The 67,231-nt window shown below is 42.1% G+C and overlaps 1 protein-coding gene across 1 annotated transcript; it reads left to right on the top strand.

The window, feature by feature from the left end:
• Positions 1-7,844: 7,844 nt before the first annotated feature.
• LOC112248986 (potassium voltage-gated channel subfamily A member 1) lies at positions 7,845-32,337 on the top strand. The gene is made up of 2 exons (XM_024418486.2): positions 7,845-11,125; positions 30,644-32,337. Exon 1 carries the CDS (start codon positions 7,969-7,971, stop codon positions 9,925-9,927), a length of 1,959 nt encoding a protein of 652 aa, XP_024274254.2. The 5' UTR covers positions 7,845-7,968; the 3' UTR covers positions 9,928-11,125; positions 30,644-32,337.
• Positions 32,338-67,231: the final 34,894 nt, after the last annotated feature.

The following is a 67,231-nucleotide window of genomic DNA, read 5'->3' as shown; positions in this document are numbered from 1 at the left end:
TCACGGTTGGGATGGTATTCTTCGGCTTGCAAGCCTCCCCCTTTTTCCTCCAAACATAACGATGGTCATTATGGCCAAACAGTTCTATTTTTGTTTCATCAGACCAGAGGACATTTCTCCAAAAAGTACGATCTTTGTCCCCATGTGCAGTTGCAAACTGTAGTCTGGCTTTTTTATGGTGGTTTTGGAGCAGTGGCTTCTTCCCTGCTGAGAGGCCTTTCAGGTTATGTCAATATAGGACTCGTTTTACTTTGGATATAGACACTTTGTACCTGTTTCCTCCAGCATCTTCACAAGGTCCTTTGCTGTTGTTTTGGGATTGATTTTCACTTTCGCACCAAAGTACATTCATCTCTAGGAGACAGAACGCGTCTCCTTCTTGAACGGTATGTCGAATGCGTGGTCCCATGGTGTTTATACCTGCGTACTATTGTTTCAATATATCCAAATTCATTTTCCTCCCTCATGATGCCATCTATTTTGTGAAGTGCACCATTCCCTCCTGCAGCAAAGCAACCCCACAACATGATGCTCCCACCCCCATGCTTCACGGTTGGGATGGTGTTCTTCGGCTTGCAAGCCTCCCCCTTGCGTACTATTGCTTGTACAGATGAACTTGGTACCTTCAGGCGTTTGGAAATTGCTCCCAAGGATGAAAAGACTTGTGGAGGTGTAAGAAAAAACTAATCTGAGGTCTTGGCTGATTTCTTTTGATGTCCCCATGATGTCAAGCAAATAGGCACTGAGCTTGAAGGTAAGGGCCTTGAAATACATCCCCTGTTACACCTCCAATTCACTCAAATTATATCAATTAGCCTATCAGAAGCTTCTAAAGCCATGACATCATTTTCTGTAATTTTCCAAGCTGTTTAAAAGGCACAGTCAACTTAGTGTATGTAAACTTCTGACCCACTGGAATTGTGATACAGTGAATTACAAGTGAAATAATCTGTCTGTAAACAATTGTTGGAAAAACTACTTGTGTCATGCATAAAGTAGACGTCCTAACCGAATGAGTTTTAATGACTCCAACCTAAGTGTATGTAAACTTCCGACTTCAACTGGAGAAGATGTAGACCTGTTGCAACGTAGAGCAGAATTCATTATGCAGAGGGTGCGACAAAAATACTATTTTCAAAGGAGTAGGCCTAGCCACTTACTGGCGCTGCAGCCTAAACATGCTGAAACTAGATCATCAATACAGCTGATCAGATCCCCTACTAAGGGACTGATATCGGATCCTACAAAAATATATGCAACTTTTAGAGCGCAGATTTATACAATTCCTCACATAGCTTTGATACTTCTGCTTGTCGGCAGTTCTTGGAGATCCTTACGTTGCCCAAACTCTCTCACTTTATCTGAACTGAAAGCTGGTCTTTTAAATATGAAGAAAGATCCTGGTATTGATGGAATACCTCCCGAACTCATTCTCAACTCGCTTAACATTGTTATTGAAAAAGGACAATTCCACAGAGACAGCTATTATATCCCTAATCTCTGAGAAAGGAAAAGACCTCACAAATTGTGCTAATTTTCTGCCAATCAGTCTAATCTGAATCTGAGTTATGGTATCACGTGGACAGTGCATTTGTACTTATTGCACTCAGATTGTTTTTATGCACTTTACTAACAGATTTATTTCACTTGATTGTGATTTAGACTGAATTTTACTTCATGGTGACGTCGTCTTGTGATGATTTATCCTATTTTAAATGTATGCTTCGACGGAATAAACAACCCCAAATTAGTTTGTGTCCTGTGCTGGGTTTACTTTCGCCAGGCTACAATTAGATGCAGGGAAAACCTTTGACCGCTTAGCGTGGGAATATTTATGGCTTGTTCTCTAACATTTTGGTTTAGGGGCTAGATTTATGCATGTGATTAGCACCATGTATGTGAATCCTCCTATTATATCTACAGGCACTACGCATTCTATTCCATTTATCATACAACAAGGATGTAAACAAAGTTGTCCCGTCTCCCCTATGCTATTTACTCTTTCTCTTGAACCGCTGGCACAAAGCATACGTCAACATTTCTCTGTATGCAGATGACATACTGCTCTACATCGCAAACGCTCAGAAATCCCTCCAGCCAATAATGTCTATTTTCACAGCATTCAGCTCATGGTCTGGGTACTTAGCCATTACCATATCCCACCCTATTCACACTACTTAAATACAAATAAATAAAAATACTTGCAGGAAGAACGACTTAGAAACATTTCAAAAGATCCAAAAATACAAAAGATGGTCCGCTATGGCCACTTGGCAGGCTAGAATCTCAATTTGTCATGCCTGCTCCAGGCAACACCGTGCCCCTAGCGGCCTGGTCAGCCTGCACTGAGCCCGGCCCGCCACAGGAGTCGCTAGTGCGCGATGAGACAAGGATATCCCTACCAGCCAAACCCTCCCTAACCTGGACGACGCTAGGCCAATTGTGCATCGCCCCATGGACCTGCCGGTCGAGGCCGGCTGAGACAGAGCCTGGGCTCGAACCCAGAGTCTCTGGTGGCACAGCTAGCACTGCGATGCAGTGCCCTAGACCACTGCGCCCCTGGGAGGCCTTGGCTGCTCACATTTAAGGAAATTGTACTTATGGAACTCTCCACGACAAGAATCCACAGGGCAAAGGTGTCCACTCTGAACACATTGAAAAAAGCAGCAGCGGACATTTCTGAACCCTTAACCAATGGGCCTTAACATCCATGAATGTGTATCATTAATTTTACACTATCTCTGAGGCTATATGATGACAGATTTACTAAGTAATATTATTGGTTTTATCGCATTATTTATTTTACATGCCATCAGATTGCCAGTGGGGTTAAAAAATATATGTATATATGTTTAAATGTATTGTATGAATCCTATGACTTGAAATAATAAAAACTTGATGTAAAAAAAATCATAATCTAGTAACCCATTATACTATTAATTTCTCTTAATACCTTTTACACCACTTACGGACGTCTACATGTATGTGTGCAAGTTGTATATTATATATATTTTTTTATTTTGTTACTTAATCAAATCTCTAGGAATCCATTATACTCTTCATATGTTACTTTATCTCTGGTAACAGCATATTCGGGAATAGTACTTTCTCCTTTCATATTTCCACATACATAATAACCTCATACCATCAAACTCCGCTGATGAGACATGTTACTGTCTGAGACATGTTATCCTCGTTACTAATGACACGTGTTATTATGTTATCCTCTAATGAGACATGTTATGTTATTCTCATTACTAATGAGTCATGTTATCCTCTGAGAAATATTACCCTCGATTTGAGATCCTGAGACATGTTACCCTCTACCTGTAGATCCAACGAGCGGTGGTGGACTTAGGAATTTACAAACAAAAAACATCCAGTCAGTGGCAGTCCTGTGGGCGAAAACAGCTCGTTGAAGAGAGGTAGAAGGAAAATGGCAAATAATGGCGCAGAACAAAAGCGGGGTGCAGAATGGGCTCTTCGAACTCACAACTAGTTGGTCCTTGTCACAAATGGGCTATTGCAACAGACGACCAAAACGGGTTCCACTCCTACACTCTAAGAAAAAAATGTACTATCTAGAACCTAAAAGGGTTCTTCCGCTGTCCCCATAGGAGAACCCTTTGAAGAACCATTTTTGGTTCCAGGTAGAACCCTTTTGGTTCCAGATAGAACCCTATTGGGTTCCATGTAGAACCCTTTCCCCAGAGAGTTCTACCTGGAACCAAAAAGGGTTCTACCTGGAACCAAAATGGGTTCTCCTATGGGGACAGCCGAAGAACCCTTCTGGAACCCTTTTTTTTCTAAGAGTGTATCAGCTAAAAACAAGAAGAAGCGGCTCCAGTGTGCACGTAATCACCAACACTGGACAATTGAAAAGTGGGAAAATATCGCCTGCTCCGACGAATCCCGGTTCCTGTTGCGTCATGCTGATGGCAGAGTTAGGATTTTGGTGTACGCAGCATGAGTCTATAACCTCATCCTGCCTGGTGTCAATGGTACAGGCTGGTGGCTGTGGTGGAATGATGTGGGGAATGTTTTCCTGGCACACGTTAGGTCCCTTGATACCAATTGAGCAATGTTTCCATGCCCCAAAGAAATCAGGCTCTTCTGGAGGCAAAGGGGGGTCCGACCCGGTGCTGGATGGGTGTACCCAATAAACTGGCCAGTGAGTGTATTTACGCACATACACACTGAGTGTACAAAACATTAAGAACACCAGCTCTTTCCATGACATAGACTGACCAGGATAATCCAGGTGAATCTGTGATCCCTTATTGATGTCACCTGTTAAATCCACTTCAATCAGTGTAGATGAAGGGAAGGAGACAGGTTAACAAATGATTTTTAAGCCTTGAGACAATTGAGACATGGATTGTGTATGTGTGCCATTCAGAGGGTGAATGGACAAGACAAAATTATTAAGTGCCTTTGAACGGGGTAGTAGGTGCCAGGCCCACCGGGGAAAGTATTCAGGCTCCTTGACTTTTTCCACATTTTGTTACGTTACAGCCTTAATCTAAAATGTATTAAATGTTGTTTTTTCTCTCCTCAACCTACACACATACCCCATTTGTGGATTTTCTCCCATTCTTCTCTGCAGGTCCTCTCAAGCTGTGTGAGGTTGGATGGGGAGCGTCGCTGCACAGCTAATTTCAGGTCTCTCCAGAGATGATAGATCGGGTTCAGGTTCGGGCTCTGACTTGGACACTCAAGGACATTCAGAGACTTGTCCCAAAGCTACTCCTGCATTGTTTTGGTTGTTGTCCTGTTGGAAGGTGAACCTTCGCCCCAGTCTGAGGTCCTGAGTGCTCTGGAGCAGGTTTCATCAAGGATCTCTCAGTACTTTGCTCCGTTCACCTTTCCCTCAATCCTGACTGGTCTCCCAGTCCCTGCCGCTGAAAAATATCCCCACAGCATGATGCTGCCGCCACCATGCTTCACCGTAGGGATGGTGCCAGGTTGCCTCCAGACATGAGGCTTGATATTCAGGCTAAAGAGTTCAATCTTGGTTTCATCAGACCAGAGAATCTTGTTTCTCATGGTCTGAGTCCTTTAGGTGCCTTTTGGCAAACTCCAAGTGGGCTGTCATGTGCCTTTTACTGAGGAGTGGCTTCTGTCTGGCCACTCTACCATAAAGGCCTGATTGGTGGAGTGCTGCAGAGTTGGTTGTCCTTCTGGAAGGATCTCCCATCTCCACAGAGGAACTCTGAAGCTCTGTCAGCGTGACCATCGGGTTCTTGGTCACCTCCCTGACCAAGGCCCTTCTCCCTTGATTTCTCAGTTTGGCTGGACAGCCAGCTTTAGGAAGAGTCTTGGTGGTTCCAAACTTCTTCCATTTAAGAACGATGGAGGCCACTGTGTTCTTGGGGACATTCAATGCTGCAGAAATGTTTTGGTACCCTTCCCCAGATCTGTGCCTCGACACAATCCTGTCTCGGCTCTCTACAGACAATTCCTTTGACCTCATGGCTTGGTTTATGCTCTGACATGCACTGTCAACTGTGGGACCTCATATAGACAGGTGTGTGCCTTTCCAAATCATGCCCAATCAATTGAGTTTACCACAGGTGGTCACCAATCAAGTTGTAGAAACATCTCAAGGACGATCAATGGAAACAGGATGCACCTCAGCTCAATTTCGAGTCTCATAGCAAAGGGTCTGAATACCTATGTAAATAAGGTATTTTTGTTTTTTAACTTTAATTAATTTGCAAAAATGTCTAAACTTGTTTTCGCTTTGTCGTTTTGGGGTATTGTGTGTAGATTGCTGGGGATTGTTATTTATTTAATCCATTTTAGAACAAGGCTGTAACGCAACAAAATGTGGAAAAAGTCAAGGGGTTTGAATATTTTCAGAAGGCACTGTGTATATATATATATATATATATATATATATATATATATATATATATATATAGTGCATTAGAATATCAGTATACAGCTACCATAACATCAGGCTGACTTTGGCCTTAGAGGTTGCTGGCACAACTGACATTTGCTCTCCATCCAGGCGCACTGTACGAAGGCTGACCACCTTGTCTCTCTTGCATGTTTCTGGGTGTGTTGGGAAAAAGGCAGACATTTCCGTTCTAACCAAATGAACAATAAAATATCTATTCTATACTTTGCTATTTGATGATGGAATTCGGTAAATGTAGGCATAAGTTAATTGCAACTAGTCCATTAGGTCAATACTTTGAAGACAGATCAAAAACTGTCTCCACTTCTGTCTGAAGCTGACTAGAGACACAGATTTGCTATCCATTTTTTAAATCATTTGATGTGCATGTTTTATATATATTTTTGTTTTGCATTCGCTTCGAGATGTTATTAGATGAGGTGCTCATCAGGTGCAGGATGCATGTGCTCCATGTGTCTTTCGATCTGGTTGCATAGTAAACGGTGAAATTATATCAAAGGCACTTTGGAGGGTTACCTTTGATAGGTGACAACAAGTTGCATTTGACTATCCCAGTATTAGAAGTGGTGGTGGCTGAGGTGCGTAGTGACCCGCTCTGTCCACTGGGGGATGATCGAGCTCTGCATGCGCTGCGGCACATGCTCGATTTGGACGAGGCACAACTCCTCAATAACACGCACAATGGGAAATAGGGGAGGTAGAGGCAACGGACAGATGTGTGATGCGCTAACTTAACCGTGGGTTATTTCACATATGAACATAAACTTTAATTTGCCCTCTCTCCGACGCAGCTTCTTTGAATAGGCTGAGCTATTGATACTCGCTAGACCTGCGTTTTATATTGTTTCGCTTCCAGCACTGATGCAGCGGTGGATCTTTTTTCGGGAATGGGGGTGATACTCAATAGATAGATCCTGTTGAATTGAGACAAGACAACGTCGAGACGCGTCAAAAAAGTGTCATCCCCCGAGTGCAATCGAACACAGATGTATAGGTGATATGTTCGCCGGTTGGATACGTCGAGGGATTGTAATATTCCCAAAACAAGATGCGAAATTGGGCAAACCAAGGAATTGCATCCTCACCTACAGCACATTTTGTAAGGTGCTGAAACGATTTCGTTCGGCCTTTATCAAATGTAAGGAGAATGTCTAAATGAATGAAGGTGGGGTATTTTTTTTAACGGAGTGAACACAATTTCGTGCGTAATTGAAGGAATGTTTATGATTAACTACACAGACTAATGTTGCAGTTATCATGCGTTGTCTGTCTCCTGTTGCCATGCTAGTTATTGTTATTATTACGATTAATGATTAATTCGTGTTATAAATATTGTCATTATAATTATTAGTATTATTAGACTTGTCGTGTTTTGCTGGTCTTAAGTTGGTGATGCGTAGGCTTTAGTGCATGCATCGCCCAAACACGGGACATGCATTTGAATACATACATTTGTAGGTTGTCTAATCGAACTGCTCTTTCTCCCTTACAGCTGCTGAAGACGTCAGCAGAATAAAGTCATTCAGAATCACTGAAGGTGTACAGGATAAAAGGGCCGTTTTTCTCATCACCTAAGATGGCAACCAGGAGGGACCACGAAAATGCAAAAATTCCGTATTTCTGCAAGTACTCACACTGGAGTTAACCACCTGAGGGACACATGAGGTGGTTTTGTGAAGATATTGTCCAGTAACTGGTGATTTAATAGGCTGTACATTTGAAAATAATTTAAGGCCTACACATTCACAGCCTATATTTTCTTGGCTGTAATAATGATGTCATAAAATATGAGTTCGTTTTTACAAAAATATAGTAATGTGTTTTATGTCAACGACAACGTGAACTGTGTTCAAAAATGGACCTTTAATTACGCATTCTTAACTCGCCTACGCCTCACTGAATAACAGGTGCCTGCTATCTGTCAAAGCAGGATCAACCAACCTGTGCGCCCTTTGCTACAACTTGTTACTTTCCATTGGCCTACACGAGTCGCTAAAGGGATCACATCATTCACTGGGAACTGAATTTACACCCTCCTCAAAATGGAGTTTGCCATGATAGGTTCAGATAATGGATGCAAAACTCGACTGCCTTACGGGTATGCTCGCGCACGGGAAAGGGAGCACGAAAGGGAGAGACAGGTACAACAGGCAACAGCCGCTGCTGAAGGTGCAGCAATTGGAGAGGGAGGGGAGTCCTCTGGCCATCTCCTTAACAACCACCAGCAGCATCAGTCTCGCACCGCCTCCTCATCAAATGCCAACAACAGTAGCGGCAGTACCGTCTCGCGCCCCTCCTCCTCGCAACAGCCACAGCAGCACCACCATGAGTCTGAGCAGCAGGTTCTCAGAGAAAGGAAAAAGCAACGCGGCGTAGGACGTTGGAGAAGGAGTCGCCAGACTCTCGGTGGGGACTTGCGCCACTCGGAGTTGGCGCTACTTGGATCCGAGGAGGATATGATAGAGGAGGACGAGGCGGAAGGCGGAGAAGAGGAGGACGGGGGAAGCAAGAGTTCCAGTTTTCTCTGTAATATGGATGATGAAGAGACTGTCTCACTCACAGATAGACGTCCCCAATCAGGATACGAACATGTTTACAGTGAGTATGGGTGCTGTGAAAGAGTTGTTATTAATGTGTCCGGACTAAAGTTTGAAACTCAACTTAAGACTCTCACACAGTTTCCTGACACACTTTTGGGAGACCCGGACAAACGAATCAGGTACTTCGACCCTCTAAGGAACGAATATTTTTTTGACAGGAACCGACCAAGCTTCGATGCCATTCTTTATTATTACCAGTCGGGGGGACGATTGAAGAGACCGCAAAATGTACCTTTTGACATCTTCTCTGAGGAGGTGAAATTCTATGAACTTGGGGAGGAGGCAATGCTGAAGTTTCGGGAGGATGAGGGTTTTGTCAAAGAGGAAGAGAAACCCTTACCAGAGGACGAGTTCAAACGCCAAGTTTGGCTTCTTTTTGAATACCCAGAGAGCTCACAACCTGCGAGAGGGATTGCAGTCGTGTCCGTTTTAGTCATTGTTATATCAATAGTCATTTTCTGTATGGAAACGTTGCCAGAGTTCAGGGACGAAAAAGAATACCTTAAACCACGAGATAATTCGACAGAACCCCATGGACAGACCCCTTTTAACGACCCATTTTTCATTGTGGAGACGGTATGCATTATTTGGTTTTCATTTGAGATTATTGTGCGCTTCTTTGCAAGTCCAAGTAAAACGGATTTCTTTAAAAACATTATGAATACTATAGACATTGTATCCATTTTGCCTTATTTCATCACGCTCGGCACAGATCTTGCTCAACAGCAAGGCAAAGGGGACCAGGCAATGAGTTTTGCAATCTTGAGAATAATCCGCCTTGTCAGAGTCTTTCGCATATTTAAACTCTCCAGGCACTCCAAAGGACTGCAGATCCTCGGACATACCCTCCGCGCCAGTATGAGGGAACTAGCGCTTCTGATTTTCTTCCTCGTTATTGGTGTCATTTTGTTCTCAAGTGCAGTGTACTTCGCCGAGGCAGACGAACCCGCGTCTCAATTCACAAGTATTCCCGACGCTTTTTGGTGGGCTGTCGTCACTATGACCACGGTCGGATATGGAGACATGAAACCAATAACTGTCGGTGGGAAGATAGTTGGCTCGCTCTGTGCCATAGCGGGTGTGTTAACCATAGCTCTTCCAGTGCCCGTCATTGTATCCAACTTCAATTACTTCTACCACAGGGAGACTGATAATGAAGCAGACTCGCCACCGGTTGTTGAAACCCCACCACCTGCCTGCCCCTATTTCCCCAACTTTCTAAAAAAATGTAAAGGTTCCCCCTCAGGCTCTTCGCTGGGTGATAAAGCGGAGTACATGGAGATGGAAGAGGGGGTAACGGAGTCGCTGTGTGGGGTGGACAAAAGCCCGAGTAAAGGAAATGGGACAGACATTGGCAGGAAAAACAGTACATGTTCAAAGTCACAACAGACTGATGTGTGATGACAAAAACAAATATTATTCCCGTGAAGAAAGATATGCTGTCAAATCACACACACATAGGTGGTCAGACTCATACAAGTGCGCACTTGCGCGCATACACGCACGCACACACATACACACACGCACACAGACAGACAGACGCACACAGACAGACGCACACATACTTTATATTTAGCTAGATTTTGGGAAGTTCAAATATGGGGTTTTATTTTGCCATGTTAGAGGAATATAGGCCTACGGGAAAATATACGTCCAAATCAAAAGCTTTATAACTATTATCGCCAATGTAATCCGATGATATCAGATATAGGCTACCTATCTGGGCCTCGTAATCCTACAAATGAAATCGAAAATATTGAATAGACAGGCTATGCATACGCACTTTATGAGTTTCATTTGTCAATAATGGAAGGGGAGATATAGATGTCGTTTTGCTGTTATGCGATAAAGGCAACGTTTATAGTAGGCCTAGTTTGCACTATTGTAAAAGCTTGTTTGAGTCGCTGACTTTCAAGAGAGATAGACTTGGAAGTTATGTTGAGAGACAGAAACTGTAGGCCATATGGCAACCTATACACCCTTCGTTTGACTAAAGAGTATTGAGATATTTTATTTTATTATGAACAATAATCCATTTTTATTGTGTTTCAGTGTAGGTCTAACCCATCTGTGTACACACAAAAAAATGAACATTCAATATCGATCGGAAACATTGAAATAGCTCAATCATGTGTGAGATTCTTGAGTAAATGAGCATGATACCTATTTCGGCAGCACACTGCGGTCAACAAGTGAGCCGCTTGGCAAACAACATTCTCTGCAACGCTTAGGCCTAAATAAAGCCTTTTATTGACCAACCACCGAGGTGAAGCACAAGAATTACAAGAGATACTCTGCAGACTGACATGAGAAATTGCTCCACACGGGATGTTACGGGAGGTCCTGCACGGATATCTTGCGCGACTACAACCCCGTCCCTTTAAAACCACCTCAAACTAACTGACAATATCCCTTTACACGGACGTTGACTGAAACCAACATGGGAAACAAACGACTGTCATCATGGAAACTTTGGGTTTGTGAACTTTATCTCTTGTTCGCTGGACCTAGTGCACGGTTCTCTAATATAAGAAAGAAAGGAAGGTCTGTTGGTCATCCCAGAAAGCACCAAGATCTCCAGCAGGCGGTTATTTTCAAGGTATGTCCACCTTTTAAATACAATCACCATTCACAGATACACATTTTTGTGATGGGGTTTTCTGTATATGAGCATGACACACACACTGATGTTACGCACACTTTATGTGACGCACTTTGGAACCATTTGGAGACGTTCCAAATGAATTGATGAAAGACTTGGTTGCTTGCTGAATGTTTTTGAATCAGGTCAGGTACTGCCATACTACATCCACATTTTATAGTAGGATATACATACATTTCGAACTATATTCAATAATGCAACATTATAAAAAGTAAGATATGCGCGTACATAAAGGGATAACTTCACGCACTTTTTCCATTGACGGTAGTAATCCCATTAAATATGAATAGACTAGGCCAACTATATCAAAACAAACGACAATGTGCTGCACAGGCCACTACTAGCCTGCTGATTGCATTCATTTAATTAGTCACCCGAAACTACTTGGTTGTACAGCCCCAATACACACACACACACACAAACACACACTTTTGATGTTTGACAGCATTGATGCTTTTGGGGCCCTGACATTCTGCCTAATATAATAATTAAATATTTAATACTGAGTTGTACAAAGCAATATTTGTATACTCTTTGCACTCAGAGCTCTGGGTCTTTATCCAGAAGACCTGTCACTGCCTGTCAGACAAAAACATTCACTGGCATTCACTGTTCTTTTGAAACGGTACATTCAGACTCATATCCAGACTCATCAAAAAGGTTACTCAGCATCTGCTTGCCGTTTCCCCAGCATGGCATCAATGCCTTCAATTTGAACTTAAAACATTTTTACTTAAGCTTGTGTCAGCTACGGCTACTGCTTGCCATCAAGCTTTGTTAAAAAGAGGTTGGGGCATCACATGCCAATGTTAAGTCAGGCGTCATAAGTTTACATTATTATGAGTGTGTTTGACCTCTGATTTCATGTGCGTGATGGTCTTTGCAGTGTCAATTGTTACCATACACTCACCTCATATGAAGAGTAGGATAAATTAGTGTAACATTTTCAGATTTACATGGGGTTTCTTCATCTCCAGGCATCAATTCAAAGGATACAGTTTTCATTTGGATGGCTGTTGCTATAGGTGACCTTTGGTGACCCTGGCAAGTCAATTTGTGTACACTGTATTTGGTCTAGTGCATTTTCCCATTGAGGCTGTATGTACAACCAGTCTGACTGAAGTTACGTACTGTATGTGTGGAATACTCTGTGAATCTACATAGTGGGTCAGATCTGATCGAAAAGATAAAAACAGTTCACTTAGCACAAAGTTGTCTCTCCCTTATGTTGTATTCCCTTGGGAGAATAATAGGTGCAAACTTTGCTCTGATGCAAAAACAGTACATTTCTGTTTGGAGCCTTCTCTAGTATAGTTTATGATATACAGTATAATATATGCCATTTAGCAGATGCTTTTATCCAAAGCAACTTACAGTGCCTTGCAAAAGTATTCAGACCCCTTGGATTTCATTGTGTTACAAAGTGGGATTAAAATGGATTTAGTTTTTTTTTAAATCCTGAAGTAATTCAGGCTTGCCTAAACAAAGGGGCTGAAGTCTTACTGTATGCAACAACTATTTTGAGTTATTTGACATTAGAGTATTTTGTGTATATTCTTGACAAAAAAAGTATATTTTAATCAATTTTAATCGCAGTTTGTAACACAATAAAATAATTCAGAGGGTCTGAATACTTTAATTTGTGCATACATTTTACGTACGGGTGGTACCAGGAATCAAACCCACTATCCTGTCGTTGCAAACATCATGCTCTACCAGCTGAGCTACAGAGGACTCTTTGGACATGTGCAGTATGTCTGGGCCTCCCTCTGACATATTTATAGACTATGTTATGTCGTATTGCATTGCAATTCTAAGTTACACAAATATTGTGTGTGCATGGAAACTGAAAGGCTGATCTGTATGGAAACAATCCTACTGTAGTTCTCAATTGCGGAAGAGATTGACTAATGTACACGTGGGCGCTTAAGGAGACTAACCTCTGTGTAAATTAAACCCCCCTTGGGGTTTCAATGTTGAAGTTACATAATATGCCTCCATTGAAAGATAGCAACCTGAGTCTTTGTTAACAACACAAAATCTCACCACAGATCTTTCCAATGAGCTGAATTAATCGGACGGTGCGCGCAGGAGTCGATTATGTTACCTCATTCTAGACGTGTAGATAATGTTGCTAGTTACACATATGCTTTAGTGTAGGGTTTCAGGGTTTCCTGACTCACATGTATGGAGACAACGGTTGTTGCGTGATGTTACGGTGTAAGGACAGTAGTTACACTCTTATTACAGAGTAATGAAAAAGCATGACTTATGGTAAGGTGACATAAATTGGCACAACAATGCTACCAAGTCTTTGTCTTTATGAGTCTTTGTAGTCTTAATGACCGTAGCTAGGAAGTGTGTATATTGTCCTTAGAATAGACTCAAGTTTGGAGTCACACATGTAAACTGGGGCAGGAGGAAATTAAATCCTAGCACACCGCTGGACAGGTAAGCACTTCCCAGAGTTGTCACATGGAGTCTTACTCAGACTTGGTTGTCCCTAGGGGTGCAAGCGAAGGCCCTGCAGAGATGCAGTGGTAGTATATTAACAAGCTCGAGATTTAATGCAATGCAACAGCTGCTCAACCATCAAACTTTTTCTTCCTGACGATGCGGGCTGCTGGCTGGGAGGCTAGTGGCCTGCTGGTAAACTTTAGTGGCTCCAGATGTGTCATCAGCTTTGGGAGTCTTGAACGGAGCGTTGAGATAAGTAAGGGACGAGTAAGCAGGGCCTCGCTGGTTGTCGTAAACACCTAACAAACAACGTCACATGAGCTGTACAGTGTAAACCTTTCATGTAGTGTTCATATGCAAGATTGATTGCGCAATGTCGAACAATCAGGTAAAGCAACAAGGTTAAAAGGTAAAATAGATGGAGTTTTGAATAGCAGTTGATATAATGAAGGCCTATAGTGTAAATGTTACACATTACAAATGTGGGTTGCTTCAAAAATAGATCCTAGACCTAGATAATGCAACCAGGTTATTTGTGTAATCCAACCACGAAATGACAATGTATGTGAAGAAGGTAAACCACTTAATTAGTTTGTTTTCCCATGATTTCATCCTAAGTAAAATCATGGTTTACAATTCAATTACGGTAACCAGCACACGTTTTACGTTGGATACCATGTGTAATGAAATGCAATGAGCAACATGATCATGTTCCTAGTCAGGGATATATGTAATCAAGCATAGTCATTTTTCACTCATGACTAATCAAGGCCACTCCCAATGGACGTTGAAACCATCAACCCTGGATGAGCCGTGATACCTGATCAGAGCCTCCCTCTGTATTGATCAGCTTATATAAACGTAAGCCTGTATTCCCAAAATCAAAGCAGTGGCATCTTTCGTCCAGGTGGAGCCAAAATGGCTGCCATAAATGGAGACCAAGTAGACCTAGTCTCCCACTCGCTCTCTGTGCTCTCCTGCTTTGGAGTGACTGGAAGCTTTTATGTGGAGTGACTAATGCTAGCTCTCCAGGGCCCGGGGTGTATCGGTGCATGTGTGAGTGTGTGTGTGAGTCCATGCGTGTGTACACAAGGAGCCAGCCTATAGGGGCCTCCACTCACTGTTGATGACTCAGAAGGCAACCCGGAGGACTACAAAGACCAAGATCCCCCGCATAAAGTGCATGGGAGTTGGTCTTTTGTAAAAAATTATGAACATTCTGATAAATGAAAGAGAACCCTTATTGTTATGGTGCTTGACAAACCACATGGTTTTGTTCAAAGATATGCTTAGGTCAAGGGAAGCAAGCGGAATCATATTTTCTCAAAGTGAAATGATTCAACCCAGGTAACATTTTACATCATCAAGATATGCTTTGTAAAGGGTTTGTAAGTGGTTTATTGACTATGTATTATATGTTTATAGGTAATATAATAAACAGCTATACTCGTTGAGATTTTGATTGACAAATTGTGAGACTAATATTAGTGATAACTGCTTATTATTAACCATAAATTATTAATGAAGAGTCCATAAGCTACTTACAATCCCTTTATAAACCCTTTATAAAGTATGCTTCAATGTAGTGTTACCCAAAAATCAATTGGCCGTTTTAAAGAAAAAGTTGAAACGCATGGTTGTAATTGGTCTAGTACAGAGTCAAAGGGGGCTGTTTTTAAACTAACCGAGGTAAATAGTTACAGAAATACTGCTGAGGGGTGGAGAATGCTGTTGTTTACTTTATATTGCTGATGTCATAACATCCATAATTGAATGATTTATTGACTTATGGAGTCTCTCATGGCTTCGTCTGATAACATAGACATGTCGTTACCCCCGACCATAAATGTTTGGGATATATTTTCCTAAGGAGTTGTTGTGGAACCTTTGCTTTACTATCCTTGTCTTTGATTTGATAAAAACTCATGTTACAAAAATGTACCAGTAAGCACTTGAATGGTCAAATATGATTGGTTTTGGCTTCCTCACAGAGGTTTTGATGGAGACTTGCAGATATGCCCCTTGGCAAAACATGCTACTTCTCTTTACAAGTAACAGTCAGTGCTCAAGGGCTTTGTATGTCTTCAAATTTTATTTGGCCAGATCCACAGAATTATTTTGGGAAGGCGTTCACTTCTTTGGTGGATTACGCAGGAAACGACAAAGTTCTCTTTTAGAATTTTGTTTTACTTCTCGAGCCACTAACAGTAAGTCCTTTCTCCCTCAAGCCAAGTCTTGGTTTTTATACAGTCATGGTTTTCTGCTCATTCGTCAGAGGTCTTCTACAGCTGGCACGTTAAAACACTGCTCGTGTGATGGAAAATTCCATCTCCATTTTTATAAATAACAAATGGTTTATTTGTTATTTTCTTCTATAATCCTTTTTTACTCATCCTTGAGAAACAACTCTGCTCCACCGGCAGGTGGAAAGAGAAAGATTAAAGATGGATCTCTAGAGTAAATGATTATACAGCAATTATGTTTATCTAACAATTACTAGGTCACGTAAACATGATGAAAGACAAAGTATTATTTATTTCTTCTTTATTGGTGATTTATAAAGGGATCTTCCATCCTTAATTCCAATTAACATAGCAGCTTTTTATTTGTGTACTTGGTAGCTGGTTGTACTGTAGATAGTTGCAGTGTAATGATGTTAATGGTTTTATCAACACGTTCTAACTATTTTACATCGATTAACAGATCACACAGCCAGTCTACTGTACTTTTCACTGCATGTCAAGAAATACTCAAGATGCACACAGCACTCTTTGGGTTGGTTTCCTGGACATAGATTTTTAGTCCAGAACTAAGCTTAATCTGTGTTCGGGGCAACTGCCACTCTATGTCCTATGTAGAATTAGGTCTACTCTTTCAATGTTCCAAAAGCAGCGAAACACCTGCATTTAACAAAATGACCGAGCTGTAAAGAAATGATCAAATCTGCAATATCCTGAATGAAGTGGCTTAAATGCTGTTCATTGACATTTATCCCACTCTAAAAGGTCACAAAGAATTCTCCATTTTCCACATTATCCACTTAAAAACGGTCCAATTTCCTCCCCGCTGCCATTTACGCATAGTCTACTAAACAACGATCATTTGTTGTGACTGCTATTGTTTAGGAGATTAATAATATTAAGACCAAACACCTTTGTTGTACGACACATCTGTGAGGCTGTGGTACTTGCTGCCTTTTGAGATAAAATACAATATTCAAGCTTGTATTTGAGCATCTGCCTTATCATTAGTAATCTCACTGTTTGCCTTGGTGAGTTTCCGGTGAGTTAATTGGGACTTTGTGCCCTCCCTTGAGTGCCGGCTGAAAAATTGCACGTTTGAGGCTATAAATAGCTGATAGCATTTCCTGCTGTGCTGGGGAGAGATTTTGTATTTTGAAAATAACCTGTCTTGATGCCATTTGTTGTTGCATTGCCAGCTATCTTTATTCTGTATAGACACACCAAGGGGTGTCATCACAGAGAACAGAGAGAACCTTGTGGCACGAGATTACCTTTGTCTTAATTCATGTAAGTTCAAAAGAGAAGGATAACGATCTGTAATACACTGTAAGAGCTCCTATTCAAGTCAATGAGAGTTCTGGTTTTCTCTCAATACATATGCCAACAAAAGCTCAAACATATGACCTTTTCATACTTTCATCATTGAGTATTACGTCATTTCCAAATTGCTTTTTGAAATAATTGGGAATATTAACATCTGGAAGGTTTAACTGTATACCAGGCTCTCCGGTGTAGGAACACAAATTGGGCAATCAGAGTTGATCAATCAGTTGAGGCTTATGCTCTTCCACTGTTATGTTCCCAGGCCTAAAGTTAAAAGCACTTTCCCCAAGGGGGCTGGGGGCCACGATAAGCTGCAGAGGAGAACATTTGTGGTGTAAGCATTGTCATAGCAACCGTGACTGGAATTTTCTGATGTATACTATGTCGGAGTAAAGTGTGTGTGCGTATGCCTGTGCGTGTGTGTGTACGCTCATCTGTATGTGTGTATTTTTAAGTGGTTTGAGAGTCTGTTTTTCCAACTCTCACCCTCTGTTTGGAAAATATGTGCAGTTTCCCCCCAAACAAACCACTGGCAGACTGCAACTTAATATACGAGAGATATATTTTGTGACTCCATCTAGCAGTTACAGCACCTGTGGGTTGGAGTCTGTGGGTTGATGAAATCCAACTGCAGTTCAGCAAAACTGGGAAAACTCTTAATATCACTTTTCCGATCCTTTTTGATGTGTTACATGTTGTGCCCTTAAGTGGTTTCTGCCCTCTGACTGGGGAGTGTGGTTTAACTCTCAGTGTGGGGTTGCATTATTCATCACACTTTCAGAGTTGCAACGCCACGTGTCAAAATGTGGCACTTCGCTGTCATTTCTATGTCGCGCAGCAACATTTCACACAGCTATGGACGCACAGGAAGTGTGTGTTTGTTATTGTTTGGTTGTGTACCTGCATTTCTTTGCGTTTGTTCTGTTGTTGAGATGTATCCACCCCACAACATTTGTGAATTGGAAGGTTCGAGTAACGGTGTAAAAACAGTGGAATAATAACCGTATTATCCTAGGCCTAGTGATACAGTACACCAGTGTAACGTGTGTTTTGCACTCTGGCTGATGGAACTATCCTATTCTAACTATCCCAGAACTCCTGAACTTGGCACTGTCAACACCTATTGAACTCCTCCTTATACATGTCTGTCTGTGTTTTAGCTCCTGACTGGGAAAGCGTAAATACTGTTATCACCCACATTGAAATTTGTATTTGGTTTTCAAAACGTCTTCGTGCACTCCTTTATCGACTTACCTTACCGCCCATCAATCAAGTAATGCTGCTCAGATTGGTTCCTTGGCATGCGGATAGCCACTGGAGACCTGTGGTTCTGACTAATATGATCACTTCTAGGAAGTTCTAGGGTGTTACAGCAAAACCATTTGGTTGTTACAAAGGGCTACATCTGTTAGATGCTATTATTGAGGGAAGGGTATTTATTCTGCAGCGGATTCATTTGAGTCGTTTACCAGACCCTCTAAGCAACTTACAATTAGTGCATTCATCTTAAGATAGTTAGAAAATTCCAGAAAGTTCCTGTGTGAACAATCATTGTGTAGTCAATCACATTGGCTAATCACGCTCCTTTGTAGTTAACAAAAAAAATAGCTAATCAATGGAATAAGCCAAGAAAGAGAGCAAAGCAACAATTTTATGTGTTTTTCTCAGCTGTTCTCATTCACAGCACCCCCTTAATCATCCCCCCACATCCACCTTCTCCTTCTCATTAATGAAGTCCAAATGTTTCAGTCAGGTCCAGACGCCTGGGCAGCGTTTCATGGCTTACTGGATTCCTGGCACAAGATAATTATGAAATGCGTTTTTTCACTATTCACGTCAAATGGACTGCACAATGCACTTTTCATTTGCATTTGACTTTATTTATGTGTGTCCTATGTCCTATGAGTTGCTTGCTTGACCCGAACTCTTTACTTAATGTGTGTAAGTGGGTCATTCCTACATTTCTTGCTTTATTTACTATAAGTTATGCTTAATGTACAGTGTGACCAACTGCCGTCGATAACTCAAACGGTTGTTTATTGCATTGGCCTTCTGTGGTAGGCGAATGTGGGAGGTAAAGAGGACTAAGTTGTTCTCAGTTCTTATTGTAAGATTGGGCAAAGGAGCTTCAGCAGTGCTGTGCGGTCAGGAAAGGCACTTGTGGCCAAAGGCGTTACAAAGAAAGCTATGTCTAGTGACCCCAGCGTAATATGATCCAATAGGCAGACAGAGTTGTGATAATGAAGAGGAATGGAAAAGCAATAAGGATCATTCCACTCGTGTGAGCCAGATTCGATCTTGCGACTTCAGTAAGGCCATGGGCCTAATTGGTCATATAACATTCATGTAAAATACCTGACCACAGCCTTCCATCCCACTTCTGACACCAGTGTAGCATATTTGTGTGGTTTGCTGACTAACTGTAACTGCGATAAAACCAGGGACCTACTGCACGCTAACTCAATACTTTACTGACATACACGCGCACACACACATAAACAACGGCATTCGTGGACAGATCATTTGTATGAGCTGCAATCCATTGGAAACAAATGGCTTTATCATTCTCGTATAGATGAAGGTCATTGACAGTATAAATGAATTCGAAGAGGAGGGATGGAAGTCTGGGTAGAGATGACTGCTGATATAATTTTTGTTTCAGATGCATCTGTGTGATTTATTATGTGGGAAGTGAGGCTATAAATCAACCATTCTGGCATTTCTCCTCTGCTAGGGAGTCACAGACATGTTACCGTTTCTGCTTTTGGCTGTAGAGGCTTCAGAATCAGACATGCTAGCTGAACTTTCCCATTTTGGCTGTGGTTTCACACGATGCAGGTTTGTCCTGCTCGTGCATTCGCAATCCTCTATCCTCATATTTTGATGTTTTGTTTCTAGTTTTTATGGAGGTATTTTAACCCCATCTGAGCAAATAGGTGTAAACTTTGTACTTGGTTGTCAACACTTTATAAATATGGCTCTTAATAGTAGTATATCCTTCCTAAGCTTATAAGGTAGACATGCACAGTAATTCTACTGTTTGCCCTTGTGAGTTGGTGCATAAATAAATATTAGTTATTCATGGTTGAACCTCTCACTCTGTGCCAGTAATGATGCCCTGGTCCTTTAAAAAATGTGTCTGTGACTTGTACAATGTGGCACAACCATGGTAGAATTGCACATGTATAACTGTGTATAGCTGCCATTAGTTGTTATTATTTCTATATCTTTGGCATATATTTGCTATGGACTTTTATTATACCAGCAATGACCTCCCTACATCCCATAAACACAGTGCATTTGGAGCGCTTGTCACTGCCTAGCAACCTGACAACTGTAGCCAGGTTTGCTTTCCACTTGTACGCCAGTAGAATAGTGTCTAAACATAGTTTCTTCAACCTCACAGCAATGTTCCAACAAAAAAGCTATTGTAGGACTGAAGTTATTTGAGATGCGGCTGTATAAGCTCCCTCAGTCGGCTTGTAGTGAATTCACTCGTAAACACCGTATTTCGTAGATCTGCTCTTGCCAGTCCTGTCATCCCATGTGCACAGAGCTTGTTTACATGGGACGAGGGCGTCTTTGCATTAATGATGTTTACTGACCGCCGCCACCCCGCCAGCGCCATGCCTTTAATTCGCCGTGATGGTCTGTCATGGTGTAATATGACTCACAGTGCATTGCACATGTGCTTTCCGAGTGCCTCCCCCTTTGTCGCTTTGAATCAACTTGAGTCCCACAACCGTCACATACGCCACGCTTGTTTGCATGGGCTGCCTTGTCTAGCACAGCTGACCAACACAGCACAGCCAATGAGAAAAAGAAACCGTGTCTGTGTGGGCACTCAACCATGCCAGCAAAAGAGTACATTGCAGATAAATCTGCATTGATGAACCGTAGCAAAACGACGTCTGAATATTTTCTGCGGACAATTGGCGGCTGTGGGCTTAAAATGAGCTTGAGAATGGTGAACCGAATGTTGATTATTTGTGTGCATTTGCGTGTGTGTGGCCTGCATATTTATAGTCTGCTTTGTGTGACTGTGAATGTCAGGACTGATCTGAGAGCAGTGCCTGCAGGAGAATGAGGAAAGAATCCCCCAGCCTTTGGATTAGTGTCAGTGTGCAGGAAGCGAAGGCTGCACCCCCCCCCAAGCGTGTGTCTGTTGGGTCTCTAAAGCTGTCTGTTTTAATTCTCTCCATACTACAGTACATAGCGTTTCCATTATAGTCTCTCGATTGTCTTGAAGCCCTTCATGACAGCCATCATCCCCTCCATTAGTTCAGGTTTTCAGTCCTCTCCATATCGGTTTGTATCCACTTGAAATCCGTGCCACTTGAACATCAATAGAGAACGAATTCAAAGAATCTGAATGAGGCTGTTGAGAATTCTTAGCACTCCAAGATAATTCTGCATTTCATCAGTCAGTCCGTGTCACTGGCTCAAGGGATTTGGTCCCTACGTTAGTCTATCAAATTATATCTGAGAAAGATGTGCCTTGGGTTTTGGTCATTATTAAGCTTTGCCTATGAGGTTGTCGTATCTATGAGTATTGGTACCAAGAAATCTGAATTTTTAAGGCAGGGTAGGCAGCTTCTTCACAGGTAATTTAGATCAGTAAAGTTATGGTGAAACACACTGTATAGGCCTACCTCTTGTTCACTGCTTGGATATGCCTGTACTTGGCAAGGCCTAGATTCAATCAGATCAAACGTTAACCGGTGATAGCCGACACACGCATAGCTGATGTTCAAGTTCAAGTTTTTACCAATATCCACATGGCAGTCAAAGATACTGAATTACATGGATATTACAATACATACACAATAACACATTCAAGTTGGAATCACAAGTAAAATTCATGACAATATGTACATTAAGGAGACTCACAGGGTCCCTCCTTGCGAACATTAGAAAAAGTTTAAGTTTAACCTGGACATCAAAATGCTCATCAGCCAATTAAATTATTGACTTATTTGCACGTGATCAAACGCTACGTTAGCTGTTCCAATTACACAACCTGACACATATAGCCCTATGCTAACCTGAGCAGGTGGCAGTGATTATTTCCTGTAACAAATTCTGCATCAGCCCATCAGCCAAATATCTTAGTCTTTATATCCACCAACCAATGGCATTTCATAAAATAGGTCAACTGTGCATATTTCCTTTATGCGTATTTTAGAATATTCGCATGAAAATCTGTCGCCAATTGGATGGAAACCTAGCTTGTGAGAAAATCCCACATTTTTGCTCATCCATTTCACACACATCAATGTGCTTTTATGGAGAAAAAAATATGCAGTTATCAACAACATTTAAGTTTATAATTCATCCTAAAAACATTTTTGAAGAGCATTATGGACTTGTCAAATAGCTGTAATTTACTGTCTTCATCATTTCTGTCTGGTAGCACACACTGCTAAAACGGTTGACACTGAAACAACAGTGCACATTAACATTGGATTCAAGCGCCCCTCGCATCAAGCATTCTGTTAAGGATAACACTGTTCACTGCTGGTCCTCAATGCTTGATTCAAATAACACATATGTGACAAAGTCGATGATTATAATAACGCATAGAAATAGTACATGTAAGTGTAGTCTGTAATCTAGCCTATAGTAGCGATTATTATTTATGTAGCTGTGCTATGTATGTAGTAGCCAATGTGACATCTGCAAGAGGTATTCCATAAAGAAACTCCTCATTAAAGGTATTCATAATCTTCATTTACAAGGTTTTCCTGACCTTCTCTTCTCAACACACTAACACAATAAATGTAATTATATATTTTCAAAGGGGGAAAAAAAAACTAACGTGAGATTCAAACCCTTGCGACAATTACGTGGAGTTAGGTACGTTAGGTGGAACGACCCAGCCACAGTACGTAGCCGGCCTGCATGCAATTAGTGCTGTTGACTCGCTAGCGCCACTGCTTTAGCATCCCGCTAAGAACAGGTTTCCACTAGTTTTAGCAGCTTCTACTCAAGGTCTCTAACTCTACGTTGGTTCCCACCGTTTAGAGTTAGCTCACTGAACTGTCGAGTGACCTATCGAGATAGATAGCGAACGGCACCACACGTGTCAAAGCTAGCAACCTTTCATGCTAAGCCACCATTTGTTTTGTTTGGCTAACAGGAGTGCGGCTGTTTCTTCAAAGTTTGTTACCCCAACATTGAAGCACCATCCCCTTTTACATTCCCTTGTAAAAGATAAGCCTAGCAGTGCATTTTACCTCAAGTTACTTGGTTTAAACACAGTCGGCATATGGTATTAACACCCACTGGCGTGGCTAGCTGCCTATCGTCACTCAGGTGGTTATAGCCTGCTAATTAGCTAGCATCACTCTTAGAGCTACTTTCACTAACCTGAAAGTATATAGAATTACTTTATTTCCCACTCCCCTGGTGAATAAAGCTTTCTTTTTCTGCTTACCTAGCTTCCAGCTAATGTTACCTTTGTTGAATAGCAGCTTGTGGTGCGGGTATCCTTCGCTTCCCTCCCGGTCGAAACGAGATGGCGACAGGTTTAACGAGCAAGTCATCAGGGAAGGGGGAGAGAAAGCAGTCCAAGGCTAACAAGGCTTGTCCTGGCAATTTCAGCAATTACATGGCCCATTCTGATTCCCATCTGTTATGTGCTGCCTGCCTTGGTGCATGGTCCACAATGGCAGGTTACGTGGACCATGCTAGATGTGCGCATTGCGCCCAGATGGGCCCAGATGTCCTTAAACATAGAGCAAGGTACATGGAAAGGGGAACCTCCTACTAGGGGAGTGGCGACTTCATCCTGAAGTTGTTGAGGAGGTGTGGGGACATTACGGCAGAGCTCTGCCGCCGATCTGTACGCATCGCAGGACAATGTCAACTGTCGCTTGTTCTTCGTGATGAGAGATCACAGCGCTCCTCTACAGTGCTTCTGTATGCCTTTCCTCCCTTGGACCTTTTTCTTGGTCTGTTAGTAAAAAGATGGAGAGTGTTTCATTTGTAACTCCCCAAATGTCACAGGTAACATACATTTGGCGGCAGAATTGTTATTGGGCCACTGTAGACTACATTTAGTGTTCTAAAATGTTTTAACAGTCCACTGGAAAGCCCATGAGAGTTTTGCCTAAATTGCGATGCCTCATGCGGGGCCTCTCCAATCTATTAACCCATCAAAGCCCCCCCCTCCTTCTCTTATTTCCTGAATCACATTCTATTTCTATGACAACAACTCGCCTACTTCAAGCCCACTACTTGAAATCTAACAAGCCAATCAGCATTCATCACACATTTGACTCAGATGAAACACAGCTTGTAGCTGCATCTGAGAAGAATGTTGTTGGTATTACAGATTCCCGAAGGTCGGAAGTAACGTTGTAAATAAAATGTCACAGGGAAAACATTCTATTAAGCCATGTTTTGATTTTCCTCTGGCCAGGAAATGTTTTTTCCTTCTTTTTTTAAATGATTGTTATTTGGAGCAGTTTGTGTGATACCGCTGCTGTTCGACGAAAGCCCAAGCATGGCCTTTTCCACAGCAATTTAAAAAGGAGCTGCTACAGTGTTACTGCGGTTACGTTGTTCCTTGGGAAGCTATGTTTGGGAGTTAGCTGCATCATAAAACACACGTCAATCGTTTAAAATGTCTCATATTTGGAGTTAGAACCTCTGAAATGATTACTCCAATACCCGGATGGTATTTAATGTGGTTTATTATGAGATTATTATAATAGATTTAAGTGGGGTCATTCATGCTCATGACAACTGCATATTCTTTTGTGAACAATTATCTTGTATTATATTGAGTATAAGGTAACGTAGAAGCAGTGCATACAAGCAGTACACAGGGGAGAAACATCAAAATAAAAGAGAAAAATAAATAAATAAAGTGAAGAATCAAAAAGAAAGCACAAAACAAATAGTGTCACAGTTGATGTGCATTCTGTGGTGAATTATGATAACTGCATCATAATGCATTATACCTGCAGGTTTTAAGTAAATTGTTACCGAAGTGGAATTTGTGGTATTGTGCTTAAGGAGAAATGTATGGCATCAGCTTTGGTTCTGAAGTCGTTAGGCACACAGATCCACTCCTCTTTGCACGCTAATAGGCTCCTGTTTGACTTTGGCAATATATTCATATCAATCTCTGTCAGGGTGAAGGGACTGACAAGAGGTATTTAAGCCCTGCATTTCCCTCGTTAGTCACCTTCAGTCCTGTACAAGTAAAGTGTTCCTTTCCAACAAAATGCAATTAGAACCCTTAAAGGGGAAGTCCAGTCAGAGATCTATGTTGCTCCTCACATTTATTGGTATATTTGATATAATTTATTTCATTATATAATTTACTTATTTGGTATAATTAGTTTCAAAACAAATCTAATTGTATTTTTCAGATGCTTTTGTAAGTGAAATGCTTACTTACAGGCCCTACCCAACAATGCAGAGAGTAAAATAAAAGACAAATATTAACACGAGGAATAAATATTCAATGAGTAACGATAACTTGGCTATATACACGGGGTGCCAGTACCGAGTCGATGTGCAGGGGTACAAGGTAATTGAGGCAGATATGTTTATTTATTTGATTTATTTCACCTTTATTTAACCAGTTGGGCTAGTTGAGAACAAGTTCTCATTTACAATTGCAAGCTGGCCAAGATAAAGCAAAGCAGTTCGACACATACAACGACACAGAGTTACACATGGAGTAAAACAAACATACAGTCAATAATACAGCAGAAACAAGTCTATATACGATGTGAGCAAATGAGGTGAGATAAGGGAGGTAATGGCAAAAAAAGGCCATGGTGGCAAAGTAAATACAATATAGCAAGTAAAACACTGGAATGGTAGATTTGCAGTGGAAGAATGTGCAAAGTAGAAATTAAATGAATAAATAAATAAAATGAAATAAAATAAATACAGTAGGGAAAGAGGTAGTTGTTTGGGCTAAATTATCAGTGGGCTATGTACAGGTGCAGTAATCTGTGAGCTGCTCTGACAGCTGGTGCTTAAAGCTAGTGAGGGAGATAAGTGTTTCCAGTTTCAGAGATTTTTGTAGTTCGTTCCAGTCATTGGCAGCAGAGAACTGGAAGGAGAGGTGGCCAAAGAAAGAATTGGTTTTGCGAGTGACCAGAGAGATATACCTGCTGGGGCGCGTGCTACAGGTGGGTGATGCTATGGTGACCAGCGAGCTGAGATAAGGGAGGACTTTACCTAGCAGGGTCTTGTAGATGACATGGAGTCAGTGGGTTTGGCGACGAGCATGAAGCGAGTGCCAGCCAACGAGAGCGTACAGGTCACAATGGTGGGTAGTATATGGGGCTTTGGTGACAAAACGGATGGCACTGTGATAGACTGCATCCAATTTGTTGAGTAGGGTATTGGAGGCTATTTTGTAAATGACATTGCCGAAGTCGAGGATTGGTAGGATGGTCACTTTTACAAGGGTATGTTTGGCAGCATGAGTGAAGGATGCTTTGTTGCGAAATAGGAAGCCAATTCTAGATTTAACTTTGGATTGGAGTTGTTTGATGTGGGTCTGGAAGGAGTTTACAGTTTAACCAGACACCTAGGTATTTGTAGTTGTCCACGTATTCTGAGTCAGAGCCGTCCAGAGTAGTGATGTTGGACGGGCGGGCAGGTGCAGGCAGCAATCGGGTGAAGAGCATGCATTTAGTTTTACTTGTATTTAAGAGCAATTGGAGGCCACGGAAGGAGAGTTGTATGGTATTGAAGCTTGCCTGGAGGGTTGTTATCACAGTGTCCAAAGAAGGGCCAAAAGTATACAGAATGGTGTCGTCTGTGTAGAGGTGGATCAGAGACTCAACAGCAGCAAGAGTGACATCATTGATGTATACAGAGATGAGAGTCGGTCCAAGAATTGAACCCTGTGGCACCCCCATAGAGACTGCCAGAGGTCCGGACAGCAGACCCTCCGATTTGACACACTGAACTCTATCAGAGAAGTAGTTGGTGAACCAGGCGAGGCAATCATTTGAGAAACCAAGGCTGTCGAGTCTGCCGATGAGGATGTGGTGATTGACAGAGTCGAAAGCCTTGGCCAGGTCAAATGTACATATAGATAGGGTAAAGTGACTAGGTAAGAGGATAGATAATAAACAGTAACAGCAGCACATATGATGAGTCAAAATAGTTAGTGCAAAAAGTGTCTAAAAATGTCACTAAGCACACACACCCGAGGGGCCCCCGTGTTGAGGGTCAGCGTGGCGGATGTGTTGTCGGCCTGTCAGGAAGTCCAGGATCGTGTTGCAGAGGTAAGTGTTTAATCCCAGGGTCCTTAGCTTAGTGGTGAGCTTGGAGGGCACTATGGTGTTGAACGCTGAGATGTAGTCAGTGAACAGCATTCTCATGTTGGTGTTCCTTTTGTCCTTGTGGGAAAGGGCAGTGTGGAGTGCAATATAGATTGCATTATTGTTGGATCTGTTGGGGCGGTATGCTAATTGGAGGGTGTCTGGGATGATGGTGTTGATGTGAGCAATGACCAGCCTTTCAAAGCATTTTCAAATCAAATCAAAGTGTATTTGTCACGTGCACTGAATACAACAGGTATTACAGTGAAATGCTTACTTACAGGCTCTAACCAATAGTGCAAAAAATGTATTAGGTGAACAATAGGTAAGTAAAGAAATAAAACAACAGTAAAAAGGCTATATACAGTAGCGAGGATATAAAAGTAGCAAGTCTACATACAGACACCGGTTAGTCAGGCTGATTGAGGTAGTATGTACATGTAGATATGGTTCAAGTGACTTTGCATATATGATTAAACAGAGAGTAGTAGCAGCGTAAAAGGGGGGACATACAATGCAAATTGTTAGAGTAGACATTTTATGGCTACAGATGTGAGTGCTACGGGGTGATAGTCATTAAGACAGGTTACCTTGGCGTTCTTGGGCACTATGGTGGTCTGCTTGAAACATGTAGGTATTACAGACTGGGTCAGGGAGAGGTTAAAAATGTAATTGAAGACACTTTCCAACTGGTCAGCACATGCTCTGAGTATGCATCCTGGTAATCCATCTGGCCCTGTGGCCTAGTGAATGTTATCTTGAAACAAGTTCTTTCTCACATCGGCTTTGTGAGAGTGTGATCACACATTCCTCTGGAATAGCTCTCATGCATGGTTCAGTGTTGCAAGCCTCGAAGCGAGCATAGAATCATTTTAGCTCGTTGGTAGGCTCTCGTCACTGGACAGCTCTCAGCTGGGTTTCCATTTGTAATCCGTGATAGTTTGCAAGCCCTGTCACACTACAGCGCCAGAGCCGGTGTAGTAGGATACTATCTCGGGTCCTGTATTGATGGCTCGGGGATAGAAGCTGGCCTGTTGGATGGTTCGTTGGAGGGCGTAGCGGGATATCTTATAAGCGTCCAGATTAGTGTCCCGCTCCTTGAAAGCGTTTGGTAAAACTAATTTTGGTTTCCCATGCATTAAAATCCCCGACCACGAGAAGTGCCGCCTCTGGATGTGCATTTTCTTGTTTGCTTAGGGCCCTGTACAGCTCATTGAGTGCGCTTTGACACATATAACACTTATTAAAGGAGCACAGAGAAAAAGACAACTCTAGACAAAAGTAGTCTCTGAGGTCACAGGTTTAGGTTCCCTCTCCTCTACCTATTCAGGGGAATAGTTTTAAATGTTGTCATCGTCAATGATGGTATATCATGGCAGGGGATACAGTAGCTGTACGACAGTATTGTGGCAGCTCAATTAGCTCAATTGAGACTGGGATTTCCACTTTGAATTCATGAAGATGTATGTGGCCGTGTTGAAGAATTGAGACACATAAACAATAGTGATTACGCTCATGGAACTTGTGAAAATCTTTATAGTGACATTGCATACATTTTGAAAGTAGTGCTTTCTTAGGTATAGACTGGGGAGCTACTGTATAATCCATTGTATAATTGTATAACTTACACTAGCTAGTGTGAAACCCGTGAAAAGCTAACACTTTTGCTTCTCCTAGACCTATGTTCTGGACTTTGCTACTAGTGTGTCAATTGTTTGACGAAGAATGTTTACACACTTGGTATGTTTACCCATAAGTGGTTTAGGATAAGCATAAGTGGCATTAACCAGTCATAAAATATCCATAAAGTTATCAGAAGAAACTCTCTACAACACTCTCTATAGCTTACTGTAAGTTTCACTTATTATATAACAGATGTGGATTGTTGCCACCTTAAACAAAATGTAGCAGGAGAATGTGAAGGAGTTTCATGAATTGTCTGTATGTGTCAATATGGGAGCCTATTTCTATTTCTTGGTTCTGGCTTCAGTGCATGGAAACAATGTACAGATTGTGTTGTAAAATGAGACAGCAGGACATGTCACATAGATGCAATGCTAATTCAGTTATTTGGGAGAGCAGCCTAAGGACAGACATGACTGTCCTTGAGCCTGACCATTCACAACACAACCACTCAGTAAGAAAGTAGTTGTCTAGTCTCTGGCATAGCTTGGTGTTAACACAGAACGTCTGGGTCTAGGCCCGAGACAGTGTGAGAAATCTGGGAATCCTGCAATTACTGATATACTGAAACACCAGCTGTTTCATTCAAAGAAGAGGGCTGTCTTGAATTGATCATGTCTTTACTATTAAATAAATACACATGAAATTAGGTACATTTACATTATACAGATAAAGAAGAGCAATGCTAAGGAATTGTATTGCTAATTCAATCAATGTCTCATATATAGATATTACGAGAAGTGGCCATTTTCACGATATGCTCTAGGCAATAAAACATATATGTAATACATTTTATCTATCCAAATGTTTAAATCTGGGTTTATTTTCCCAATGAGGCCACAGCCGCAGAGGGAGCATGCAATTCACCAGTAGTGGAATGACGCACCCCTCCATGTTGGCCTCCAGTTCCCACCCCTGACAATCCAGGTTAATGTTTTGGAACTACATGAGGCGTTTGGCTCCGAGCTGAACGGAGGACAAAAGGGTGTCAGGGACCCAATAACTCAGACTTAATGGCCAAGCTCGGGCGATTGTTATCTGATGTGGTATGCTGCAGATATTCCACTGGGCCATAATTTTAAAAAAAAGAGACTGCAGTGTATTGGTACCCATGAGATTCGAATATGGGAATGGTTTCATGTTCATAAACGCTGACACCAGTTGCTAACCTGATAGATATTGTATATGCTGTATTGATAACCTGCTGTTAGATAACCTGGCATGATGAACTGGTATTTGTAGATAACTGTAATGATAATATCTGGTATTAGATAACCTGTAATGATAACCTGGCACCCATACATAACCTGTAACGACAACCTGTAATGATAAATTGGTCTTTGTAGATAACTGGAATGATAACCGGGAATGGTCTTTGATAACCTGGTATCTGTAGATAACCTGGAATGATAACCTGATATTCATGTCCTGTTTATTTTTTGTTACAGTGCTATCAGTTGATGGCTTAGGAGAGGATGTGCTGGGCTGGTACTCTTGGAATTGGCAGAGAAAGAGCAAATATTATGACTGGTCATCTGGGGTGAGACAACGGACATCGATAACCACAGATCTACTGCAAGAGTGAACCCAGCGATCGGACATCAGAAGTTTGAATGGACAAATTAGACATTGGGATATTATACGGAGCGCACAAGGAACAAAAATATTTCCTAGAAAGCCTGGAGGCATGGAAATGAGTAAGTCATGGCCCAAATGATTGCCTTAATTATTACATATATACCTATATATGAAGTGATGAAACTAGAGACTTATCCGAGTTCAAATATGTTTTTCTTTATGTGTGAAACAGTGTCTTGTAAGGAACAGATGTGAATATTTTAATAAGATAGAGAAAAATTGTTTGGTTGTAATGTTGACAATGTTTTAGTTGGGTCTGCTTTGTAGTTGTCATTGATAACCAAATGGTGGAGTTCCTCTCTGCTTACGTGCAGCAAGCAGAATGAGTTGATCTATTTTTATCTTGTTTCGTATTGTCAACCAAAATAAGGCTGGCTTGAGGCGGAGCTGCTCGCTCAGCTACCAGCTACAATGTCTTTCAATTCACAACATCATGTTATGACAACTATATTACAATCCAGAAAGGAGTAGGGAGTCAAAAAACGAGACAAAATGACTCTACAATATACATGTAACATATCTGATTATTTTTGTCCTCTTTTTTTTCACATACTGTAAGCATCTGTTCACACACTCTCAAACACAAAAGATGTCAGGTGCGCATACACACACACAAACACACAGAATGATCTACCGAAGGGACACAAAAGGGTTTTCCCTAAGATGCAAATTTTATTATGTTAGTGATATAATTGACCAGCTGCTTTGTTGACACAAACCTCGATCCATTTAAAGTTAACTGTATGCAAAGTAACATGGATGTGTGTTATATATTTTTTTAAACCTAGCCTTGACTATTACTTAACCAAAGTTTAAACCCTGATTTTATTGTACGTGGTGTACACTTCCTCTGGAGATGTTATGAAAATAGATACACATTGAATAGAACATATGCCGATGTTTATATTTCTGTGTCCAACAATGTGTCGCAAATCATGACATTTGAGACAATTCTACTTAGTTTGACTGTTAAGAATGTTCATATCTTCAGAAGACATGTTCCATTTTTATTTACATGAACATTGAACATGTTGTGGATGCTGCTCCAACAAGATCCGTAATTTTGCTCTTCAATTTAGATTTGAGATTTTTCAATTGAGTTTCTTATTGTGCTGTTCTCATATAACTGCTCGTAGAAAATCCGCCCGCTCTCTTTTGGTCTGCTTTCAAAGACACATAGTTGTTATGCACTGCTTGCTTGTTGCAACTTTGTCAGACAAATCAAGTGTTTGCTTTTTTAAAACATAAATGCCAGCTTATGTTTAAGCCCATCCTTCTTACGTTCAGTCACCAGCCAAGAACTTAGTAATTCTCGCTCCTGGGCGTGCTGTCTATTATTGTGATGTCGGCCCATGATGACCGTGCTTCAGGGCACCAACAACACCAGAGTCCTTTATTCTTTTTATGTTATTGAAAGGGGTGGAACCTAATATTATGTACAGTATTATTGACATAGACAATGGACTGCATTTCTATTCTCTTCCATAAAAAGAAAACATACATATTTCATTGTACTGTCTGAAAAGACATAGAACACTTTAATCTGGAGATGAAAAGTGCTCTCATATCAGTGTCTGTTCTTCATCTGCTTACATAGAAAATCCTAATTATACCCCCCCACCACCACTACTCCATATACATGTCTATTCTTATTGGTTACGCTATATTCCTCTATTACAAAATAGTTGAAGGTCTGTGGTCAAGATTTTCCTCAATGTTCAGAAAACCCTATCAAATATACCATGCTACCCTCTGCTAAAATGTACTTTGTTATCAAATTCTTTAAGCATCACTGGTTATTTACCAGTGATTGCAGAAAAAGTAAGTGCTGTTTATTCCCTGATCCCATAGTCCCATTGTTTTAACATTTTGAAGCAAACACAAAGCCCCATGCACATTCTGATAATTGATGTCTGTCAAAGTGTAATAGTTTAAGGCTAAATCCCTCAGCAGTTAATGGTATCATTTAGGTGTGTGCCTAGCAAGAAGTTGTTGTGTCTTGCCATAGTTAAGCTAAAATACTCTGGATTCCCAAAATGTAGTTGAATAAGCAGTGACTTAAGGGGAAACAAAGAGAAAGAGGTATCTTTCAACATCAAGTTTTTCTAGGATATTACAATGTTTCTATACTGTTAGATACTGTTAGCAAAGCTGACCTTCTCCCTAGTTATCTATCCAATCCGTAGTATAACTCCGAAAGGATGGCTTCTTTTGACAATATCAATCAGTGTTATGTCCCGGCCTAAAGCACTACGCATAATGATGAGACTGTAAAAAAATAAATACAAAAAGCCATTCTAAGTCATCCGTATAGCCTGTGTAGCCTCAAGACCACAACAATGATATTTGACTACATTATGGTAACATATTATGGTGATGGATGGACTGTGATTGGACTGAACTGAAAAGACAAAGTCAATGAAAAGGCTTTTCACAATGCCCTAATATCAAAGATGGGGCTTAGCCCTGCCCACAGTATCTAGACGCATCTTTTAGTATAGACATGAGGCCTGCTTCAAGGTGTGCCTAGTTACAGTGAAAAGGTCCAGAAAATTGACAACTATAGCTGGTCTGTCTTTGAACACTAACCTGTTGTTCACGCGAAGTGTCTCAAAAGTGCTGATCTAGGATCAGTTCCCCTGTCCAGTTTATCTTATTCATTGTTGATCTAAAAGGCAAAACCGGTCCTTTATCGGCACTCCTACTCTGACATGCTTGATACATACGGCCCCAAATATAACAAACATATACAAATCAAATCAAGTTCACAACTTCAAAATCATTATGATGACATGTTTAACTATTGTGTACATTTTAAAGTTGTGCCTTCTTGGGTATAGATTGGGTAGCTACTAAGGGTCCATTGTATATATGAATATAACAAACATAAACAAATCAAAAAAAGGGGCGGCAGGGTAGCCTAGTGGTTAGAGTGTTTGACTAGCAACCGGAAGGTTGCAAGTTCAAACCCCCGAGCTGACAAGGTACAAATCTGTCGTTCTGCCCCTGAACAGGCAGTTAACCCACTGTTCCCAGGCCGTCATTGAAAATAAGAATTTGTTCTTAACTGACTTGCCTGGTTAAATAAAGGTAAAATCAAAAATAAAATCAAAAATCAAGTTTTATTTGTCACACTCTTCGTAGACAACAGGTGTTGACTAACAGTGAAATGCTTACTTACGCGTTCATTTCCAACAATGCAGTTAAAGATTTAAAAAAATGTAATACAACATTTAAATAGTGACACAAGGAATAATACACAGTGAATAACAAATAAAAACAACATGGCTATATACAGGGAGTACCTGTACCGAGTCGATGTGCAGAGGTACAAGGTAATTGAGGTAGGTATGTGCTGTACATACAGGTAGGGTTAAAGTGATTAGGCAACAGGATAGATAATACACAGTAGCAGCAGCGTATTTCGTGTGTGTGTGTGTGTGAGTTGCGTCAATATACATGTGCGTGCATGTTATGTGTTTGTGGGCGTACGTAGGGAGTGTGTGTGTGTGTGTGTGTGTATGTTTTGGTTACAGTAATATGTTTCAGCCATGGAATCATTGTACCATCACGAAGTACGTTTGCCATGAACATCCACATGGAAATGACATGGGTTATTTTTCTGTTAAAATGTAACTAAATGTTAATGATGTCCGAGTATGTGTGTCTATTTGAACCATTCATTTTCATGAACACTGGAGGGTCATTAAGGGGAGCGAAATCAAAATAGAACTGTCTCTTAAAGTTGATATTAAAACAACTCCGTAGAAGTGTATTTCAGGATGTTATAATATTCCTACAGTCCAAATGTGATAAAATACAGATGTTTTGGTCAGCCTTGCTTTTTTTCTGCATGTTTCTTTGTTTTTGAAAAGTGCATCCTAATTGGAGATGTTTTGTATTCTTTTCTTGCAGTTACTTCTTCTCTCTGTACTATCTTTTTGAGCTCGTTCATTTCCTACCCTTATTTTTTTATTTTTTTTATTTTATTTATTTAGGTAAATCTTCAGACTTTTGGATTTTCTACATCAATATCATTTTTGTAGGCAGCAATATGAGATGTCATCGAACGGAGTATGTGCAATGTTGAATAAAGAAAAATATAATATATGATATAAAAACAACTTGCGAGAGTGACTTGAAGGGATTGCAACAACATGATCTATGAATGGTGTTCATATGTCACCTCATAATTTACTGGTTATGCCCTTATGCAAGAAGCACCTGTTGGACATGTTTTGCAGGGTTCAAGATGTAGAATTTTACAGTAATAGGACCCATGTTGGCACCAAAAGTTATAAAACAATGACATAGGATTCCAATGTGTACATCAATGAGGAGCACTTCATCATCAAGAGCATTGCTTGACCAGTACAACAATATTACAAATCCCAAAGACGCATATGGCAGTTACAATAAATAAGGACTTTCTGAATTCAATTTGGAATAAGATGTTCCCATAAAAAATGTTTATTGTTGCCATAGGCATTCTGTGACTCATCACAGTTTTTCCAAATTTGGAAACGGAGCGTCACCCAGGGTCTTTTAGAATGTTCCAAGCTTTCTTACATCTGTCACCCAGTTGCCTCGAAGGCTTCCCAATAACCAGACATATTCTGTATAAACGTCTCTTAACAATTTTCTTTTACTCTGAACTCATCATTTGAAAGACCTTGTACACCATTGCTAAAATGTGTTAGTCCACAACAATGTCCTCAAAAAAAATCTTAAGAGCTGCATGGATTTCTCGAGACTATAACCAGTGTAGCCTCGTTGCGAAACAGGCTTCCCGAAAACAGTAAACCTGGGGAAGTTCCATGGCAGAAATGAGCTAAAGAGGGGTCAAACTATGCCAAACCAATCAAATGCCTTGCTTGGGCTGAGCTCCAAAGGTGCACACCAGAATAGTGTAGTGAGGACTAAAGATGTCTACTAAACAAGCAATGGTGACAAAACACTTTACAATGTTTGCAGCACGCTGGTTTTCACGGCATTTCTCTTCTATTTTGAGATGAGCCAAAGCTGCAGCAAGAGGGGAGAAATGATCTACAATGCTGACCATATCAATATATATATCAATTATGTTTCTGGAGTGATATTTGGCTGTGCAGGCTAGCATGAGGGACAGGAAGTAGCTAGCCACAATGAAGTTCATTTTGAGAAAAGTCAGCTAACCTTGTAAGCTACCTAGGTATAACTAGCTACCGTTAGCTACTAGCTAGTTAAATTTCTCTCACGTGTAGAAAGGCATTACATTTCTTTTTAAACAGCATGTTACTGACCTGAAAGGTTATATCTGTGAACCCAGTATCTAGCTTATCCAGGGTCAGTGATAGGACTACATAGAGCAACCATGTACTGTCTATCTCCCTCAAAACTCAACTCTGCAACCTGGAAGCCAGTTCCACTGCTTTTTTCTTTATTCCCCTGCAATCAGGGACTGATTTAGACCTGGGACACCAGGTGGATGCAATTAATTATCAGGTGGAACAGAATACCAGCAGACTCCGGACCTTGTAGGGTACGAGTTGAATGCCCCTGGTCTATCTACTATGGGAACAACGGCAAACCTTTTGCAACCAAAATTGTTAACATTTATAAAATTAAATGAAACCTCATAATATGTTACCTGTAATGACAATCTCCTGTAGCCAAATTGTCATCTCTTTATTTTCATACTGTACCTAAATTACAAGGGTTGGATTTGTACAAAACAATTGTATATGTCAGCACTTACAAGGCATGTGCAAAATCTGGTATATGGTTTGCCTCATATACTGTGTCTGCTGGTATCATTTTAAATTGAGAACATATAGCTCAACATGTAAAGTTTAGCTATTCTCTGTTTCAGATGACAGGTCCCCATGAGGCCAGTAATGCCACCATACTGTAGGCCTATGGCTGCATTGGCGATGCATGCCATATGATAAGCGGCTAAATGGAATCAAATCAAAATCAAATCAAATTGTATTTGTCACATGCACCGAATACAACGAGTGTAGACCTGACAGTGAAAGCGCTTAATTTTAAGAAAAATAAGTGTTAAGTAAAAAATAGAAGAAAAAAATAAAAGTAACAAATAATTAAACAGCAGCAGTAAAACAACAATAGCGAGGCTATATACAGGGGGTACTGGTACAGAGTCAATGTGCGGAGGCAACGGTTAGTTGAGGTAATTGAGGTAATATGTAGATGTAGGTAGAGTTAAAGTGACTATGCATAGATAATAAACAGAGAGTAGCAGCAGCGTAAAAGAGGGTTCTGGGTAGCCCTTTGATTAGCTGTTCAGGAGTCTTATGGCTTGGGGGTAGAAGCTCTTAAGAAGCCTTTTGGACCTAGAATTGGCGCTCCAGTCCCGCTTGCCGTGCGGTAGCAGAGAGAACAGTCTATGACTAGGGTGGCTGGAGTCTTTGACAATTTTTAGGGCCTCCCTCTGATACCGCCTGGTATAGAGATACTGGATGGCAGGAAGCTTGGCCCCAGTGATGTACTGTGATGTGATACGGCAAGCGGTACCAGAGTGCCAAGTCTAGGTCCAAGAGGCTTCGTAACAGCTTCTACCCCCAAGCCATAAGACTTCTGAACATCTAATCAAATGGCTACCCAGACTATTTGCATTGCCCCCACCCCCTCCCTACGCTGCTGCTACTCTCAAAATTCTCACCACCAACAAGAGGGGTGTGAACAGTTTATGTCATGAACAGTGCTTGTGCCCATTAAAATAGACATGGCGTGGGATGTTCCCCAATGCTGGAAGATGTGCCCCGAGAGAAAAGGTTTTGGAACCCCTGGTATAAACAACAATAGATCATTGAGTAGTAACAAGTAGGCTATTATTGCTAAAGCATAATTTCAGGTGAACAAAAAAAACTCCTTATGTGGCCAACCTTGCTCCACTGATCCCTGATCTACTGGGTGTTCTGACCCAGCAATAGCACACTTGATTATCAACTCATTAGTTTTGATAAGTTTAATCAGGTGTGTTATTGCTGGGCTGAAACATAATCCTACACACCAGCAGACCTTCAGCAGGATTGGCCTGCTCCAATTGTAATAGGTTTATACCTTGTGTGTGATGTTTAACTGTATTTTTGTATACAACATGCGCTTACATAGGTAGGCATACACACATATAACCCATGGCATATACACTCAGTGGCCAGTTTATTAGTTACACCCATCTAGTTCTGGGTTGGACCCCCCCTCTTCCCCTCCAGAACAGCCTGAATTCTTCAGGGCATGGAAACGTTGATCAATTGGTATCAAATGACCTTACATGTGCCAGGAAAACATTCCCCACACCTTCACACCACCACCACCAGCTTGTACTGTCGACACCAGGCAAGATGGGGCCATGGACCCATGCTGCTTACGCCAAATCCTGACTCTGCCATAGACATGACGCAACAGTAACCGGGATGTGTGATGTTCTCAATTGTTCAATGTTGGTGATCGTGTACCCACTGGAGCCGCTTCTTATTTTTAGCTGATTGGAGTGGAACCCGCTGTGGTCGTCTGCTGCAATAGTCCATCCGTGACAAGGACCGACGGGTTGTGCCTTCCGAGATGCTGTTCTGCACACCACTGTTGTGCTGCACCATTATTTTCCTGTTTGTGGCCCGCCTGTTAGCTTTCACGATTCTTGCCATTCTTCTCCGACCTCTCTCATCAACGAGCAGTTTTCGCCGCCAGGACTGCCACTGACTGGATGTTTCTTGTTTGTCACACTATTCTCGGTAAACCCTAGACACCGTCGTGCTTGAAAAGCCCAGGAGGCTGGCCATTTCTGAGATACTGCGACTGGTGCGCTTTGCACCGACGATCATAACACTCAAAGTCGCTTAGGTCACTCACTTTGCCCATTATAACATTAAATCGAACAGTAACTGAATGCTTGTCTGCCTGCTCTATGTAGCAAATAAACTGGCCTCTGAGTGTAGGTAGGCCTACCTATGTTAGCGAATGTTGTATACAGAAATATCGCTGGTATGCACAGTTTCTTTGTGAGAAGGTGTTAAAGTTCACAGTTAGCCATTGTTATGTACTTAATTCCCTTAGCTAAACATTGTGTAAAGTTAGTTAGCTAGCTAGCAGCTCAGTTGTGTTAGCCTTCAAAGTGGCCTACTACTAGCACTGTAATAGATCATTTTTATCAACATTTTCAAAATGTATTTACTTACTTGAATAGAGTCTCCCACCGACTCCGTTTTTTTGGATCCTTACAAAAACAAAATAATAATCTTCAAGATTTTTCAAGTGATAGCAAAGCGCAACCATGTGGACAAATGGAATTGTCACCAGAGAGGTTTAGAACGAGTTGTGACGTTTGACTTTACCAGCATGATCCACTTTCAGTTTTAAGAAATATAAATTGCAGACTGCTGGCCATACTTAATAACTTGAAAACGAGCACTTGAAACTAGCAACTCTCTACAAAGTGTGTCCTACCCGGATGGAAAACAGTGATACACATAACACACAGCACCGCTTCTATGGGCATGTGGGTGGAGGGTTCTTGAAATGTAACATCCAATCAAAATCTTGTCGATGGGAGCCAGCGGACAATTCAAACCGTTTTTGTGATACAAAATTATCCAGACCTCCAAGGGAGGCGTGACAACGATGTGCTTTTGGAAGTACGGCAACGCGAGACTATAACCAGTGTAATCTCTGAAACTCACATCTAAATATGAATCTTGTTGTTCAAAATCGTCAACCACTTCAGCAAGTAAGCTATCAACTGTTGCTGGTTGGACTGAATGTGAACTGTCCCTTTTGGTTACATCATGGTTAATTTATTATAAAAGCAGAATGTTAATGTCATGGAACATTTGACGCCAACATGGAGGCAGTGGTTCGCTGGCTCTGAGTCTCTCCCTCAGTTACTGTTCAGTTAGATAAAATGATCCAGCATGTTTTTTAATGACTGGCACCTTTTGTCTCTCACTCAGCACTAGAGACTGAGGATCACGAGAGCGTTTTCTTCCAAAAGGGTCTTTAGGTTGTTGTTTTTGAAACCTGATGCTCGAGTCATTCATGTTTGGCGCAGTTTAAATATTTTAAATGGGTCCGTCGTGCTGCAATTACTTGACTCTTGGACAAGCACCAGCCGCATCAGTCAAGCCCTCGACAAAGGCATTGCGCTGTACCTGCTCTCTGTGCTTGTCACAATTAGCTCCACAGGGACACGTCCACAGCAGCAGCCACTGTTCGCAGCAGCCAAACCACGAGCTTGACCACAGGGACATTTTACCCAGCTGTTTTTAGACAAATACCACTGAAGCCGTAAATCGTACAAATAGCTAAAGTATTTGAAAATGTTGAAGGAAACATGAAATAAGTGATACGTGCATATTGCTTCGTAATGTTTTTTAAAGGGGACACAACATTTGAAATGCACCAAAAGCAAGGGTAACAAAACAATTGTCTCCTTGATGATTCTGAATTCTTATCATAATGATCATCAAGGAGACAATTATTTTGTTACCCTTGCTTCAGGTGTATTTGAAATGTCCTCTCCCCTTTAAGAAAAGGAATGAGGTAATAATGCACTTGTCTTTGTGTGGGATAGTGTTCTCTCTCTCAAAGGTCAATGTGTGACACTGGGGCCAGACCACGGGGGCGTAAATTAGACCTGTGTGGAGTTATATATAGCCGGGCGCCCATCACAGCTGTCCTCTGAAACTGGGTGAACCTGTAGAGGGGGATACAAAAGGTTCTGGTTATATACACTTGCTGCGCACACAAACACATGCCGACACACGCACGCACACACACACACACACACACACCAACACCAAGACCGCATATAGAGTAATGTTTGACGTCGGTTCCATAGCTTTTGTTCGCGCCTGCCACCGTCTTCCAGGAATAGGCTCCATCACTCAAAGGTGTAACACAAGACTTGACAGGGAACAATATCCCTGCACATGGTAGGCCCAGCTCTACGTTCCCATGCCAGCAAATGTGGTGTTCCTCTTTTCTGCCGCCTTCCACTCGGAGCACTGGAAACATAATGCCTCTGTATAGTACCGGCCCCTGAAATGGGACACCCCAAATCCCCAATGGTACCTGTCTAACTACTAAACACACCACTGTTCCTTCCTATCCCTCCCTCCTACGAGCTATCTTACCATTTGCAATAGTGGTGTTTACAATAGGACTGCAGGTTGTCAACTATATGGAGATAACTTACGTATATGTCCTACAAAATCACCACTAATGTCAACAGGTGACAAAAAACATGTCATGTTGATGAATAAGATGTTCTTGTACTTTTTGAACACGATAATAGTCAAAGACAACTGTGATATGACTCAAGCACCAACCTTCCTCAAGGGTGTGTTTACAAAGAATTGCAGACAGTGTGACTGGCCCTGACCTTGGATGTCGAGCAATAACATTTTTCTTGCTCTGTCAACTCATCAAATATTGCTCGCATAAGCAAATATAAAACTGTTAAGGTGAGCACATTGAAGGCCTTCATCGGAATAATGTAAACAATAGGTTTTGAGATGCAGTAGTGTTTGCTGAGGTGTTTTTTCTGAAAAGACTAAATGTTCGTGCACTATCTTTGTTGACACGACTGTTAACCCTGCACGTGTCTAATTCTGAGAACGGGAAGCATTTCCCCGTGTTTACATACTGTACTGTGAATACTGAAATGCAAACTTGAGTGTGATAAAAAAAAAGTGTCACAAAATGTAATAGACGACTTGAATCTGAGTGGGGTGGGGGGGAATCGCTAAAAATACACTACACTCATTGTTCAGTTGTCAACTGGCCGTCATCTGACAAAACAAATCAAATCTTAATGTAAGCAGAAATTGCTATATGCTGGGACTGCCTAACTTGGAAGAGGTGGCACGCTAGATGACAGAAAATAATGTGCTCCCACCTTGAGACACTAAAATCATGCATTTGCAGGGTAGTCAAATAAACAAGTACGTTATAATTACATTGTAAGTATACATTGTTAACTGCTTACAAATGGTGATCCTTCATATAAAGTTGGAACAATCTGGTACTATGTGATGAACAGGCAGAAAGATTAAGCCCATTTATGTACAATATGTCATTATCTGTGGTTGAACCCCTGACACTGAACTCATAACATCTGCAATCAACTCACAACAGTACATTCATCATGGCACCTCTGTGTGGTTGGGATTAGGTGGTAACAGGTCAACTGCCAAAGGAAGGTCAAGGTCCAGTGAGGAGGTCTTGGACTATTGCGTTGATATGCCAGCCAGAGCTTTGGAGCATGTTATTATGTCTTTAGTGTTCCGTAATCCCAACAGATCCAAGATAACCACAAGGTTTGGGAGAATTCTATTCTTGAATGGATTTAAAAACATGTTTTGTTAGGTCATGTGAGGAGTGCTTATGATGAGGTGGCTTTCCTCCTTTAACTCCTTGTCTACCGTTGCAAAAGAAAAGATAGGGAGAGAAACAAGGATGTTGGACAAAATAATTTTCTTTGAAAATTGCTGCTTGAATAAACTTCGCTTGACTATATTCACCAGTCTTTAAAAAAAAAGCACATCATTAAAGAGCTATGTTAAAGACAATAATATTCAAGACACACATCATGATACATTACACTGCAATGGCAATTCAACTAGGTCATCTGTGGTCACCTTGTCATTCTAACGTGCTGAGCTAGAAATATGTTTAGCAGTTACCTACAGAATGAGTCTGTGTATAATCTAGTGCAGTCGATCCAAATGTTTAGCCAATCATGTGTGCACTTTGAGATGACTATGTAATATTCTGGGCTCATCACAGCCTATCAATGAAATGGCTGCAAATAAGACATCAGTTTGATAGTAGGCGTTATGTAACACGTGATGTTTTGCTCCAATTGTCTGCAGGAGCTCTGTCTGAGCTCATTCCCTTGTCTCTAGAGGACGCTGCCAAGAGTGAAACGGTTTGTGCGTAGAGAGAGTGCGCTGTGTTGCTCTGGCAGCGAAAATGCATTTGGGGGACGTGTGAAGGGAAAATTGTGTTTGTTGTCATGGTAACTGCCAGTATGGTTTGTCTGGAGCAAAAAAACATACCCTGGCAAGGGGCTAGTCTGATTCCAGGACTGATTCAGAGGAGAGCTCTCCTCCATTTTGAAAGAGATGTTTATCTTATTGAAAAGGCTAAACGTTCTGTTGTGCACAGAATTTGAAGAACCAAAGGCTAAGACCCGGTTCAATCAAAACCTGCCACTGGATTTCCAGGTAAAGTGCATACCCAGCAAACAGGGGATGTCCTGAGGACATGCGGTGACGTTCCCATTAGGTCCCTTAAAGGTTTCGGCTTGACGTTATCCCGCTGACGCTCTAAGAACGTTGCGTGACGGACCCATGGGAATGTTTTCTGGGGGACCTTAGTCTAGTACCCTGTAAGTTCCCAGGACGTCAATAAGGATCATGTCAGGACATTTTTAGTTAATTTTTAATTGTCCTTTAATCGTCCTTAGGACATCGCGTGATGCTCCTAAGGGAATGTTCTCTGGGGGACCTTGTCTAGTTCATTGTAAGATCCGACATCCTAAGGACTACCAAAATGAACGTCCTGATTCCAGCACTCTGGGGGATGTTCTCTGGGGGACCTTTGTCTAGTTCCCTGTAAGTTCCCTGGATATCACTGAGGACATTGTCAGGCCCTTTTTAGGACGTTCGTTTTACTAGTCCTTAGGACGTCGCATGATGGTCCCAAGGGAACGTTTTCTGGGGGACCTTTATCGAGTTCTCTGTAAGTTCCTGGGGACGTCACTGAGGACCATGTCAGGACCTTTTTAGAATGTTCTCAGGAGGTTAATTTGACTAGTCCTTAAGGCGTTGTGTGATGATCACAAAGGAACGTTCTCTGGGGGACCTTTTTCTTGTTCCCGGTTTGTTCTCGGGACGTTCCCCTGGACAAACCGGGAACGAGACAAAACCTCCAGGGAACGATGACACAATGTCCCTAGAACGCCCTAAAAACATCCTCCTAACGTCCTTGAGACAAACCGGCACAAGACAAAACCTCAAGGGGACCATGACACAACGCCCCAAGAAGGTCCTAAAAACATCCTCGGGGACGTCCCGGGGACCAACCGGGAACTGGCCAAAACATCCACGGGTTCATGACACAATAATGACTTTTGGTGACCATTTCAGGACTTCCTAACTACTCATTACTGTTAGCAGGGCAAGAATAAAAATCATTCTGTGTAGCAAGTTGTCACTGTCTATGGCAGGGTTCCCCAACTGACGGCCCACATGTGATTTTGTTTGGCCCCCCAAGTTTTCTGACATAAAAGACTGTAAAAAACACCAGCAAATCAGATCCAAGTGATTTTAATTGTAGAAATTTGTTCCAAAGAATTTCCATGTGTAATAGAGAGATTCTGTATATGTGATTGTATACAAATGTAACCAAGGTTTGAGGATTAGGTTTTAGTCAAATGTTATATTTGTTTGGGCTTCTTGCGATCAATTTGTAGTCTACAAATGATTTGTAATTATGTTCTGGCCCCCTTGACCATCCGCTCAAGAAAAAAATCAGCCCGCGGCTGAATGTAGTTGATGATCCCTGGTCTATGGTGACAAATTACGCTTTTGAACTGCCATAAATAGTAATGTGCCCTTGAATTTACGTCAGAGCATATCAACTCACCATTCTAGTGGTATGCTCTTTGGTTTGCACAATGTACTAAGCCTTTTGAAGGTGTCTCTCAGTCCATGGCATGAGCCCGACAAAAGAGAAGTATCTTGATATTGATCAACTGCTAATACCCTTTACAGGGGAACAGGACAGTAAAAAAAAATCACCAGGTAAGTCATTCTAAATAGATACAGTATCTGTGGAAAATGAACATGGAAAAGCAACATATGGTACAACATTATTCACAAACATATAGCAATAAATATATGTCCTTATTGTAGATAACTTGGGAATTGTAATTGGCAATCTATCAAAAAGAGAGAGTTTGAGTGGCACACTGACTGAACACCTGAAAGAATGATAACGGTCTTTGCTAGTCTTGGCTAAGCTGAGGTAGTTGTGTGCTGTCACTACTTGTTTGAGATACATGACCTTAACACATTTCAGTCTGACATCTCCCAGACTTCACTGGCGAGGAGAGGAGGAAGGAAAGAGAGGTGAGGGATGCTAACAGCTTCCTGCAGAAATAGAGCACTTCTCCAGCCACACAAACTAGAGAAATATAAATGCATGCGACAATGACCTCGTGCACACACACACACTCGCACACAGAGAGGCATGCAGCATGTGCAGATGTAACGTTCACCTCATTCACTCATAGTCGACTGTAAACTGCTGCACAGCTGTAACATGATTGAGGTCTGCTTTGATTGTTTGCACGAGTGTGAACCGAAAGCCATAAATATTCCTCCTCCAAGAACCTGCACTAAAATTAGCATGACCTTTTTAAATCTTGTTTTTCTCACAGACCAAAATAGAAACTAAATGGCTTGAAGGGAAACAAAAGGCATCCTCCGGTTCTGAGCAAGTATCACACATACAGGCTGCGCCGGGAGCTCAGGCTTTACATAAAATGAGCGTTGATAAATTTAGTTTGGGCTTACGTAACCACGCTCAGATTGAAACATACTCAGGAAGCAGAAAAAACACTTGAAACGTGTTTAATTTCTCAGAGTTGCTCGGCTAATGAATTTGCAGTAAAGCTGCAGACATGACACACGGCGATGACAGCGACGCGCTTGACGGGGATCTGGCATTTGGGAGCAGCTAAGCTGATAGACTCATGCAGTTATGGTAATGTTGCCTTCGACGTTGTTGGCCTCGTCAGCGTCTGTTCTGAAAGCTCCCAAATCCGGGGAGAAGGTGCCTAACTAAACCGGTATGTACGCACATAGCACTGTGATAGGATCTGCGTCTGCGCACCTGGGCCTAACTTTTACCATAAGTTACTGGACAAAAATCGGATCAAGCGCCAGTTTCAGAGGACAGATTTTTTTTTCGACGATCTTTACATCCAGAGGCTAAATAGGCTCCAAATCACTGGTGCATGATGGGAAAAAGACGTGCATCCAAGACAACATTAACACGGGGGTCCCAGAAACTGTCTTCAGCAACTCAGTCAGTTGTTCATCCCAAATACGATATCCAAACTTTGTCTTAACCTTTAACAGATGATTAATACAGACATAGACATTCTATTTGTGTAGACCCGTCTTTCAGGGCAGGTAGGGCAGAGCCACCTGTTTAAAAAAAATAAAAGTTGGCCTGCTTTGCATGTAATTCCGACAGTAATTTGTGTCACATTTTAGCAAACAATGTATTGAAAGAAATCCTTGAGTTAATAAAGCAGCATACAAACTTGGTCTCTTTAGCCCCCCGCACCACTCTGATTTAGAGGGGTTGGGTTAAATGCGGAAGACACATTTCAGTTGAATGTATTAAGTTGTGCAACTGACTAGTTATGACCTTTTCCTTTCCCTTTCTTCCTTGAGTAAGGCAGCTCCAAAAGGTAGCTGTTTCAAACTATCTCAGTGCTTTCTATGGTGGAGGGGCAGCCAGCGAAAGCCCAGAGGGTAGGCGTTGTTAATCATCTCTGGTTGCGCTGTGATTGGCTTATGACTCTGTCGCTCATTGGGACACTACTGTACATCACCGCAGAATCTAAGGGAGAGCTAGGCACTTCAAGACCCCCTATGGTGCTGCCATAGATTTACAGTAGAAGTGCCCGTCCAAGAAAGCTTCAAGATCATTGGCCACAGATAAAAGTACGTCAAATCACGTTATATCTCCTTGTAGCTTTGATTGGACTGATCATGTCAACATCATACTTCTACATTTTAGCTAGCAAACTAGCTAGCTAGATAATCAGTCATCGTGAATTATGTCAACAATCTACTAGGAAATCCTTTTCAATCCCTGTAATATGAAGAGAAAATAAAGAGAAAATGTCTCGGTGCATATCGACCATTGGACATAAACATTACACAACAAGTTGTAAATTTCAAATTCAACAATGAGTGGTTTGGAAGGAAGCAAAGCAATCACAATTTTGCTTCCACTGCCTGCTATTCGGTGGAGAGGGTGGGTGGTCCAAGTGGGTTTAAGGATTTAAAACATGTCAGAAAGGGTCTCAAAACATGAGAATTGTGCATCACATGTAGACAATGCAGTTAAACTGGGATTACTGGGGAAATCAAACGTTGTAGCTCAGCTATACATATAGACGAGCCATGACTTTCACAACCAACGAATGGATGAGAACAGGTACGTGTTTGCCAGAATTATAGTATGCATTAAATTGTGTGCCAATTGTGAGACAGCACTGTGGGGCAATGACGAGTCAGCAGACCCCTGCCCAGGCATTTGCTGGTGTACCATGCGTGAAGGTGATTACAGGCTACAAAGGCATTATGATGACCTACCCCTTTTTAAGGGTACATCAAACATGATCCAAAACGAACACCCTTAAAATGATAAAAACCTTCACACGCAACACAATAGGCCAGAAAAACACAGACACAGTAACTGAGAAGTTTGCCCACGAGAAGGACTGTCGCGCCACCTTCCTGTTCGAGTGGGCACAGCACGACAACGGTGAGTCCAGAAGTATGTCTTGTACGCTGCTGCAGTAGTGATGAAATATGCCAGGGATAGTGTAGCTAAGAAAGTAACACTAAGTGTACAGTAAATCCAGAAAGTATTCAGACCGCTTGACTTTTTCCATATTTTGTTACGTTACAGCCTTACTTTAAAATGGATAAAATCGTTTTCCCCCCCGTCATAAATCTACACACAATACCCCATAATGACAAAGCAAAAGCCGTTTTTATGTTGTTGTTGCAAATTAATTTAAAAAACACTGAAATATCACATTTACATAAGTATTCCGATCCTTTACACGGTACTTTGTTGAAGCACCTTTGGCAGCGATTACAACCTCTGTAATCATTGGAACACAGGAGAGATAGTTGCTGATAATGGGCCTCTGTATGCCTACGTAGATATTCCATAAAAAAATCTGCCGTTTCCAGCTACAATAGTCATTTACAACATTAACAATGTCTACACTGTATTTCTGATCAATTTGATGTCATTTTAATGGACCAAAAATGAACTTTTATTTTAAAAACAAGGACAGTTCTAAGTGACCCCAAACTTTTGAACAGTAGTGTAAATGTTAAATATATAAGAACAAACATTATGAATTTACTGAACATAAATGTAATAATGTTTGTGTAAGGTTCAAAACAAGTAAAAACGTGTTATTATTGAAGGAGAATGCGATTCTTATCGACTTACACAAATCCACAAGGAGTCAGTAGAAACCAAATTTAAGCAAGTCAGCCATTTCAGCTATGATTTTTAAAAAGGAAGTAAATCCGGCTGAAAGAACTGTTTCACTGCCAGACAAGTCTCCGCTGATTGCCAGGTGGAGTTGTGGTAAGGATTCACTCCACGGTGCTGAAAGGAAAGCACCCCTGTCGGAACAGCTTTATGTAGGCCCTAACAGTTTGTGGACACCGTTTGTCACCGTTATAGTGCATGTAATGTATTGTTAGTGTTATGTTGTGTAGTGGCTTCGCTGGCATGCATCTACAAAACAATTGGTTGAGTTTGCCCCTCCACTACATACAGTGGGGCAAAAAAGTATTTAGTCAGCCACCAATTGTGCAAGTTCTCCCACTTACAAAGATGTTTTGCAAATTATGGTGGAAAATAAGTATTTGGTCAATAACAAAAGTTTATCTCAATACTTTGTTATATACCCTTTGTTGGCAATGACAGAGGTCAAATGTTTTCTGTAAGTCTTCACAAGGTTTTCACACACTGTTGCTGGTATTTTGGCCCATTCCTCCATGCAGATCTTCTCTAGAGCAGTGATGTTTTGGGGCTGTTGCTGGGCATCACGGACTTTCAACTCCCTCCAAAGATTTTCTATGGGGTTGAGATCTGGAGACTGGCTAGGCCACTCCAGGACCTTGAAATGCTTCTTACGAAGCCACTCCTTCGTTGCCCGGGCGGTGTGTTTGGGATCATTGTCATGCTGAAAGACCCAGCCACGTTTCATCTTCAATGCCCTTGCTGATGGAAGGAGGTTTTCACTCAAAATCTCACTATACATGGCCCCATCCATTCATTCTTTCCTTTACACGGATCAGTCGTCCTGGTCCCTTTGCAGAAAAAATTATGTTTCCACCCCTATGCTTCACAGTAGGTATGGTGTTCTTTGGATGCAACTCAGCATTCTTTGTCCTCCAAACACGACAAGTTGAGTTTTTACCAAAAAGTTATATTTTGGTTTTATCTGACCATATGACATTCTCCCAATCTTCTTCTGGATCATCCAAATGCTCTCTAGCAAACTTCAGACGGGCCTGGACATGTACTGGCTTAAGCAGGGGGACACGTCTGGCACTGCAGGATTTGAGTCCCTGGCGGCGTAGTGTGTTTTTTTATTTTTTTATTTTTTTATTTTATTTCACCTTTATTTAACCAGGTAGGCCAGTTGAGAACAAGTTCTCATTTGCAACTGCGACCTGGCCAAGATAAAGCATAGCAGTGTGAGCAGACAACACAGAGTTACACATGGAATAAACAATTAACAAGTCAATAACACAGTAGAAAACAAAGGGGGGAGTCTATATACAATGTGTGCAAAAGGCATGAGGAGGTAGGCGAATAATTACAATTTTGCAGATTAACACTGGAGTGATAAATGATCAGATGGTCATGTACAGGTAGAGATATTGGTGTGCAAAAGAGCAAGTAAATAAATAAAAACAGTATGGGGATGAGGTAGGTGAAAATGGGTTGGCTATTTACCAATAGACTATGTACAGCAGCAGCGATCGGTTAGCTGCTCAGATAGCTGATGTTTGAAGTTGGTGAGGGAGATAAAAGTCTCCAACTTCAGCGATTTTTGCAATTCGTTCCAGTCACAGGCAGCAGAGTACTGGAACGAAAGGCGGCCAAATGAGGTGTTGGCTTTAGGGATGATCAGTGAGATACACCTGCTGGAGCGCGTGCTACGGATGGGTGTTGCCATCGTGACCAGTGAGCTGAGATAAGGCGGAGCTTTACCTAGCATGGACTTGTAGATGACCTGGAGCCAGTGGGTCTGGCGACGAATATGTAACGAGGGCCAGCCGACCAGAGCATACAGGTCGCAGTGGTGGGTGGTATAAGGTGCTTTAGTGACAAAACGGATGGCACTGTGATAGACTGCATCCAGTTTGCTGAGTAGAGTGTTGGAAGCCATTTTGTAGATGACATCGCCGAAGTCGAGGATCGGAAGGATAGTCAGTTTTACTAGGGTAAGCTTGGCGGCGTGAGTGAAGGAGGCTTTGTTGCGGAATAGAAAGCCGACTCTTGATTTGATTTTCGATTGGAGATGTTTGATATGAGTCTGGAAGGAGAGTTTGCAGTCTAGCCAGACACCTAGGTACTTATAGATGTCCACATATTCAAGGTCGGAACCATCCAGGGTGGTGATGCTAGTCGGGCATGCGGGTGCAGGCAGCGATCGGTTGAAAAGCATGCATTTGGTTTTACTAGCGTTTAAGAGCAGTTGGAGGCCACGGAAGGAGTGTTGTATGGCATTGAAGCTTGTTTGGAGGTTAGATAGCACAGTGTCCAATGACGGGCCGAAAGTATATAGAATGGTGTCGTCTGCGTAGAGGTGGATCAGGGAATCGCCCGCAGCAAGAGCAACGTCATTGATATATACAGAGAAAAGAGTCGGCCCGAGAATTGAACCCTGTGGCACCCCCATAGAGACTGCCAGAGGACCGGACAGCATGCCTCCGATTTGACACACTTAACTCTGTCTGCAAAGTAATTGGTGAACCAGGCAAGGCAGTCATCCGAAAAACCGAGGCTACTGAGTCTGCCGATAAGAATATGGTGATTGACAGAGTCGAAAGCCTTGGCAAGGTCAATGAAGACGGCTGCACAGTACTGTCTTTTATCGATGGCGGTTATGATATCGTTTAGTACCTTGAGTGTTGCTGAGGTGCACCCGTGACCGGCTCGGAAACCAGATTGCACAGCGGAGAAGGTACGGTGGGATTCGAGATGGTCAGTGACCTGTTTGTTGACTTGGCTTTCGAAGACCTTAGATAGGCAGGGCAGGATGGATATAGGTCTGTAACAGTTTGGGTCCAGGGTGTCTCCCCTTTGAAGAGGGGGATGACTGTGGCAGCTTTCAATCCTTGGGGATCTCAGACGATATGAAAGAGAGGTTGAACAGGCTGGTAATAGGGGTTGCGACAATGGCGGCGGAAAGTTTCAGAAATAGGGGGTCCAGATTGTCAAGCCCAGCTGATTTGTTCCAGGTTTTGCAGCTCTTTCAGAACATCTGCTATCTGGATTTGGGTAAAGGAGAACCTGGAGAGGCTTGGGCGAGGAGCTGCCGGGGGCAGAGCTGTTGGCCGAGGTTGGAGTAGCCAGGCGGAAGGCATGGCCAGCCGTTGAGAAATGCTTATTGAAGTTTTCGATAATCATGGATTTATCGGTGGTGACCGTGTTACCTAGCCTCAGTGCAGTGGGCAGCTGGGAGGAGGTGCTCTTGTTCTCCATGGACTTCACAGTGTCCCAGAACTTTTTGGAGTTGGAGCTACAGGATGCAAACTTCTGCCTGAAGAAGCTGGCCTTAGCTTTCCTGACTGACTGCGTGTATTGGTTCCGGACTTCCCTGAACAGTTGCATATCCCGGGGACTATTCGATGCTATTGCAGTCCGCCACAGGATGTTTTTGTGCTGGTCGAGGGCAGTCAGGTCTGGGGTGAACCAAGGACTGTATCTGTTCTTAGTTCTGCATTTTTTGAACGGAGCATGCTTATCTAAAATGGTAAGGAAGTTACTTTTAAAGAATGACCAGGCATCCTCAACTGACGGGATGAGGTCAATGTCCTTCCAGGATACCCGGGCCAGGTCGATTAGAAAGGCCTGCTCACAGAAGTGTTTTAGGGAGCGTTTGACAGTGATGAGGGGTGGTCGTTTGACTGCGGCTCCGTAGCGGATACAGGCAATGAGGCAGTGATCGCTGAGATCCTGGTTGAAGACAGCGGAGGTGTATTTGGAGGGCCAGTTGGTCAGGATGACGTCTATGAGGGTGCCCTTGTTTACAGAGTTAGGGTTGTACCTGGTGGGTTCCTTGATGATTTGTGTGAGATTGAGGGCATCTAGCTTAGATTGTAGGACTGGCGGGGTGTTAAGCATATCCCAGTTTAGGTCACCTAACAGAACAAACTCTGAGGCTAGATGGGGGCTCAATTCACAAATGGTGTCCAGGGCAAAGCTGGGAGCTGAGGGGGTCGGTAGCAGGCGGCAACAGTGAGAGACTTATTTCTGGAGAGAGTAATTTTCAAAATTAGTAGTTCGAACTGTTTGGGTACGGACCTGGAAAGTATGACATTACTTTGCAGGCTATCTCTGCAGTAGACTGCAACTCCTCCCCCTTAGCAGTTCTATCTTGACGGAAGATGTTATAGTTGGGTATGGAAATCTCTGAATTTTTGGTGGCCTTCCTGAGCCAGGATTCAGACACAGCAAGGACATCAGGGTTAGCAGAGTGTGCTAGAGCAGTGAGTAAAACAAACTTAGGGAGGAGGCTTCTGATGTTGACATGCATGAAACCAAGGCTTTTTCGATCACAGAAGTCAACAAATGAGGGTGCCTGGGGACATGCAGGGCCTGGGTTTACCTCCACATCACCCGCGGAACAGAGAAGGAGTAGTATGAGGGTGCGGCTAAAGGCTATCAAAACTGGTCGCCTAGAGCGTTGGGGACAGAGAATAAGAGGAGCAGGTTTCTGGGCATGGTAGAATATATTCAGGGCATAGTGCGCAGACAGGGGTATGGTGGGGTGCGGGTACAGCGGGGGTAAGCCCAGGCACTGGGTGATGATGAGAGAGGTTGTGTCTCTGGACATGCTGGTTGTAATGGGTGAGGTCACCGCATGTGTGGGAGGTGGGACAAAGGAGTTATCAGGGGTATGAAGAGTAGAACTAGGGGCTCCATTGTGAACTAGAACAATGATAACTAACCTGAGCAACAGTATACAAGGCATATTGACATTTGAGAGAGACATACAGCGAGGCATACAGTAATCACAGGTGTTGAATTGGGAAAGCTAGCTTGAACAGTAGGTGAGACAACAGCTAATCAGCTAGCACAACAACAGCAGGTAAAATGGCGTTGACTAGGCAACGGGACCGACAGATAAAACATAAACAAGCAGAATGGAGTACCGTGATTAAATGGACAGTCCAGAGTGCATCAGCTATGTAGCCAAGAGATCAGTGTCCAGGGGGCAGCGGTGGATGGGGCAGGGAAGCTGGACTGGCGAGTGTTATCCAGGTTGAAAAAAAGTTAACAATGACTAAATAGCTTGTAGCTAGTTAGCTGGTTAGCTTCTGGAGGTTCTTGAGTGTGTTCTAAAAATAAAAAATAATAGCGATTCCGTATCACATTGGGTGAGGCAGGTTTCCGGAAAGGTATAAACAGATTAAAAATCAAGAAGAGATAGAAAGTAAATATGGGTCCGGTGAGTGTTTGGGACGCGGCGATTCAGACGGTTAGCAGGCCTGTGCTAACAAGCTAACAGTTCGTAGGCCCGGGCTAGACAAGCTAGCAGTTAGCAGGCCTGTGCTAACAAGCTAACAGTTCGTAGGCCCGGGCTAGACAAGCTAGCAGTTAGCAGGCCTGTGCTAACAAGCTAACAGTTCGTAGGCCCGGGCTAAACAAGGTAGCAGTTAGCGGACCGGGGCTAGACAAGCTAGCAGTTAGCAGGCCGAGTTTAGCAAGCAGGGAGGTAGCGAGGGCTAGAGAGTTGGCCTTTAGGGGACGTCGCGATGGGGTGAGTCTGTTTATTCCTCTTCATGCGGTGACATCGATAGACCGGTCATGGGCCCGGGTATTGTAGCCCAGGAGTATGCTACGGTGGTGGTACAGGTGCGCTGGCCGGGCTAGCTTCACGCTAAGTGGGTGGAAGCGCTAGCCAGGAGTAATCATCCGGGGTTGCGGTTTAGCTAGATAGCTAGTTGTGAAGATCCAGCTGAAATGTTCCGTTTGCGGTGGGAATCCAGGGATGAATCCGGGGATGAAAAATAAATAGGTTCGTTATGCTCTGGTTAGAGTCGCGTTGTTCGGGCTGGCGAGAGCTTTCCGAGCTAAAGGTTAGCTTAGCTGATGACTGGTTAGCTGAAGACCGCTAGCATAGCTGGTGGTTAGCCGGCTAGCTTCAGTTGAGGGGTTCCGGTTCCGAAGTAAATATAAATACTTTAGGAAAAATAGCTACATTGGGTGAGGCGGGTTGCAGGAGAGTATTTGGAAGCTTAGGTTTAGCAAAATGTTTTTGAAGAAAAATATGTAAAAAGCGAAAAATAGACGATATATACAGGGACACGACGAGACAGGACAACTTACTGCTACGCCATCTTGGTTTTACATCAGTGTTACTGATGGCTTTGTTACTTTGGTCCCAGCTCTCTGAAGGTCATTCACTAGGTCCCCCTGTGTGGTTCTGGGATTTTTGCTCACCGTTCTTGTGATCATTTTGACCCCACGGGGTGAGATCTCGCGTAGAGCCCCAGATCGAGGGAGATCATCAGTGGTCTTGTATGTCTTCCATTTCCTAATAATTGCCCCCACAGTTTATTTCTTCAAACCAAGCTTCTTACCTATTGCAGATTCAGTCTTCCCAGCCTGGTGCAGGTCTACAATTGTGTTTCTGATGTCCTTTGACAGCTCTTTGGTCTTGGCCATAGTGGAGTTTGGAGTGTGACTGTTTGAGGTTGTGGACAGGTGTCTTTTATACTGATAACAAGTTCAAACAGGTGTCATTAATACAGGTAACAAGTGGAGGACAGAGGAGCCTCTTAAAGAAGAAGTTACAGGTCTGTGAGAGCCAGAAATCTTGCTTGTTTGTAGGTGACCAAATACTTATTTTCCACCATATTTTGCAAATAAATTCATTTAAAATCCTACAATGTGATATTCTGTTTTTTTTCTTCTCATTTTGTCTGTCATAGTTGAAGTGTACCTATGATGAAAATTACAGGCCTCTCTCATCTTTTTAAGTGGGAGAACTTGCACAATTGGTGGCTGACTAAATACTTTTTTTGCCCCACTGTACATGCTAAAATCTCCACGGCATATTTTATCAAAGGAAGAATGAAGACAATGTCAATGGAAGAGAGGACAGTTGCTTTGTGTATGGGTTTGCTGGAAAAAGACCCGAAGGGGAAAAACAGAATGGCCACAAAGTAAATGTCAGCCTTCCTCATTATCACCCAGGATCCAATAAACATATTCAAATAACCGCTGGCTCGCATGTCACCTTGCTGTTCTACTGATCCTCCCTACCATCACCAACTTGAGTAAGAAACATGCTGTAGGTTCTTCCAATGTTCCCCTGGCAAAATGACCACCCATCCATATCTGGACCGGGGAAGGGGGAGGAGGAACGCGTACAGCCAGCAGAAGTCAAATGAGTTGTGGATTATACAGAGCTACTTGTGAGGCCAGAACTTAACAGAAATAGAAACAAAGATTGCTTGCTTTCGTATGAGTCTCTTGATAGATATTTCTATTACAAATGGAAAGTGATCTGAGTGTGTGTGTGTTTGTGCTAACCCACTATATTGAGTACTGAGCGGTGATACCGAGAGGCTGTGGCTTGAAGTCTTGGCAAGACTTAACGAGACTCATGTGAGGTTTGGCGTTATGCAGCAGATGGCGAGTCGTCTCATACCCAGTGGCCCAGCCCCGGGCCTCTGCCAGGAAACGGAGGAGCAGAGGCTTCCTTAACGATTCTCTTAGAGATGCCAACTGCTCCACTGTGGCCGCAGCAACTTGGGATTCATCAGACACTTAAAGCTACAAACCAATGTCTGACCAGTCAGCCAGCGTTAAAGAATGGGAGTTGTAACTGGGGCAATGCATAGGCATTTGAACATATGGACTTCCATAGCCAAGGGCCTTATCATCGCCTATGGTTCAGCAATTCTATAGCCCTGTAGGAAAATATTAGAGAATGGAGGTAAGATTCAAGCGAGAGAGAATCAACCAAACATGATGTCTTATTTTGCAGTCACTTGTACGTGGTTCACCATCTGCCATATGTTATCATACCTTCCTGCACATTTGAATTACTTAATTTCTTAGAATTTCCCCAAGTTTGAAGCTTGTAGAATGCTACTGTGAGTCATTAAAGCGCATCTAAAACACTTCTCTTTGCACGTAATATCTCAAAACAAAAACAGCTTGAACTGGTATTCCAGGCTTTCCCACATGCAAGAACATGCTACAATGTTGGGTTAAATTGAGCAAAAAGAAAGATATAAACCGAAAAATTAAAAAGATTCCACTGAACATTCACATTCCTATCATTAAATTGACTTCCATCCTGTTGGCCAAGACAATTTTAATAGTAGGAGGATGGAGGATGAAAGAAAACCTTTTGGCAACAACAAAGTCAAAATGGTGTCAAAAAACAATGTCGCTTTAGAATGTCCAACTGCTTCTATGAATGTCCGCCAAACAAATGACACTCAGACCAAAATGATGACACCACTATGTCCTAACTCACCTGTATGTTTTTCCAACATAGTCCACTCGACTCAAACATTAGTACAGCACTCCAAGTGGTATGATGCCTTTTCAAGGACACGGTATGTCAAATTCATTCAGACAGATGGAAATGTTTTCCCAAAAGCCACACTTTCATAATGAGTTTCTAATGACATGTGATGGGGAAATGTCTTTCCTTGGGGAAATGTCTTTCCTGTCTGTTTTTCACCACGTTTGGGTACATAAGCCTCATCACCTCTGGCTTCAGCAGATGCTGCTTCCAAATGCCATTAAATGGGCCTGTCGCATACTGTTTATGATTCATGTTGAAATAGTCAAATGCAAGGTAACACTTTATATTAACTGCCATGTGTGTAATGCAATATTAATTCACTATGTAGGGTATAATCAACAAGGGGCTATGCATTCTATGAAAAATAATGAACGACGTGGAATGTGTGTTCCACAAGGCGCTAGTGGAGTGGAACCCTACCTTCCACGAAGTTGTATTATTTTCCAGAGAACGCATAGAGCCCCAAGTTGATTGTCCCTTTTATACCATGGCTATAATTTAACACATTTGTCACAAATACATGTATTCATTTCCAGGTAGAAATGTGTTCAACATAAACTGAAGTAGGTAGCAAGTTTACTATATCGCGACAGTAGTTGCCTTGGTAACCAAACAAACAGACTCGCTAGTTTAGCTAACCAAACCATCAGTCCTAGCTTGCTTTTAAAAAAAAGATGAAATTCAACAATTCGTTTCGACTTTTGCTTTCAAAAGCAGCTGAAGTAAGAACTATAGTATTGAATTCCACCGTGCTGATATACTTTGAGTTATAGGGAATTATGCAACGGTTGGGTTTAATCCTGGATGCTGATGGGTTAAAACCTCCTTCCAGCCAGTTTCTATTCCACAAGTTACCACCAGCTAAAGCTCTGACGTTGAAATACCTACACTGCTCAAAAAAATAAAGGGAACACTAAAATAACACATCCTAGATCTGAATGAATGAAATATTCTTATTAAATACTTTTTTCTTTACATAGTTGAATGTGCTGACAACAAAATCACACAAAAATTATCAATGGAAATCAAATTTATCACCAATGGAGGTCTGGATTTGGAGTCACACTCAAAATTAAAGTGGAAAACCACACTACAGGCTGATCCAACTTTGATGTAATGTCCTTAAAACAAGTCAAAATGAGGCTCAGTAGTGTGTGTGGCCTCCACGTGCCTGTATGACCTCCCTACAACGCCTGGGCATGCTCCTGATGAGGTGGCGGATGGTCTCCTGAGGGATCTCCTCCCAGACCTGGACTAAAGCATCCTCACTGCAGCCCGGATGCAGCCAGAATAACAGCAAAGTTGCTGCATTTGCATTTGTTTAAGCTGTTTTCTAGTGACATTTATTTGGATACGTACATAACAATGAGCTAACAAGGAACGATTTCGCCTGGCATAGAAAATGTGCTCACTCGGAGGAGCTAGCCAACAACACAGCTAGCACAATTATTTCAAATTGAAGCTGGAAAGACTGCAAACTAGCTGCACTTCGTTTCACAATTGACATTTCTTTGTATATACCATAAAAATGATACCAGCTGCGAAACCTGTCCATCTCGTCCCGACTCCCGACACGTTCATTACTACCGGACAGCTGGAGATCGGATTTGAATGTTGAAATAATGTTGCAAATGTTAGAGACAGACAGCAAGGTTTATACAAATCCCTGCTGTTGAAAACTAAATGGTAGTCTAAAAGAAATGTGAGATAATGTCTAGATTATTTTTATAGTGGAAATTAAGTTTATAAATTGCTTGGCTGTGCTGATGAGACAGTGGATTGCGCAATCAGATGGAACAGAGTAAATAGGCATTTTAACTTCATACATTTAGCCGGTGGTAACTTGTGGAATAGACACCGACTGGAATGTGGTTTTAACCAATCAGCATACAGGATTAGACCCACCCGTAGTAAAAGCACAGATAGAACAATGAGACAGATAATACACCGGATGTATAATGTGAAGCAGCCGCTTGGCGTTTCTACTCACCACTTAATATCGTGCTGAGAGGAAGCCCAGTGGCCGGAAGTGGAAGAAGATGGAACGAGATGATTTTGGCCAACATTCTGCAAATGTTCTCATCGATGAAACGTTTGATCTCAATAAAGTTTTCTGTTCCCAAAAACTAGAATCTGTTACAAACAGAGTGGACTACGTTTTGTATAATTTACCCTTGCCAAAGTTTCCAAAAATTGCACTGTTTAGAAGGAGTACAAGGGCAAAGCGCACTCGCACACTCGCACTTCAGAGTAGGTGTTCCCTAATGGAAAAATGCAAATACATGCTAGAATGCATGGGGTTAGTTAGAAACATCTTTGGTACAAGTAAAGGATAAACAAAATTCTTTGGAAAATAATGAACAACGTTGAAGCTGTGTGTTCTTTTGTATGGAAGTGTTAGGCCTATGTAAAAACAAAGCAAGGAGAAGCTTTTAGTGCTCTCATTTCATTTTTATTTGAAGTCACTCATACTCTTTCTTGTCAAGATATTGACAGCCAAAGCCATTTGTGCTTTTATGCACCCCTACAGTTCTTCCATATTTCTTTCAACATATGCTACTTTCCCTCAATGCAAATGCATGCAAATATTCATGAAGACATACAGGCAATGAGGAAGCCGAAGTTCTGAGAGTTTCATGTTTATAAATGACCTGCGGCAAACTGATTAACTGATTCAAAAGGAATAGAAGAGACTTGGTAGACAATGTGAAGTGGAGAATACTGTAAGCCTAAGGATGAACATAACACTCATCAAATGACAAGTAACCTTACCTAAAAACCTGGGTTCAATAGACAGTCGGTCACACATATAAAACACACTTGAAACGTCAATGGGGATTAAAAAATCTGTGAGACTTCTGATGAAGTCAGAAGGGGGGTTTCTTAGGGGGTTCTAAGAAAGTAATCTGGTCATTCCCCCTAGTGGTCCAAAAAAAACATATGCTGAGTTCAGTTCAGGTAAGGGAACACCCCCCTGAAATGGACAAAAATGAATGGGAAGTCATTGGCACTGGACAAACCATATACACGGTGTCCAATACCACTCAATTTGGTGTTGTTTTGTTCAAAGTTGATTGCAAATGCCATACGGCAAATGCCAGGTGTAACACTTTAAAAATCTAACAGGTGGCGAGTGCGCTCCACCGTGGTTTTTCATATTGCAAATGCAACACAAGTCAACATCCAAAAGTAACATTTGGAAAAGGTGAAAAAAAATTCAAAAGCTAGCAACCCCTTAAAAAAGTGCTTTCTGGACCGTTTTTCGAAATTCTTTCGATTTTTTTTGTCAATTACACGTGTAAGAACTGTATGAATATACTTTTGTCCAATTTTATTATCATTTTAAAAAATGTTTTAACTTGTGCATAAGGCACATGTTTTGTCCATTTGCAATATGATTTCATAGGAAGTCAAAAGTCGAAAATGTGAACTTCTTTTCAAAAACTTATCACCCCCTTAAAAAAGTGCTTTCTGGACCGTTTGTCGAAATTCTTTCATTTTTTTGTCAATTAATCATGTGTAAGAACTGTAGAATATACTTTTGTCAACTTTTATTATCATGATTTTTTTTATTTTTTTTAACTTGTGCATAAGGCATATGTTTTGTCCATTTGTAATAGGATTTCATAGGAAGTCAAAAGTCAAAGTCAAAAGTCACTTTTTTGGGGCCAAATGCCAAATGCAATATGAAAGATTTGAAAATGCCAAATCAGGATGTTATGTCCATTTGCCATGTACCATCATGAATTTGACATGCTCAAAAATCCTGCAGAAATGCAAAATTGACAGGCCTGATGAACTCGGGATGGCCGGGCAGTGATAGTTGTTCCTTTCCGGCGCTCGTAATGTTGATTTCATCATGTCCATTTGGTGATGTTTTTTTCACTATTGAATCATATTGCAAATGCACGTGCATTTGCAATATGTTTCAATGGGCATTTACCATCACGAATTTGTCATGCTCAAAAATCCTGCAGAAATGCTAAATTGACTGGCCTGATGAACACAGGATGGTCGGGCAGTGATAGTTGCTCCTTTCCATCGCTCGTTGTGTTGACTTCATCACGTCAATTTGGTGATGTTTTTTCACTGTTGAATCATATTGCAAGTGCACGTGCATTTACAATATGTTTCAATGGGCATTTACCATCACGAATTTGGCATGCTCAAAAGTCAAACTATACTTTGCTCAAACTATTCTTTTGTCAACTTTTATTATCATATTTGTTTTACTTGTGCATAAGGCATATGTTTTGTCCATTTGCAATATGATTTCAAAGAAGTCAAAAGTCACTTTTTCTTTGGCCAAATGCCATAAGAAATTTGATGTGCTCAAAAATCCTGCAAAAATGCAAAATTGACTGGCCTGATGAACACAGGATGGCCGGGCAATGATAGTTGCTCCTTTCCATCGCTCGTTGTGTTGATTTCATCATGTCCAATTGGTGATGTTTTTTTCACTGTTGAATCATATTGCAAGTGCACGTGCATTTTTTTCACAACGCCTTCTGTTCAAACCATAATAAAAACGTAAAACACGTAGTTACGTTCTAGCTGTGGGTCCAGTTCTAATGTTATGTGTAGGCCTAGCTGAGGCGACCCTGAATCCCAAGTTTCGTCTTGATAGGTCATTTGGTGCCCGAGCAAGACCCTAATTGGTGCTGAAAATCCACTTTTTTCCATGCCTTGCTACGGGGTCCTTGAATGAGCAATTGGACAGAAACGTTGGGGTCTGATATATATGGGCCGAGGCGGTCATAATGCACCTATTTTTGCGACTCTGGGACATTTCTAAATGTCGTCATTTTCGTGATGCAAAAATGAATTGAAGTTATTGCAAATGTACGTGGCTGTTTCTCTGTCCGAGAACCGTCTAGAGCCACGTAACTCACCACGCACTATCAACCTGAGGTCTAGAACAGGATTCTAAAGTTTCAGAACTCTAGGTCTGACGGTTCTTTAATAGTTCAAACATGGTTAACTAATGCGGGCAGTGTATGTCTCTACGCACCTCAATATGTCCCTCCTTCCAAGCTGTGTGTGTGTGTGATTTAGATTTTCTTTGAAATTTTATGGGAAAAATTACTGATTTACAGTTCATGGGGGTTGCCTAATCACACATATGAAGTTTTGGAAAGATCTGACTTTTTTAACCCTTCGAAACAGCCCCTGTGACACCAATTATGGCACTTCTGGTTGGTACAGGAAGCTATAATTAAACACATATCCTCATTGGGGTATGCTTTTACAGAACCCTGAGTTTTAAGTCTTTACGTTAAGAAGTGAATGATTTACACAGGGTTGAATGCACTATTTCTATCAAACTGCAGGTAGGGCATGGATATACACTTTTAGGGTGATTTTAACCACTTCCGGTTGGTCCAGGAAGCTTAGAATCGACACAGGTAGACCTCATAGTGGCCTGATGGACTGTCATCGAAGACAGGTTCATACGGCCTTCATAACCCACATAGGCTTCAGGTTGAAAATAGGGGTGCAGGCAATGTATTCCTATGGGGAGAGAAGTCAATGCAAACTGTTTGATGTAAACACCTTCTTTTAACTGTTAAGGGTTAATGCCACATGGTCAAGGTTAGGGTTGCACAGATCGGGAGGACCTCAGGTACGTACCTGAGGTCGAATTGTGCTTCTCACCCTAACGGTTCTCTTACTGTCACCCAAAAGCAAATGACATTTATGGCCAGGCTTCATTTTGGGCCTTCTTTTTTTCAAGGTCGCTGCACTCAGAGCGAGCTACGGTCAAGCGGGGCGTCTCGTTGAACTCGGCACAGTCTGGAGACTATGGTGATGCCATTTTCAGTGTTGATTTCAGAATGCCATTTTGGTGATGGTCCCTCTCCGTTTAAACATATTGCAAATGTACAAAAGTCAACTAGCAAGTCAGTGTCCATCAATCCACTTTTTTGCATGCCTTGCTATAGGGTCCTTGAATGAGCTATCGGACAGAAACATTTGGGTCCGTCTCTATTGGCCGAGCCGGTTTCAATGCACCTAGTCTTGCGTCTCTGAGACTTTTCTAAATGTCGTAATTTTCGTAATGGTCAAAATGAATTGAATTCATTTGCAAATGTACGAGGCTGTTTTTCGGTCCGAGAACCTTCTAGAGCCACCTAACTCACCACGCACTATCGACCTGAGGACTAGAACAGGTTTCTAAAGTTTCAGAACTCTAGGTCTGACGGTTCATTTTTAGCTCGAACAAAGGTAACTATTGCAGGCACTGTCTGTCTCTACGCACCCCAATGGGTCCCTCCTGCCAAGCTGTGTGTGTGTGTGATTTAGTTTTTCTTTGAAAGTTTATGGGAGTCATGACTGATTTACAGTTCATGGGGGTTGCCTAATCACACATATGAAGCTTTGAAAAGGTCTGACCATTTTAACCCTTCGAAACAGCCACTATGACACCATTTAAGGCACTTGCGGTTGGCACAGGAAGCTATAAGTAAACTCATATCCTGATTGGGGTATGCCTTTACAGAATCCTGAGTTTTAAGTCTTTACGTTAAGAACTGAGTTATTTACGGAGGGTTTAGTGAGTGTGTGTTATTTCAGAAAATCACAGAAATCTCGCAGAGCTCCGCAGCACACTTTAAAAAGATTCATATGAACACCCTGTTTAAAAACAGAACATCACCAATTTGACATTGTACGATTTCTCTTAAATGATGATAGATACATGTCTGGTTCTTTTTTTATTTGCACCGTAGGTTCCTTTACTTTGATGTGAAGCAGAAAAATTATTGCTCTATTTTCATTTTGGACATTTAATCCCAGAAAAATGGTTATAACTCAAAAAACGTTGAGGCCTAGACGCCATCTTGTTCGGGGCCAACTGCCCATTATGCCAAACCTACGCTCACCAAGTTTCGTCTTCGAAGTCCTTTCCGTTTTGGAGATAATAATGATAAAGCCACGTTGTGATTCGTGATGTTTTGTACATTTGCAATATGATTCCATTTGCCCTCTTGTGGGATTTATCGGTACAGTGGAAAAATGACCAAAATTTGATTATTTTATCAAACGGAAACCGAATGTCCGAGAGAGTTCGTTTGATGACTTCCCAGTATATCCGGCCCTGCCACACGGCCCGACGCCGTCCACAAATTTTAAACGTTTTCGGACGTCTAGTAAGGGACTGTACATTTGCAATATGGACTCACTAAACATATGGCGAATGTCAAAATGTTCCCTTAAGGTATGTAAGGGATCTGGGTACTCTGTTCCCTCAACAAATAATTGCTATTGGACACTCTAACCTACTACATTAACTTCTGTGTTGATTCTATCACCAAAACTAAGGATGTTAGAATTTTCCACAACGACAAAACACGGGTTAACAAAAAACCTAAAACACTGTCCTAATATCAAGAGAATAACCTTTGCCCAGGGAGGTACAAGGGAAAGTGAAATAAATTAACGAGGACATCAGATGCAAGATAAGAACTACTTAAATTGACTTCAAAAACAAGGTTGAGGAGAAATAATAACAATTATGATTTATTTTTTATCCTTTATTTAACTATGCAAGTCGGTTAAGAACATATTATTATGCAAGATAGGCTTAGAGAGGACTGAATTCAATGATGTGCAGGCCACAGAAAAGAAGCATTCATTGTGAAGACCCCTTAACTTTGCTAATGAACAGAACATTTTATTTCAGATTTGACAAGCATGATTACAGTGAGGAGTGCCACAGTATCTGTGAAGGAATGGTCCCAGGCAATGTGACAATAGAGGAGAGACATTTTACCTCTGCATTCCGACGGGTCAACCCACTCAAAGCTCCAGGACCAGACGACCTAAAGGGGAAGCTCCCGAACGAATGTGATTCACAAGTGGGACATGTTTTACCCAATTGTTCCAAATCAAATCAAAGTTTATTTGTCACGTGCAGGTGTAGTAGACCTTACAGTGAAATGCTTACTTACTTACTAACCAATGGTGTGAGAAAAAAAGGTGTGTATGAGTAGGTAAGTAAAGAAATAAGACAACACTAAAAAGACATTTGAAAAGAGAGTAGCAAGGCTATATACAGACACCTATTATTCAGGCTTATTGAGGTAGTATGTACATGAATGTATAGTTAAAGTGATTATGCATATAGGATTAACAGAGAGTAGCAGCAGCGTAAAAGAGGGGTTGGGGGGGCACACAATGCAAATAGTCCAGGTAAACATTTGGTTACCGGTTCAGGAGTCTTATGGCTTAGGGGTAAAAACTGTTGAGAAGCCTTTTTGTTCTAGACATGGAACTCCGGTACCGCTAGCCATGCGGTAGTAGAGAGAACAGTCTATGACTGGGGTGGCTGGGGTCTTTGACAATTTTTAGGGCCTTCCTCTGACACCGCCTGGTGTAGAGGTCCTGGATGGCAGGCAGCTTTGCCCCAGTGATGTACTGGGCCGTACGCACTACCCTCTGAGGTGCCTTGCGGTCGGAGGCCGAGCAATTGCCGTACCAGGCAGTGATGCAACCGGTCAGGATGCTCTTGATGTTGCAGCTGTATAACCTTTTGAGCATCTCAGGACCCATGCCAAATCTTTTTAGTTTCCTGAGGGGGAATAGGCTTTGTCGTGCCCTCTTCATGACTGTCTTGGTGTGTTTGGACCAATCTAGTTTGTTGTTGATGTGGACACCAAGGAATTTGAAGCTCTCAACCTGCTCCACTACAGCCCCGTCGATGAGAATGGGGACGTGCTCGGTGCTCCTTTTCCTGTAGTACACAGTCATCTCCGTCTTTGTTACGTTGAGGGATAGGTTGTTATTCTGGCACCACCCGGCCAGGTCTCTGACCTCCTCCCTATAGGCTGTCTCGTTGTTGTGGTGATCAGGCCACTGTTGTGTCGTCAGCAAACTTAATGATGGTGTTGGAGTCGTGCCTGGCCATGCAGTCGTGGGTGAACAGGGAGTACAGGAGGGGACTGAGCACGCACCCCTGGGGAGCTCCAGTATTGAGGATCAGCGTGACAGATGTGTTGCTACCTACCCTCACCACCTGGGGGCGGCCTGTCAGGAAGTCCAGGATCCAGTTGCAGAGAGAAGTGTTTAGTCGCAGGATCCTTAGCTTGGTGATGAGCTTTGAGGGTACTATGGTGTTGAATGCTGAGCTGTAGTCAATGAACAGTATTCTCACGTAGGTGTTCCTTTTGTCCAGGTGGGAAAGGGCAGTGTGGAGTGCAATAGAGATTGCATCATCTGTGGATCTGTTTGGGCGGTATGCAAATTGGAGTGGGTCTAGGGTTTCTGGGATAATGGTGTTGATGTGAGCCATTACCAGCCTTTCAAAGCACTTCATGGCTACGGCCGTGAGTGCTATGGGTCTGTAGTCATTTAGGCAGGTTGCCTTTGTGTTCTTAGGCACAGGGACTATGGTGGTCTGCTTGAAGCATATTGGTATTACAGACTCAATCAGGGACATGTTGAAAATGTCAGTGAACACACCTCCCAGTTGGTCAGCACATGCCCGGAGCACACGTCCTGGTAATCCGTCTGGCCCCGCAGCCTTGTGTATGTTGACCTGTTTGAAGGTTTTACTCACAATGGCTATGGAGAGCATGATCACACAGTCATCCGGAACAGCTGATGCTCTCTTGCATGCCTCAGTGTTGCTTGACTCGAAGAGAGCATAGAAGTGATTTAGCTCGTCTGGTAGGCTCGTGTCACTGGGCAGCTCGCGGCTGTGCTTCCCTTTGGAGTCTGTAATAGTTTGCAAGCCCTGCTACATCCGACGAGCGTCGGAGCCGGTGTAGTATGATTCAATCTTAGCCCTGTATTGACGCTTTGCCTGTTTGATGGTTCGTCGCAGGGCATAGCAGTATTTTTTGTAAGCTTCCGGGTTAGAGTCCCACACCTTGAAAGCGGCAGCTCTACCCTTTAGCTAAGTGCGATTGTTGCCTGTAATCCATGGCTTCTGGTTGGGGTATGTACGTACAGGCACTGTGGGGACAACATCCTAAATGCACTTATTGATAAAGCCAGTGACTGATGTGGTGTATTCCTCAATGTCATTGGAAGAATCCTGGAACATGTTCCAGCCTGTGATAGCAAAGCAGTCCTGTAGTTTAGCATCTGCTTCATCTGACCATTTTTTTATAGACCGAGTCACTGGTGCTTCCTGCTCTAATTTTGGCTTGTAAGCAGGAATCAGGAGGATAGAGTTGTGGTCAGATTTACCAAATGGTGGGCGAGGGAGAGCTTTGTACGCGTCTCTGTGTGTGGAGTACAGGTGATCTAGAATTTTTTCCCCTCTGGTTGCACATTTAATATGTTGATAGAGATTTGGTAGAACTGATTGAAGTTTCCCTGCATTAAAGTCTCCTGTCACTAGGAGCGCCACCTCTGGGTGAGTGGTTTCCTGCTTGCTTATTTCCTTATACAGCTGACTGAGTGCGGTCTTCGTGCCAGCATCTGTCTGTGGTGGTAAATAAACAGCCACGAAAAGTATAGCTGAGAAATCTAGGCAAGTAGTGTGGCCTGCAGTTTATCACAATATACTCTACTTCAGGCGAGCAAAATCTAGAGGCTTCCTTTGATTGCGTGCACCAACTGTTGTTTACAAATATGCACAGACCGTCCCCCCTCGTCTTACCGGAGTGTGCTGTTCTATCCTACCGGTGGAGCGTGTATCCCGCTAGCTGAATATCCATGTCGTCATTCAGCCACGATTCCGTGAAACATAGGATGTTACAGTTTTTGATGTCCCATTGGTAGGATATTCGTGATCTTACCTCGTCTAGTTTATTGTCCAATGATTGCA

The sequence above is a fragment of the Oncorhynchus tshawytscha genome, linkage group LG04, assembly GCF_018296145.1.
Source record: "Oncorhynchus tshawytscha isolate Ot180627B linkage group LG04, Otsh_v2.0, whole genome shotgun sequence".
In the NCBI taxonomy this organism is placed as follows: domain Eukaryota; kingdom Metazoa; phylum Chordata; class Actinopteri; order Salmoniformes; family Salmonidae; genus Oncorhynchus; species Oncorhynchus tshawytscha.
This window is presented reverse-complemented; position numbering and strand designations above follow the sequence as displayed.

Coding starts and splice junctions, on each gene's coding strand:
- LOC112248986 (XM_024418486.2), top strand. CDS start 7,969: ATGGAGTTTGCCATGATAGGTTCAGATAATGGATGCAAAACTCGACTG.